General features: G+C 34.0%; 7 protein-coding genes, 2 long non-coding RNA genes and 1 pseudogene across 14 annotated transcripts in view; 4 read left to right on the top strand and 6 right to left on the bottom strand.

The window, feature by feature from the left end:
- Positions 1–3144, top strand: part of LOC110683477 — a 4951-nt gene extending 1807 nt beyond the window's left edge. For 4 of the 5 annotated variants that reach the window (XR_002503615.1, XR_002503617.1, XR_002503616.1 and 1 more), the window contains 2 exons: positions 189–543; positions 2597–3144. This is a non-coding gene — a long non-coding RNA (uncharacterized LOC110683477). The remainder of the gene's footprint in view (positions 1–188; positions 544–2596) is intronic. The other variant, XR_002503619.1, reaches the window with a different exon arrangement.
- Positions 3145–12288: 9144 nt separating this feature from the next.
- LOC110683476 lies at positions 12289–14374 on the top strand. Of its 2 annotated transcripts, none has more exons than XR_002503613.1 (5): positions 12289–12448; positions 12629–12768; positions 13574–13734; positions 13872–13972; positions 14060–14374. It is a non-coding gene; the product is annotated as an uncharacterized LOC110683476 (long non-coding RNA). The 2 variants fall into 2 exon arrangements; XR_002503614.1 differs by having other exon boundaries at positions 12629–13453.
- Positions 14375–14896: 522 nt separating this feature from the next.
- LOC110683475 lies at positions 14897–18740 on the bottom strand. The gene is made up of 5 exons (XM_021859852.1): positions 18523–18740; positions 18236–18391; positions 16681–18030; positions 16526–16566; positions 14897–16012 (listed from the first exon to the last, which is right to left on the bottom strand). The coding sequence occupies exons 3-5, from the start codon at positions 17101–17103 to the stop codon at positions 15175–15177; spliced, it is 1302 nt and encodes a 433-aa protein (XP_021715544.1). The 5' UTR covers positions 17104–18030; positions 18236–18391; positions 18523–18740; the 3' UTR covers positions 14897–15174.
- A 101-nt stretch (positions 18741–18841) lies between these two features.
- LOC110683474 (protein SMAX1-LIKE 6-like) lies at positions 18842–24127 on the bottom strand. Its single transcript, XM_021859851.1, has 3 exons — positions 22414–24127; positions 21191–21419; positions 18842–20960 (listed from the first exon to the last, which is right to left on the bottom strand). The coding sequence occupies exons 1-3, from the start codon at positions 23661–23663 to the stop codon at positions 19125–19127; spliced, it is 3315 nt and encodes a 1104-aa protein (XP_021715543.1). The 5' UTR covers positions 23664–24127; the 3' UTR covers positions 18842–19124.
- Positions 24128–34112: 9985 nt separating this feature from the next.
- Positions 34113–36853, top strand: LOC110683473. The gene is made up of 6 exons (XM_021859850.1): positions 34113–34294; positions 34501–34615; positions 35142–35482; positions 35959–36054; positions 36206–36265; positions 36346–36853. The coding sequence occupies exons 2-6, from the start codon at positions 34510–34512 to the stop codon at positions 36541–36543; spliced, it is 801 nt and encodes a 266-aa protein (XP_021715542.1). The 5' UTR covers positions 34113–34294; positions 34501–34509; the 3' UTR covers positions 36544–36853.
- Positions 36854–37619: 766 nt separating this feature from the next.
- Positions 37620–40587, top strand: LOC110683472 (annotated as a pseudogene).
- Positions 40588–40783: 196 nt separating this feature from the next.
- LOC110683470 (phosphoinositide phospholipase C 1-like) lies at positions 40784–44325 on the bottom strand. The gene is made up of 9 exons (XM_021859847.1): positions 43691–44325; positions 43259–43596; positions 42973–43132; positions 42701–42841; positions 42490–42599; positions 42115–42262; positions 41828–41986; positions 41622–41717; positions 40784–41502 (listed from the first exon to the last, which is right to left on the bottom strand). Exons 1-9 carry the CDS (start codon positions 44009–44011, stop codon positions 41209–41211), a joined length of 1767 nt encoding a protein of 588 aa, XP_021715539.1. The 5' UTR covers positions 44012–44325; the 3' UTR covers positions 40784–41208.
- A 653-nt stretch (positions 44326–44978) lies between these two features.
- Positions 44979–48490, bottom strand: LOC110683471 (phosphoinositide phospholipase C 2-like). Its single transcript, XM_021859849.1, has 9 exons — positions 48003–48490; positions 47552–47748; positions 47120–47255; positions 46784–47026; positions 46498–46700; positions 45968–46085; positions 45682–45834; positions 45472–45558; positions 44979–45345 (listed from the first exon to the last, which is right to left on the bottom strand). Exons 1-9 carry the CDS (start codon positions 48306–48308, stop codon positions 45055–45057), a joined length of 1734 nt encoding a protein of 577 aa, XP_021715541.1. The 5' UTR covers positions 48309–48490; the 3' UTR covers positions 44979–45054.
- A 211-nt stretch (positions 48491–48701) lies between these two features.
- Positions 48702–51776, bottom strand: LOC110683469 (phosphoinositide phospholipase C 1-like). Its single transcript, XM_021859846.1, has 9 exons — positions 51399–51776; positions 51036–51238; positions 50807–50942; positions 50544–50717; positions 50244–50446; positions 49821–49938; positions 49590–49733; positions 49384–49470; positions 48702–49178 (listed from the first exon to the last, which is right to left on the bottom strand). Exons 1-9 carry the CDS (start codon positions 51747–51749, stop codon positions 48879–48881), a joined length of 1716 nt encoding a protein of 571 aa, XP_021715538.1. The 5' UTR covers positions 51750–51776; the 3' UTR covers positions 48702–48878.
- Positions 51777–52307: 531 nt separating this feature from the next.
- Positions 52308–55589, bottom strand: LOC110683468 (phosphoinositide phospholipase C 4-like). Its single transcript, XM_021859845.1, has 9 exons — positions 55077–55589; positions 54775–54971; positions 54544–54679; positions 54240–54443; positions 53910–54145; positions 53383–53500; positions 53087–53239; positions 52907–52993; positions 52308–52796 (listed from the first exon to the last, which is right to left on the bottom strand). The coding sequence occupies exons 1-9, from the start codon at positions 55539–55541 to the stop codon at positions 52503–52505; spliced, it is 1890 nt and encodes a 629-aa protein (XP_021715537.1). The 5' UTR covers positions 55542–55589; the 3' UTR covers positions 52308–52502.
- Positions 55590–70239: the final 14650 nt, after the last annotated feature.

The following is a 70239-nucleotide window of genomic DNA, read 5'->3' as shown; positions in this document are numbered from 1 at the left end:
AGTTTTAGGCTCTACTTTTCTACGAATTAGCTTTTATTTTCCTAGTTTTAATGCTTTAATTATGTTCAATTTTGCCTATTTTGTTTTGCCCGTCCTGCTTTGTGTTGAAATCTATTTGCCCTGTTTTGTTTTGAAATCTATTTTGCCCTGTTTTGTTTTGAAATCTATTTTGCCCTGTTTTGTTGAAGGAACTAATATAACCAGAAGGGAAGCCCAGCAACGTTGTGCTGAAGCCGCTTTTGATGAATTTGGCTGGTAAGGTTACCTGAATAAAACTTCGATCTTTCGTTTGTATTATATGTCATTTTCTTCTCTGCCTCTCTATGATTCCTTAATATGTGAGGCTTTATGTATCAATAATCTTGGCTTTACTGCTACAATAACATATCCTTTATGGAGATGCTGTCCCAAAATACTACTCCATGCCTTTCCAGTATGGAGATGATGTCCTGTTCCTAGGAAACAAAGCAGTGCTGGGCTGTAGGGGATTCTCAAATAGCTTTTCTTTGGTGCTAAAGCCTATCTACTCGCCACACTATCAAGGTAACTCCTAATATTATCATACTCCTATAAAAACTCCTATTTGTATACCAAATTACTAATCGGTCATCTATTCCTTTCAGCATGCCTCAGTTTTTTTTTTCCCCTCCCTTTTTAGTGTGAGAATTGTGAGATTAGATGTATTCCTTGTTGCCTTTAATTAACCTTGTGTTGTGGGCTATTGCTTTGCATTTCTGATTTCACATTGAAGGACTCTTTTACATTACTTATATCTTTTGGTGACTCGTATCTTCTGGCTGACATTGTACTTGGTTATTTTGTGATTACACAAAAAAGATTTTCTTTTCTCCTGACCCTCTTTATTTCATTGCAAAATCAAGTAAAGGGTTTAGTTTTATCAGAAGCCAAAGAATGATGAGTTTATCTGCTACTACTGATTTTTCTTTTGTTATGCTAAATTGCATATACTCGGTAGTTATTTGATTCATATATATATATATATATGTAATTTATTGGTGATTATGAGCATTTGATACTTGTTAATTGAAGATTGATATATACCCATATTAGTCTGATGCTAGCACACCACAAAGTGATGCAAGTAGGGGTCAGATTCCCAGTGAGATGAGATTTGTTAGTGATTCAAATTCGAGAATTGTGAGATTAGATGTATTCCTTGTTGCCTTGAAATTGGACATGATAAATTCGTCTCATGCAGTCATGCTCTCATATTATTAAGAGCAAGCTAGGTAGCTAACTATCACTCAGTACAAAAGTTGAAGTGCTACCTACACATGAATAACCTAGCCGACATAGTTCAACCATTAGCTAAAAGTTTGGATGCAGCACTAGTTTTTTGTTGAAGTATATTAAACATTTCTTGATGCTAGATACTTTTACTTGGACTTATACTCTTAAGGATCAGACATGACCATCTGAAATTATTGCATGAATTTATTTCAAAATGATCGACTATTGTACTCATATCATGTGACACAACTACTTTAGGTGAAAATAAGTTTGAAGAGTCTAGACTTATCACTAACATAGCTGCTACAGACAAGTTTATTGTTCGTACAACTGGGATTAATTTACATGTATTCAAGAAGATGTAGTCAATTTCTAGCTCCAAATGTTATCAATGAATTCAATTTTTTTCAGTTTCATAACTTCATAAGGAGCAATATGATTTCTAATAGATGGGTAGAGAACTTAACCTTCTACATATCATGTATAGTTTTTGAGTTCATCCTCTTTTGTCTTGATTACAGTCCAGACTTTAAATCAAAAAAATTGTTAAACAAGCTAATAAAGTTTTCTTAAGAGGGGTAACGGGGTTGCATTTGATCCGCCGAAGAGGAAGCATGGATGGTTTGACCCTCTCCACAGCGTGTCCACTATGTTTTATTGTCTGAAATTCTCTGAAGTGCACCCTTTATGCTGATTGATACTTTATAAGCTCCATAAACAAGTCCAATAACTGTTTGAGAGCCCTTTCTTGTAACTCAGGCTCCTCTTCAAGTCAATGACTTCTTTGGTTATTTGTCAATGACTAAGATTTATTTTAATACTCTTGGTGGAATCTATCTGTGAGACTTGTGGGGTCTCATAGTTATTGCATTGAATACTGAATTGTGACGAGGGGTTGAATAATAGAAGAAATGGAGAATATGAAAGGCTGCAAATTGATTTATTAGAGATCAGAAGACAGATTGATATAGAGATCTTAAGGGCATCTTTTCCACCATGTGAATTTTGAAAATGAGGTAGAACACTTTAATAGAAAAATAAACAAAGGCGACATATAAAATGTCTCGAATAGCTTTGAAGTTGTCCTGTAGTTTGATGACTTTGATCCTGCTTTTCTCAGCATAGTTATACCAGAACTTTATGTTTGGTCCTGATGTGTGTCTCTACTGTGATGTTTTGCTGAGGAAACATTTGAATGGTCCCTGTGAGAAAATATGCTGTATTGTGTGGACCTACTTTCTTGGGACTGGTTGAGAGATTAATTACATACTAGTATACTACCTATTAGCTTGTTATTTAGTGTTTACTTGTCCATTTAACCTCGTTCTACCATCCGATTTTGCAGTTGGACAGAAATTACTATGTGATGCTCTTTGTTCCTGTTGGGTACACCTTTGGTGCTGGTATGTTTAAGATGGACAGATTGGACACAATACGTGGAGGTTCTCCTTATGGTGCTGGAGTTTTTGCAAAAGATGGCACTGGAGAACTGATACTAAGCTAGCACTCGCAGAGCACCAAGGCAAGTTTATGGCAGCAGTTTTCAAGAGCCTTGCCAATCCCTGATATTCCTCCATCATTCAGGTTTCTGTCACATTCGATGGATTCCAAATTATGTGCCCCTTCGACTGAATTATATATGTCCCATTAATTATATTGATATTTTGGTTTTCAGATATAGCCATCTGGCCACTGTATAGATTTACAGGGCTTTTTGGTTTTCATTTTCTTGTTCTTGTTAATGTTATTATTATTCTTTTATTTTTTATTTATTTATTTTATTATTATTAATTTATTTTTTTTTGTTTATTTTGTTGTGATGTATTCATGGAGTAAAGTTGGTGTACAAATTCATTTGTTTTAATAAGACTGAGGTCTAATAGTTTTAAGTTATTGTGTTTCTCTGCTGTCTTTATATTCCGTCTGTTTGAAATTACTTTTAAATTTTTTTAATCTGTTCAAAATTAAGAGTATATAACTTTAAGTCATTACCAGGAATGTTAATCTTCCTTTAAGCCATTTTGTTACCGTTATTATTGTTTTTTTTTTTTTTATTTTATATATATATATATATATATTCTAAAAGCTTTTCACCTAGCCTCATTCGTAATATGTTTTACATTAAATATCACTCTGTCGATCAACATTCACTAATTTAACACAACGAGTTTAATTCTACAAAATTGTGGGGGGCGTTCGCGTTGCGGGCCTACAACTAGTACAGTACAAATATATGAAAGCCAACATAATTCCTAATAATTACCTAAACCCCCCCCCCCCCACACACACACACAATGACAATAAAATCCTTATCCACACCTCACTAACCATGCAGTTACCACCCACTAACCACGGTAAATGCAAGTAACCGCCAATTCCTCACATTTATATACAAAAGAAAAAAAAATCAAAACCTTCATTTTAGACCCATTTTTGTGAAATTCTCTCTCATCAAAACCAAAATTTCACATGAAACTCACTACAAATTGCTTCAAAATTATTGCAAAGAGCATCAAAATATTTAAAAATGGCTGACATTCGAGGTGAAGTTTGTCAATCGCAACTAAATTCTGAAAAAGAAGAGTAAGAATTTGTTCATTTAACTAAAATTTTGAGTGTAAACCCTAGATTTTATATTTTTTTCATTTTGATATTTTAAAACAAAATCTACTATAATTACACTTATTTTTGTGTAAAATAGACTAAAATCTACTATATTTAGTGATATTTTTGTAAAAACGAAACTGGAAGAACACTTCGAAGATTCCGTCGGAGAAGACGGTTGCTGAACAAATGTTCATTTTCGGTAAATGTTCATTTTTATTTTAATAGATGTTCATTATGATATTAGAATATGATCATTTACATTTTTACCTTACATCTACTAGTGTTTATTCTTGAGAGAAGATTACCCTAATTTTGCTTATGATATTTACATAATAATGAATGTTTACTGGTATTTAAACACATGTTTATTTAAATGTAAATACGTACATGTTCATTCTCATATTGAAAATATCCACATAGACTATAATAAATTAATAATACATGTTTAACTTCATATTAAATTATATGGCTCATGAGCGTCATTTGAATATTATATTACATACATTTAGCTCTAATATTGATAGATGCTTATTCGAATTTGATACGTAGATGTTCATTTGGATATGTGTATATTCACACATATACTATTTTAATATGTTCATTCACATGTCAAAAAATGTTCAAACATAAATAACCTATTGTTCATTCATCATAAACCTTCGATGATTCTATTTTAAAATATAATTTAATCTTATGTTATTTTATCCACATTTAATATCAATACATATTAAGGCCCCGTTCTTTAGTGCTGCTTTGCTCTGCTCTGTTATGCTTTGCTCTGCTCTGATTGCTTTGCTGAAATCTGCTCTGCTGTGCTTCAATCTGCTCTGCTCTGCTCTACTTAAAATTAATACTTAATATTGAATTATTATAATAATAATTAATATTTAATAATAATAAAAAATAATTAATATTTAATATTTAATAATAATAATTAATATTTAATCATAATAAATAATTAATATTTAATAATAATAATAATAATAATTAATACTTAATAATAATAATAACAATAATTAATGATTGATATTTAATAAAAATAAAAATAATAATAATATTATTAATAATAATAATTAATATTTAATAATAATAATAATAGTAATAGTAATTACACTAATAGTATAATAATAATGCGATAGTAGTAGCAGCAGTAGTAGTAGTAGCAGTAGTAGTAGTAGTATTCTGCTAGTAGTAATAGTAATCTTCCCTGCTCTGCTGAAATTTGGTCTTCTCTGCTCTGCTCTGCCCAGAAGCTCAAAAGAACAGGGCCTAAGTTGTGTTTTGACATATTAAATTATTATTTTTAATGGTCATTTACATTTATAGATATTCATTTGATTTTTTTTTAATATGTGTTCTTTTTCATATTAATAAATGTTCATTTATAATTTAATACATATTCATTTAGAATTTAATACATGTTCATTTAGATTTTTTTTACGTTTTCATATTCATATTGAAATATTTTTACATATTTATAATGTGTTCATTTCTGAATTTGCAATTATTATTAATGTGTAAAAGTTCAATTTTGAATCCTTATATTTAACGTACTTTTGTTTGGAATGTGTTGTTATAATTTTTTTTTTTTAATAACCTTGATCGATCTCTTATTGTACAAGATAATCAAGTAAGAAAGCTGAAGGCGATAAATATATTGTGCTCATATTATATACGAAGTATTTCATAGAAAACACACATATATATATTAGAGGTGCAACAAGGAGGATACATATATATACACTTTATTGTATCAAATGTAACAAAGAAGTTCATTTAACAAGACACATATGTACATTTGATTCACTTTCATGTTTATGAAACAATTATTACATGTATATTAATAGTTTAGTTATATAAAAATGTGTTATTATTGTAATTAAATTAAATTTATTTTATATTGGAAATTATTTTTAACAACGTTTTATTTAAATAAGTAGAATTCTAAGACGTATGTATTTGTATAATATACATCTTACTATGAAACTTATACATAACTCTTGAAATGAACATTTGATGATACAAAAATGAACATTAGATGATGCAATGCTTCTTACAATAAAAATGATTTGAATGTAATAATCCTTATAAATAAATTTTCTCTCCTTTTTTTAATAGAAAATTCTTAAAATTCAATTCGGAAACTATATTAATTTGAACAATAAACTCCTTGTTATAAAAATGAATATCTAATGATACAATAAATGAACTTCTACCAATTCAAAAATGAACATGTTATAAAAATTTGCAGGAAATTCATAAATGAAAAAGGGCGGAAGCGAGGCACGCGCGGAGGGTGGGGAGGATGCAGGTAGTGTTCCCTACCGTGGGGTGTAGATAAAAATTTGTGAAGCCAACAAGCCAAGTCTTTAACCAATGGTTAATGAATCTCTTTAAAACCCATTAATACATCTCTTACGTCAATTTATTTATCTAAAGTTTCAGACCTCAACTAGCATAGTGCCCGTGCGATGCACGGTTTATAAATCAAATTATTGAGCGATTTCCGTAAATAATGCTAAAATAAAAAATAATTCCGTGTGTACGTTGCTTTAAAAATTATTTCCCACTATACCGTCCACGTAGGCTCGGATTTTTGGTTCGTATTTTGGCTATTAATAAACCGCTAATAAAGATTGCGGTTCTACACAAATTAGAACCACTAATGGTATTAGAGGTTCTTCAAATAGAACCGTTAATACCATTAGCGGTTCTATTTGAAGAACATGTAATGTTTAGAGGTTCTTTAAATAGAAACTCTAATGGTATTAGCGGTTCTATTTGAAGAACCTCTAATACCATTAGCGGTTCTATATGAAGAACCTGTAATGGGTAGAGGATCTTTAAATAGAACCTCTACTGGTATTAGCGGTTCTATTTGAAGAACCTCTAATACCATTAGCGGTTCTATTTGAAGAACCTGTAATGGTTAGAGGATCTTTAAATAGAACCTCTAATGGTATTAGCGGTTCTATTTGAAGAACCTCTAATACCATTAGCGGTTCTATTTGAAGAACCTAAACATTAAGCCTAATAAGTTACCGAGTATTTTAAGTATAAACCGCTAATGACATTAGCGGTTTTAATAAATGAACCGCTAATGATATTAGCGGTTCTTTTATAAAATCCGCTATTGTTATTAGCGGTTTATAGCCTCGGATTTTACAACCCAACACTAATCCTACGTGTACGGTATCACGGAAAATAGTTTTAAAACTGACATATATACGGAATTATTTTTTATTTTAGCATTATTTACGGAAATCGCTCTGTCGCCTCTTGTCCAAACATTTTTATTATCTCCGCCTAATAGCATCAACACTCGTGGTATAATTTTATACCACGGTGTAAAAACTCATTAAAAACTTGCAATTTTTCACTACATTGGTGGTATAAAAGTATACCATTTGATGGTATATACCATCTCACGGTAAACATTTGTTTCGATCCTCGTGAAATATGAACCAACTAGGTCACGCCATGTGACTTGGTTATCATGTATTTTTTTTTTTTTCAATTGCATTTTAAGAAAAAATTATAAAGTTAAAAATTATGAAAAAATTACCATTGTTTATAATTTTTCAAGATCTACACATAGACACTCATGTTGATATAGTTTTATATATTTTTTCGAATTCGCTTTTACTACGTAAATTGCTTATTTTATTAAATTAACTTTACAAACATTAATTAGTTATTTTTAATAATAAAATGAAATATAATTATAATTAAATTAAATGTATTATTAATAAAAATAGGAGAGAGAAAGTGTGGTGGTAAACTTTTTTTATACCATGGGTGAGATAATTTTTGGAGAAAGTATATTATATTGTGATATAGATGATGTGGAGGAGTGAGAAAGTGGTAGAGAGAGAGGGATGATATAAATTTTTGGATTTTCTACATGGTACCTCAAATTATTGCGTTTTCTATGTTATGCCCTTCTAAATTCAAACTTCTACACAGTGCCCACAAGTGTTGTGTATTATTTTATATATGCCCTTCATAAGCTGTTTTGTTAACCGTAATTAACTTATGGTTAAGTTAACCACCCACCTTAGTTAATTACTACTTAAATTTAACATAAAATACATAATTAAAACCCCATTTTGATCAAACCTCTCACACTCATTGATGATGTTCACAAATATGACAGAAAGAATTGTTAAATAATCTAGGCAAAGAAAACCAAAATGACAGAAAGAATTGGCACAAATTTGAATTTTTTCATTGATGATGTTCACACAAATCCACCTACAAAACAAACAAAGCTAATCATCCTTTAACTTACTACAATCAAAGCTAATTCACCCTTAATTAATTCACTTTTACATAAAAATAACCAGCAAAATAATGACGGATTGCTATTCACCCCCTTCTTGAAATTTTGATTCGTAGAAGACACCTTCAATTTAGCATGTTTTTGTATTTTGCAATTACATTTGAGTCGATTTGACATCGGAGAATGACAATACGGTGAATATTGGGGCTATATTGGACGGTTTTACGGGAGAGGGATTTTTGGGTTTTAACGGGGAAGGTTGCGGATTAGAAATTGGTTGAGGTTGTTTGCTAATTCGTTGTTGTAGAATTTGGATTTTAATTAGTGATGAGAAGATTGAGAAAGTTCAGAGTAAAAGAGTTCATTTTATCAATGTTTATTATGGAGAAGAAGAAGCTAACAATGGTTGGGGGGAAATAGAACCACAGTATCTTATAAAGTTATAATTACATCTTACCGACCTTGTTTTTAATAAAATAAATGGAAAAAAAAAATATTGCTAACCATAGTTAGTAGTTAATTTAAAGTGTTTAACAGTAACTTAATGAATGGTTAAAAGTGATAAAGTTAATTAAACTTGTGGGCACCGTGTAGAAGTTTGGATTTAGAAGGGCACAATATAGAATACACAATAATTGGGGGGTACCATATAGAAAAACCCTAAATTTTTATACCATGAGTGATGATGGTCTTAAGGATTAAAAAAAAAAAAAAAAAAAAAAAACACCCTAATTTCATATTACATGCAATGACTCGATCCGAGTTATCATCTACGGAAATTTAAGCATTTCTTAATAATTTTAGGTGCCACATAAATGCTCTTCTTTTAATTAGGGTTTTTAGTCAATTCTTGTAAAATTTAAACCCACAATCTTAAATTTAAAGGTATAAGGTGTTAGCCATTAAACTATTGTCACATTACATATCATTCAATAATAATTAAATATTATAACCGCCAAAAAATTATCAAGGAAAATGCAATAAATTGGGACATCATCCATGCCTAAAAACTAGTTAAAATTTTATATGAATGTACGTATGAAGCATCCGATCATTCATTTCTTTGTCTTGCTTTAAGATTACGAAATGTATTACAAAAAATTATTCTAGAGAAATACTGCCTAGTCTTTCAACTAAATGTACATTGACTTGTTCGTCTACTATTATAATACCCTAAGAGTATAGCCAATGGTTGCCCATTTTAGGTGGACATGAAGAGAGAGAAAAATAAAAAAAGCTTAAAAAATGAAAAATTTGTACTTTTTGTGAGAAATGGTTCATGACCAGGTCATGGCCATGACCATTTGTTGAGTGTGGGCATTTAGTGGTATTTCGCCACTTGTCCAACAAAGAGAGGAGGTTTAGTTTTTTTTTTTTTTCAATTGATGAAGACTCACATGGGAATGGAAGGAAAGGAGAATCAATGCCCACAAATTTGGAGGGCAACCAATGTGAGTGTATGGGCATGGGAGTTGGACATAAATGAGGTGGAAGAGAGAGAAAGTAATAAAAAATATGATGACCACCATTAGCTTGGGCATCCATTGGCTATGCTCTTTACATGTTCATATTTAATGAGCTGAACTGAACTTAACTGAACTGATCTGATTAGAGTTGAACTGAACTGAATAGAGCTGAAATAAATTATTTATGAGAGAAGGAAATTACTACCTCCATTTTTTAATTCTTGCTCCATTTCTCCATGCGCGGAGTTTTAGAAGAAATTGGAAAAAGTAATAAAATATGGAGATAGAGGGGGTAGTTAAGAGAATAAAAAATTGTAAAAAGCAAAAGTAGTACGTGGAAGAATAGGAGGAGATAGAGTATTATATTGGGTACATTAAGTGTGAGAAATGAATTAAATATTGATAAAACTTTCCAAAAAAGGAAATGGAGCAAGTATTTAAAAACGGCCGGAAAAAGAAAGTGGAACAAGTATTTAAAAACGGAGGGAGTAGGAAATGAATTGATTGGAGTTGAATTGAACTGAAATTAAGCTGAAGTGAACAGGTCCTAAGTCCCGTACAACGCACAATTTTTACTTAACCTAATTGTGTAAGCTATAAAATAGCATGATTTTGAGAGGTTATTATGTACGAGATACAAAAGATATCATATGTTAATTTCATATTTTCTCTTCTAATTAATTATTGGACATTGCTAATGAACACCTCTGGGGAGTTAAATAAGCATTTAATTTAAAGTACTTCCTAAATTAAAGTGATATTAATTTGAAAATGCATGCCATGACGTAGACGGTGTTATTAGTCTTTATTTTAATTTAATACTTCTACTTTTAGTTATCTTAACCAACATTTTGGGGACGTTCTAGCTTTTGCCTTAATGATTTCATGCTATTGGTAAAACGGGTGTAAAACACAAATTAAGTGTATGACTAAGGTGGTTTTTGTGAGCGAACTTTTATTATGATGTACATCACGTACGTACATTCTATACATCCAGTATTTAGTAATGCTAAGTACTAAATAAAAGCTGATTAAAACCAAATAAATAATTAGTTTCATAAAAAAAAAAAAACCAAATAAATAATTTAAGGAAGACTTTACTTTTATTTGTACATATGTTTATGATTTTCTAGCTAAGTTGTTCGTGCACTACTTCTCATAAATAATTTTTTTATTACAAGCTAGCAAGTCAAGATAGAGATAATTAGGTTAACACAATTACTAACTCGAATACATAATCGTTCTTTAAATCTTTTATGATTCATTTAGTACTTGTTGAAAGATAATCTAATATAGGAGTACATCATTAAGCTAGACGCTACAAATCTACAATTAACCATATATAATGGTATATACATATGCGTAATATAACTCATCGTACATAAGTCTTACCTCAACGAGGATTTATTTCAAGAGTCATTTAACTTAGGACTCTGTAGTCAAATACGAGTGGTTATTATTACACCTATTTAATAATACTTTCTCCGTTTTTTTATTATTGCACCATAGGAATTGAGTATAAATATTTTGGTAGTGGAAAAAAGTAAGAGAGAAAAAGGTAAAAATACAAAATTGCCTATGTGACATATTGATAAACTAAAAAGTAAGTGTGAAAAAGTAAGAGTATGTTGGGTATTTGTAGTGTGAACACAAATAATTTTTTTCCTAAAGAGGAAATGGTGCAATATTTGTGAAACTTACTAAAAAAGCAAGTGGTGCAATAATAAAAGAACGGAGGAAGTAATAAAAATTGACCACTCATATATACAGAGTATGAATTGACCACTCATATGTATGAAATTATGAATTTAGTGAGTACGAAAAAAAATAAAATTAAAAACCAAGTCTTTAACCAATGGTTATTGGTTAAAGAATCTTACTACCTCCACAGGTTATGTACAACAATTACACATTTTCCTTCTCTGCTCTATGTCATATCGTTGCACATAACATATAACGGAGGTAGTATAAAAAACCATTAATGCTTATCTTGTATCAATGGTTGTGAGGCTTTTGGGTCCGTATTATTACTGAAGGGAAGACACTAATAATGACCAAAAACTTTTGTATACATCCGGTTTATACTAATATTAGTGTACATCGAGCAATATAAGGGTAACTTTTAGCTAATTTTAGGGTAAATTTTTGTCTGTTTTTGGGTAACTTTAAATATAATACAATTTTTGTATAAATAGCCAACAAGAAAAGTTTTATAAAGGTAATTTAATTACATTTAATCACTAATAATTGATTTTTAGTCATTTAAAATGTGATTTTTTTTACTAATAAAGTGTAGATAATTTTTATTTGAATTGGGTTACTTTTATGCATATTGGGGTAATTTTTATTCATTTTAGAGGTAACTTTTAATCACTTTTAGCTATCTTTGTAATGGATGTATAATAATTGTACATTGGATTTTTTTTTTAAGTTTGTGAATGATGACTGAGACTAGCTTGTAGGTTTGAGTACAAGAGAGTTATCTTTAACTCTGACAATACTTCATTGATCACTCGACTCATTTATTTATCAATTGTCTATCAACTGTTCAAATACATGTTTTGTACCGCTGGCAAAGTAAGTCAATGAAGACAAATTAGTGAAAATTACTACTCATTGACAGTTGTTGGACCACCCATAAAGACACAACATTCACAGTTAATTGATTCCCAGACCTTCTCCTTCATAAATAGCGATTTATGATTAGGATACATTATACATCTTTATTCTTCTGAGCAACAATACAACCTCGAAGATATTTTTTCATATTGTTTCTCACTCCTCTTTTTATTCAATCCAAATCTATTCAAAAATTACTCAACTAGATGGAAGCGGTTGAAATGTAAGTTCTTTTTTTGTCCGTTTTTTTTCCTCTAATTTGTTGATTTGTATAATATGTTTTCAATTCTTTCTTACTCGTATTTTAAAGTTTTTGACTTAAAAATGTTTTTTTTTTTATTTATTTATTTTTTTTATTTTTATTATTATTATTATTTATTTATTTTAATTTTTTTTTATGTAGAAAATATGATATAAGGCAGCTTAAAGCAGAAGACCGGGTTGTTTTGGATCTTCAAGGCGAAGGTCCTTGGTTAACAAATTACCAATCGGCTATATATCAAGCTGGAAATTCTTGTTGTAGGGGTGGTACAATGGTGTTGGGTATACCTTCTACTTATGATGATCCTAATCATCCAATTTTTATTTTGACAATAATGGGAAGTTATAATAATATCGATGTTACCACCTCCTTTATAGTTTATAAACTCAATTCTTATTTTTCTGGTTATGCACATCATGATATAGATATGGATATAAGAAGCGAAGATATTGATTGGTTTATTTGTGAAGGTAGTAGAGTAGTGTTGTCATTTCCGGAAAAAGATGATGAGGTAAAAATGGCTGGGTTTACTGTGGATTATACCGCTGATATTATAACTGAACTCAGCAAGAATATGGGTGCTTAAAGTATCTTAAGAGCACTTTACATATTGAAGTTTAAAAATGAAAAAAATAATGTTTTTATGATTATGTCATTTGTTTGCTGAGCCGCTTAGGTTCACAGCCTTCTATCAAGCTGTTGCAGAAAGTATGTTTTTCGATGCCAATTTTTTTCAACCAGGTGTTTTAGATCCTACTACATGGGAAACTTTATCGAAAAATGTGGTACATTTTTCAAGGAAAATGAAGTTTATCAGGGCAGATCTTTATGATTTACAACGTTTACAAATAAATAAGGATAATTTCAGATAAAAAATAACAATGTTGTTAAGGGAAGATCCAGATGCAAAACTGCGGTGGAAGGAGAAGATGAGGAGTGAATTTGCTCAAAACTTCTTCGGGAAACGTAAATCATTATTTACTTGCGTTTGTTTCTATTTTATGTAGTGTTTTAGTCTCGTAGTCTATAACTCTGTACTTAGTATTTATTTACTTTTTTTAATTTTGTTTTATAAATATTATGTAGGTGAGATAAGGACAGGAATTAGAAGGAGACTGCCAATATTATTGGGGACGGGTTCATCAAGGGGTAAACAATCCCAACAGAATCTGATGAGACTTAAAAAAGATTTATACGATCAACAATGTCAAGTACAAGAAATGTTGATTCTTTGGGTGGTCTACCAGGTGATTGGTTTATACTATTCCGTATATACGTAATATTTGAGTATTATGTGACTTTAATAAGATTTCTCGTTTTTTCTTTAATTGTTTTTTTTTTTTTTTTTTTTTTTTTGGTATGATGTTTGGAACAACATATTTAGAGCTTTGAAAGAGCCCGAAGATTACATTTGCGGCTTGATTGTTGAAAATTCTGATTTTTACGTAGCTTCACAAGATCTGTCTTACTGTTTTGATTTTTACGGTAAGTTTCTAATTTTATAAACAATATAAATGTTACATTGTACTTTGTTTTAAAAAATCATTGATGTTAAATTATTTTTATGACAAGGTACTGATTACCGTATCAATGAAGCTGCAATGAGCGTTTTGCGATCTTTCGTTGACGGTTGATTAGGGAAAGTGGATTATGATCGCAACAAAATTCTGATGTTCGTGTTTTTCTGTATGGTGCAATTTGTAATGAGGCGGCTAACGAGGAGCAGCTCTTGAAATAGCTTTTGCTCCTTAGTTCATGTATATTTTTATTTAAAAAAACGATTAGTTTATTTGTTAGATTAGTATGATTAGTGATTAGTTTCTCTACCATTTGGATCAAGATCATTTGAATATCGAGGAATATGAATGGTTTTTTTGCTTTTCGAAATTTGTTGATTTATACTCCGTATCGATGGAAATTACATTTACATGTCATAGAGAGTGGCAAAGCCAATCGAATCCAACTAGAGGGATTGGTTTGGTTGCCAAAACAGCCTTTGATGGAAGGTCAACCATATTTTAGTTTATGATTGTTAACAAGATATGCTTGCATTTGATTTGATCCAAGACAAAATCCTATCCTTATACTACACAGGTAAGATGTCGAAAAAAATTATACTTAGTGCTTTATGGATTAATTTACCAAAACCTACAACATAGGTTAAACCGTCAAACCTAGGGCAACAATGATCGAATTAATTACTAAGCATACACAACTATGATCGAATTCAATAAAATACTCTATATTTGCAAACTTCTTGCTACATTCATGTGTTATACTGCACTATTCAGTTCAGCATTTTACCAGTCATGAAGTTAGAAATATAATTTATTTATTTTGAGAAATATAATTTGGCAAAGACGTTGTTGACTAAAAAAAATCAAACAGATGCAAAACAAATCTGTTTAATCATTAATATTTGCAATAACAAATTTGAAGCTTAAAACTTTGAGCAGAACAAAGTTGCTTTAGTACCCTGGATTCCACACAAAATGTGTAGATTTTCCAACAATTGTCGTGAATTTTGAACTTTAGATGCAAAATGACTTCCATTAATAGTTCCAATCAAAATTAAAACTATCTACTTGACATCCATATTAATAATAACACACACACAACTTAGTCTCAACTCTTTCTAGACTCAATACAACACTTGACATCATATATCCATAACTAACATTGAATTGTCAATGCCAACCCACACACACTAATAAGCTATAGTTCCAGCCTTCAATTTTAACCACCTCAGAACATATTTTATTAAGTTTAGGCTTTACATAGTTAAAAGTTGCTATACCTCTTAGTGCCTCGCCATACTCACCTTCAACATTTAAGTTAACTTCAACAATGAAGGAAGCATCCACTGGCACAGCAACTTTACGTTTCGACAACGGTACTCCTCCACCACCATCTGCCTCCACAAATTGTTCTTTCATAGGCTCTACCTCCACATACTCAGCCCTGCCCTTTTCAAAAATCATGCTTCGATAGTATTCCTTTTCGTAGGCTTTCTCGTATTCGTAGGTGCTATAGCTACCCCATATCTTCCCATGAACTCGACAAACATCACTACTTTTCTCAGACAGCAAAGTAACCTTCAGATTAGCTGATACACCATGCTCAAAGATTGTATAATGAACAGCTGCAAACCCATGTCTGCCTCGTACAATCGAACAGATCCGCCGGTCTTTCATTCCATAAATCGAATGATAATTCCATTCCAAATAACCTCTGCTAATTTCATGCCCTTCAACATCCTTGAGGTCAAAAAACATTCCAAAATGTACACGGAAGGCTTCATAACAATGAGGCTGCTCTACCGGGACTACATTTGTATGGGGATGCAACTTGACAGGATTCATCTTGTCTCTATTAAAGATATCATATACGTTAAAATAATCATAACTTGAGATTTTCCCATAGAGTTGCAAAGCATCACCAGAACGACCAAAAGAGCCAATATAAATTGAGAAAACCTCCACAAGCGTTCGATTATATTTCAACAGCTTAAATAAGGGCCGAATACTGAAAATTTAAGGAACAGCAAACAATTAGTCACACTTTACTCCTCATCAAACAATCTAATCAAACAATCAAATATTATTACGAAGCATCCTAATACGATCTTTTCAGAGTTATGATGTCAAATTTTAAGTTAACAATGGGTTTGAGATCACATTATGACGATCCCAAAAGATATTTACATATACTCCTTACCTCCTTGGCCCTCGTTCCTTGTATGTTTAACTCCTAACATTATTTCTTCCATCTTTTCAAGTATTAAATCTTTAAATCCAAAGAATAAGGAAGACTAAGACTTTTTAGCACATAACTACCAGTAAATGCATGAGCCACTTCCAATTTCTACTAGAACTAGAAAACTACTATAGTTGTCACACCACTAGTTTAAATTACACTACCAGTGTGAGCATTGTTTTCAAACAGTATAATTATAGTGCTTACTTGATGAATAGAGACTAATTTAAGAGATACAAAATTTTTCGGAGAAAATTGGAATGGGATCCAAGAGCCACTTACCTCTGATTGCTCACATCTGACAATAGATCATCATGAAGTAGCTGAAACCAAAAATAAAAGAATAAAAAGCTATAGTTAGGTGACTTGCATACACTGAAAGGTTACATAAAAACAGGAATTGCGGTGAAGCAGCAATAAGAAACAAATGCACCAACCTTGGACCTCTTTCGATGAGGCTCCTCAATGGTACTTTTGCCTGTATGGTCTGAGTTTGTTTCAAGTAGATAATAAACTGTCATTTGACGTTTAGTACTTGAGGTTGATCCTTCAGAACTATCCTTTTTAGTGGCCAACTCGAGAAAACATCCTTGCATAGAGTGATCAGTAGTATTATTTCCACAGCCAGAGTGTTGTTCACTTTGTTCGGGAGGGTAATCAGTACTACACTTATTAGGGTCAAAAAATACGTCCTTTTGGAAAAGACCTGGTGGAACTGGATCAAAGTCAACTAAACTTCTTGGTATCATCTGAAAATTTCTAAAGCATCGTTCCATATCATTAGATATATTTGGATTTTTCCAATCCACCACCACTAGAATACGCCAATTCTGCCCTGCAATTTCTTTCCTTCCAAGCATGCTGGTGGGTATGAATTCCAAAGCAAAGTCACTAACAAATGGCTGACCGTCAACCACTAAATCTGCTTTAAGTCAAAGGAAGGAATATGCGGGTACTGCCAAAGGAAGCAGCAATGTATGCGGAGTAAGGAACATGCAAATATGACGCATGATATTTCTTCACCACTCTCCATGACAGTGGTAGCAAAGATGGTACCCCCAACATTTAAACCACTAACAGTGTCATTCATAACACTTATACCACGTATGCTCCTTCCATGGTTTTTTAGAACAGTTAATGCCACACGAGCTAAGAGTCCATACTTAAGCATAGTATAATTCAGAGTGACCATCCCACTCCCATTCCCAGAAAACATTAATTGATGTTCTTTGTCGTAAACAATGCCATCTAAATCAAACACGTTAACAACATCAATGATTACAACATCTCGAATCTTGTCTACAAGTTTCAACTTCAACTTAAAACGGTCTGGTAGCAGAAAAGGGCCTTGGAGTACGGCTCTATGAAGGGTAGCAGGTTGCTTATCCTTCCTACTAACATTGAGCGAATCACTGAAATCACGGTGAAAGAAAAGGTGTTCCACTCCACCCTTGTGATGATCATCATCAACAAGGCAGATAAAACCATAAACATCAAAAGACGGATTGCCGTCATCAAGATGTATGCAAAGAGAGGACAATTCAATCAAAGGAGTTCCTAGAATATGATAATCATCTGTAGTATAAGGTTTCCTGATAATTCCAACCTTCCTGCACTTTTCGGCGCATATTTTTACGCAATTCAAGCTCCTCAGGGTCTTCATAAACCACTCTGGGAGCGGGAGCGGGAGCAGGAGTGGGACACTTTTCGGTTTCAAAGTCGATAATAACTTCATCAGAAAACAATTCAAAGATGATATCCTCTCTAGTAGGAGGCATTGGATCAGTCTGCAATTATTAGTATAATTAAGCATGGAAATTCTACAGATATTACATGTATATATTTCAACTTGAATTTTATGCAAGAAAACCCTAAAATTTGTCGATTCGTATAGCATAAAAAATCAAAATTACAAAAATCTTCAAAATTCAGAGAAATTGGAGACAGTTTATTAATTTGATTATTATAATAGAAATTTACAGAAAAACTTACAGATTAATGGTGTTGCGAAGAGAACAGCTTCTGCTTCTTCGTCTGTGATTTTAGAAATTTAGGTATGCAGTTTGTGCGAGTTTTATCAGAGGGAGAACATATATATTGCGTGGGATTGTGAGAAGTTGAGGTTAATGTCAAATATATGCAAAAACCCTAAAATTTCACAATCAAATTGAAAAAAAAACGAGATTATAAGAAAAAGAAACTTCAGAATTCAGAGCTATTGGGGAAGAAAACACAAGAAATTGATTAAATTGTAAAAGAAATTTACAGAAAAAACTTACAAATTAATGGTGTTGTGAAATTGTGATGTGTAGTTGTGTACAATTCTTGCTTTTTCGGAGCCAAAAAAAAAAAAGACGTAGAAGTGTGTGTTTGTTTAGGGTGAGGACAGGTCTATTGCGCGGGAACTGGAAAGTAACATAATCCGGTCCGATCCAAATATCCAAATACGAGTAATAATTAATTGAAAGTGGAATGTTAATATTTTGGATCGGATATTAGATTTTCTTCGGATATATAAAAATGTATCTTAATAAAAAAAATTGTGTAATAAATTAGATATTTCGTATATTTAAAAATTTATACTGCGTATAGAATCAATGGCCTTATAAGTTGTGCTCATAAAAAAACTAAGGGCATTAGGGCAAGGAGACGACGACTTAAAGTAAACATATACATATATCTAAAGACTAGGATAGCTTTATACATCTTTTTTTTCTAACTGTGGTCAAAAGTGCAGCACATAAAATACATACATGCAAAAAGGACCCAAGAAAAAAAAATATGAATATCAGATCACTTAGCCTAAACAAGGCTGTAATCTGGGGCTCAAGGCTATAATATAGATTACACTAAACCAAAAAGCTAGGAGAGCACAAGAAAATCAGATACCAATATTAATTCTCTTGGGAAGACAGATACTAGAAACCAATTCTTTGACAGGAACACCTTCACAAGAGCTTAGTCTGACAACAGATTCAGCAGGTAAACTGTACTTTTCCCGGGTTTCAGCAAAGCTTGTATACAGAACCTGTTCAATCCAATGATCAACAGCCTCCTTGTTTGAGCACCAGGCTGCTGCAAGAATTTGTACCATCACTTCATGTTCAATCTCTAGTGATATTTTCTCCCCTCTATATGTGTCCTCAAACTTTGACCGGACCTTCCTCAACAGTTTATCAGCAAGAGCATCAAAATCAAAGGGCTTAAATATTACATTTCCATCCACTTGGCCAAAGAAACCTTCGAGCCATGCTCTTCCACAGATGTCCATCTCAGCAGCCTCTTCTTCATCTTCCAATGGCAAATTCAAATCAAGGGAACTTTTTGGGGTTTTATGGGCACGTTTTGATGCCTCAAAGTTCTCTGCGGTATCATTGATAATGTGGGAAAGCTTCCTCTTGGCTGAGGATTCGTGGTTTGAGGAACATTTTGAGGGCAAAAGTGAGACAGTTGTCTCATTACTTCTGCTAGCATCAGCTAAAACACTTCTGGTCGCTAGCTGCATTTGCCAGTTTTTAGCTTCCAAGATCTCTTCCTCCTGAAATTTGATAAACTCCTTCCTTGGAGAGAGACTTCTCTCATCCTTGGTCACAGTAGAAGTTGTAATGAAAACCACATTATTTATACCGATTTCTCTGCCACGTGAGTCCTGAAATTTACCTGTCTGAATGGCACGGGACAAGCTATTTTGTACCACTAAATCTGCCTCATCTACATTTTCAAGGAAGACAACAGAGTGTGGCCTTTTACACAATTCCTGGGCTATATGATCCACAACTGTAATTCTGCTCTTATTTATGTCAAAGACCTGTGAGCCTTGACAAAGAAAAAGGGAATTAACCTTGTTAATCTTATCTTGCGAACTCAAATCCACGGAAATTAGGCGTTCTCTGCTTCCAAACATTGCATCAGCTAATGCTTCAGCAATCCTCTTTTTTCCGATTTTATCAGGTCCAAGAAAACTGAGCCATATATTCCCTCTGATGCTTGCAGACCGTTGACGTCCATTTCCACTCCTACAACATGAAACTATTTCAGAAATTTTGCTGATGACTTCACCTTGCCATGCAACCGCCTCACTCAATTTAATCAGAAGTTGCTTGTAGTCATTAGGGTCCAGTCCATGGAAGGAAGATTGAGCAGTTTGTGCAGAATCTCTCTTGTTAATCATCCCCTGATTAGTTGAGACGGGGCCTGGAAAGTGCTGTAAGTGAGTTTGACGATCTTGCAAGAAAGGCTTCTTTAAGTCGCATTTAGATGCATAGATTGTCCCTAAACCTAAATCAGTAGTGACAGAAACAGTCGTGGTTTGATTTGGAGGGAGGTTTAATTTATCAATAGGATACACCAGGGGAGCTATGCGCTCTCTCTCAGTTGATTGGCAATGTGGTATTTCTACTATGGCTGGTTTAGGGAAGTCAGGTTTTGTGGTGGCTTGCTCTTTAGGAGATACATTTTGTACCACAATCTGCATGCCGGAACTAGAACCTGAGCATGCTCTCTCATTCAAAGAAGAATCTCCGCTATTGCAGCTGCCACCCTGCATATTTTCTGTCATGAATGGGAAGCCCAATTGCGGCTGGGGAACTTGCAACCTGGCTAAAGAGACTCCTTGAGTAGGAAACATGGAGCTTTGATGAACAAGCCGACAATGATCATCCCATTTTTTCTGCAGGAGCTTGATATTATCATTTGATGCTGTTTTCACATCCTTGACCTGCGCTGAATGGATGAGTAGTTCATATAAAACTTCTACCAACATTTTTATAACCAATACTGAATATATTACGCTCATAAGGAATCACATGTTATAATAATCTTAAATGCCTAAAGTCCCTACGCGGCTACACCAAGATATAGATTTGGTGCATGCTTACGTTATTACGTACAAATAAGCAGATATTGTATGAAAAAATGGAGAAAAAATCTCAAAAAGGAGTTACACACCTTGCTCAAGTCTGAATCTGATTTCTGCAACCAGGAAGGCAAAGCTGCAGAGTGCTGATCAGCAGATGAAACAGATGACCCTTCTCTCGAGATAGCACCAAGCTCATGTTCATACTTTTCATTGCAAGCACTACAACGAGTAAATGAGTGCTGAGCAGTAGTTAACGGAGGTCTGTAGTCAGAAGGTGTTGGAAAGAAACCACCAAAGGGAACAAAGGACCCCATCAAGCTGTAAGTATATCATGTACACGCGACTGTCAGATTCAGTAGCAAAGGAGTCAGAAGCTCAAATCTGCATACATTTATTAAAGGTTTCGGCACACATACATGCACTTATGAATCATAAATTTGTGGTTCCACTCCTTAAACATTTTAAGTAAACCAATAATCTACGCACTCATTAGTCATTACTCACAATAAGGTGATCATAGTGATTTCACGTCTCAAAGCATGAGTTAAAAAGGCAAGAAACTTAGTCACAGATTCACTGTATCACAGTCCAACAGTTTGTAAGGTAGATGTTAACACATAACTATTGGTTTGGCAAGAATATTTCCCAACAATGGATAAAATTAGCCTCTTTCAAAAGGTTAAATCACCGTTTCAAAAAATTGTTCTTCAATCTGATCTTTAACTAATAAAATTACCACACTCCAAAACTGGATCATTTCATCCAATCCCAGGAATTAACTTATTTATCTTTCCTCGAATGAAAGTCCAGCAAAATTGTCATGAACTCAAATAAGTAACACAACCAAATACAGCACTTTCCCATTCTTCTCTTCATTTATAAAATCTTCCTCATGTCACACTGATATTATGTTCAATAAGTATTGCCAGAAAATGCAAATTGTTTAATCTTCTTCTACTACTACCCCAAGATCGTAAATAAATAAATAAATAAGGGATTTATTTGTACCACAGGAGTTCATATATTCAATTCATCTCCCACTAACATGTGACAGCATAAAGCCCCTAAAAATTACTAAATAAGTAACTATATACAATAATACAAGTATAATAAAACATTAAAGATGTCACATATAGTTAACAACATTAAAAGAACACAACACATGGTGATTAAGACTCGGGCTAGTACTCAAGACTTGAGATCAACCCGACTACGTCTACACACCAAACAAACTAAAAACTAGCACATGTTGTCTGTCATATACTGAATTAAAAAATAATAGAAATAATAATTTAATAATAATAAATCTCACCTGGATTTGTTAGAATTAAACCCATCAAATGAAGATCTAGAAGAAGTAATAGGCAGAGGATGAAGATCCCAATCTTTCTCAACTGTTGGAAACTTAGCCACAAAATTAGAGTAAGTTTCATAATTAGCAGCAAAACCAATCAACCAAATCTTTTTCCCATAAATTTCAACCAAATTACTCAATTTCTTAACCACTACTTGTTTCAATTTATCATCATCATTTTCATCATCATCATTCTCATCAACTAAAACCTTCAACTCTCCCAAATTAACCACAACTCCAGGCCTAGTTAACCCACAATTCTCCACCATTGATCCAACTTCCTTCATCTTCAAATCCAACTCTTCAATCTTAGCCTCGAAACACGAAACACAAGCAACAAACTCCTTAATCTCTTTCTCCAAACAAACCAACTTCAACCCATGAATTCCAACAGGAAACCCATCAAATTTCTGCTTCCAAACACAATCTTTAAACCTTGAAAGTGCATCCTTACCACATACACCCACAAGCAGAGGATTCCTCTCCTTCTTCTTCACCATCACCTCCCCTATCCTCTTACAATTTTCATCACTCTCCCCAAAATACCCCGGAAAATCAACCAAATTACACAAGAACAATGGAGGACACCTCGAACTCGGGCCTAAACCCGAACCCGGACCCGGACCCCACCTTGGCGGGTGTAAAATCGATATCTTTATCTCGGAGCTCCGAAAACCCGCTTCCCCAAATACCCGACTCACAATCGGATCATCCAGAATCGATAACACGAAATGCTTCAACTCAACTTTTATAGACGAAATTGTAATGTTCCCATTATTATTATTATTATTATTGCTATTTGTACTGTTATTCGAGTTGCAATTGACCTGATTGAAATGATACATCTCCGGCTGACGGCGTTGATTAGCTTGAGACCGTTTAATGGCGGCCATTAGAGAGTTGGAGATAGGAGGGGCAAAATCGTCATTACAGTCAGGGGTATTCTTGGAAGAAGGGAGACGATCCAGTGAGACACCAACACAAAGCTCGAGAGCTCGGAATTGAAGACGGGGAGAATACGCGGAGCTCCGACAACGTGTGAGAGATTCTCGGAGAATAGAGAATGATGGAGAGAGTAGAGCTGATACTGCATGAAGCGACGTCGTTTGTGCGTGGTATCTTCGTTTTGCTACTGATACGGCGTCGTCTAATGCCTTTGCTGCTTCCTCTGTTAAACATTGTCTCGCCGTTATTACCGCCGTCGGCATCACCTTTTACGGCGACTCTCCGGCGAGATCACCGGGAATTTTGACTGTAATTTTAAGTTGGGAGTTTAAAATTTACAAGATTATAATTATATAAGTATAATAATTGTTGGGGGTAAAGATAGAAATATTTTTGGAGTGGCAGAAAATAAATGAATAAATAAAAATAAAAAAAGGAAGGAAAAAAGAGAGAAATATGAAGAAATGGAATTGTCCAGTGAGCAAAAAACGCTTGGTGAGTATTAGTTCCTTCCTTACTGTGTAAAAGATCTTTCTTTTTATTATTTTTATTTTTATCTTTTATAAATTAAATTAATTTAATTTGGGTTTTTGCTTTTGTTTTGTTCCCCACCATACTTTTTGGTTGATGGAACATTTTATTGGGTTTGATTGAAATTGAAAAAATTATGTTTCTGGTTCAATTCGTGAGTTGGGTTTTACAAGTTTTTTATTTTTATTTTTATTTATTTATTTATTTATTAGAGACAAGAGGAAAAAGGGTTTCACAAGTTGACTTTGCTTACTATTGTTTCACTTCCTTTTAAAAAAAAAACACCTATTTTTGGGTTGAAAACTTGAAATTATAATATTATATACGATTATATACTAAATGATTTTTTTTAATTTAAATATACTTAATGTAAATATAATTATTGATTATATTAATACATTTTAGCATAAATTAAATCAACATACTGAGTATTTTTAAGTAATTTTACTATTATGGTTTGGAAATTCCTACAAAATGATTAAAAGCAAAGGGTGTACAAAGTACTTTATTACATACCCTTTTGGTTGAGATTTTAATAAAGGTTCTTTATTATAGTTAAGACTCTCCTGTCCCACTATAATGTTTTACAATTTGCTTAAAAGTCATCCTTGTAGGAGAAATTGCTCAACTTATTGTAATTACAAATAAATGTTTTTAATGTGTATGTATCAAATCATATTTAAAGTAAGGCTAATTTGGAAGAAACATTCATTGTTTAATTTAACTTAATTTGTACCGTATCCGATATGAAAAGTGTTATTAATTCGGGATACTCAATATAGAAATCTACTGTTTGAAAGTAGGATGGATTGATAGAGTAGATATTTTCAATTATATTGTATAAATTCAATGCAAAGCAAATTGTAAAACATTTTTCTATTTAGATCACCTACATACTTTAAGTTGTTTCCTTTTACAAAAATAAATTGTATAAAGAATTCGAAAATGACACTTGTTTGTAACATAATTAAAGGGGAGATATTTGCAAGTCTCAATTCTACCATACAAATGATACAATAGACAATAAGCACTATCTCATAAGTGATAAAATTGTCTTTCACTGTGATTTTGATGGGCTTATAAATGGGTTAATTTTCTAATTGATCCATGGTACTCATAATAAATGATGAAATTAGAAATGCTTAAATAAATAACATTAAAGTAGGATTCATTTGAAATTTTAATGCAACTTGTATTATCTGTGTGTGAATAAAAGAAAATTGTTAAGATTCGTGTTTATATCCCTACAAGAACTTTTGTTTAGCATTTTTTCTTATTGATAAATTATACTTGTACGTAGTTCCAGTATTTAATACAACATGTAGTTCCAAATACACAAAGTGCTATGTTTGAACTTTGAATATATACAAATCAAAATTTTAAAGTCAATATTCTTCTTATAATTTATTCCATGCTTTTCTCCCATGAAATTCTTTATGCTATCTATAATTTGGAATCAAACCTTTTAAAAGTTAAAATCTTTTTTGTACTAATAACATATTGTTAATAAAAATACTGAGGCTTGAAATTATAGAAGTACTTGTATTTTTAAAAACTCCTTTTATTAAAATTTTAAAGACATGCCATACAAATCATACAATATATTGAATATTGGTACATTATTAGTTGTCTTTTACTAATTTTGTGTGCCCGCATGGACGCATGGTATTGTGTTCAAGTGTAAAAAAAATTAGATTTTATTTAATTAACATTATAATCTATTAAAATTCTAAATAGGTTAAAGATAAAATGACAAAAATCAAAATATTGAGTATGTACTTAATTAAGTCACCTACATATTAATAAAATGCTCTACGCTTCCTTCAAAAAAAAAAAAAACAAGTCACCTGCATACTTCGTGTTATTAAAATGTGATATTTTAATAGTAATAATCCATTGAAGATTAAACTATAGCATGACATACAATATACGGCATATAATAGGAGTAGAAATAATCCACAATAATTTTTTATTTAAAAATTGTGAAGAAAAAAGGAAAAAAAAAAGATGTAGTAGTAGATGCAAGATGTCGTGTCCACTAAAATATATAGTCGGGTGGGGCAAAGAAGGCACTTGAGTCGTTGTCTACCTTTTGGGCGTGAAAATGAAACACAAACACAAACACCTCCTTTCAAAGAAAAAAGCCATCAAATCAAATCATGAATTTGTAAAGACTAAAAGTTTCATTGCATGCTGATAAGGGTGGCAACCCTTGGGTCCGCTTTCCACCACCCATCTTTCCCACTCAATGTTTTTCGGGTAATTTTCATCTTTCGCTTTCCCCGTTTTCGTAAGCTACTGTTTCGTATACTTCCTCCGTTTTTATTTACTTACGACACAATACGCGTTTTGAGGTTGAGATTATTTAATGCAAACTGTCAAAAACTCATACATGATACCTAACCCTACTTTGATCTAATCCTCATGTTAAAATTGTTTTGATATTAATCGCTCGTTTACCTTCACTAGTTAACCATCTCCTACAACTATGTGCCTAAAAAGTGTGTTATAAGTAAGAAGAAACAATGGAAGTATTATACATTCGGGTGCTCTATACATATAATTATAAAAATTATAGTTTATCGTTGAGTCAGATATGTATATATATCATGCGCTCATGTGTATGATATATACTACATACTTGTTCCAATTTACTGAAAACAACTGAACTGAATTAAAATGAATTGTTTACGAGAGAAGCTGAATTGATTGTAGCTTAAATGAACTGAATTGATTGAAGCTGAACTGAACATAACAAATCCTACATATACTCGAACAGTTGAATGAATGTTTATTTTAATATAGAGATATTTGATAAAGTCAATTATTTTATCAATTGTTTGACCAAAAAGTTGTTTGATTTCTCTTTATATTTTTTGGATGAAAATTCAGCTTTCCAACTAAATCTAGAAGCTAAGGGTTCGTTTGGCATTATTGTGGTTTTCTGTTTTTTGTATTCTAAAAGTATAAGATATGTGTCTCATAATGAATCAAAAATTATATAAACTTATTAAAATTATGATAATTTTGAAAACTGACAACAGAAAAGTGGAAACACCTTTTTCTTGTTTTATGTTTTTGGTTTTTGGTTTTCAAAAAAACAAGAAACTGAAAACCAAAATTGATGTCAAACAAGCCCTAACCAAAAAGTTGTTGGTTTTTTTTTTTTTTTGTTTTTTGGTGACGGGGAAGCTAAACAAATAATTAGAATAAAAGACATTGTCCAAAAAACATTATTTTGTAAAACCTTCAAAGATTGTGTTAGACACTTAGACTTACCTACTTATATTATTAAGGGAATAAGGGGTGTTACTTATGGGGAAAAAAAAATTAAAGGGTGTACGGAGTATATAAATTATACGTATTGTTACGTAGACGTAATATATAAGTATATTCCTATGAATAAATTTGTAATTAACTAACTATACAGTAGAGTACACAAATTACACAAGCTCACACATGTAGTATTTAGTACGTATGAATTCTGTATGAATAAATAATACTCGGACTTAATTGCCCTTGTTAAGTACACAACTAGCAATGGAGGTATGAAAAGCTTTAAAAAGATAAGTAATCGTCACTTCATCAGGTTTCGGGTGTACAAATGCTTAGCTAAGCTATAAAAATGGAGTTAGTTATTAAAATAAATAAATTATATTATAAGAAAACCTAGTTTCAACAAAAGTTTGTGAAAATGAACTATTAGAAGACTTAGAATTTAGAATACATATTGTCTAACCAAAATAATTCTTACGTTTGATTTGATAACAAAATGTGGTTTCGATTTTCTACTACTTATCCTTAGTTATGGGCCCAGTTAGATGATCTTTCGGTCTTTCATTATTGCTAAATATTGAGTTGGTCTTTGGATTATTTTTTCTAATAATCATGGTTTCGTAGGGATTAAAAGACTGACATTGACAAATTAACGTATTACGTATGTATTTGATTGCTTTCCAATGTCCAAAGTTAATTAATTAGCACACATATTGTACAAGTTGGTGTGTTCTTATCTACTCTTTATCTTGGGCAAAAACACTTGCGTGGACCTGGTCCACAATAATATTATTGTGGACCCGAGGTCTATACACACGCAATTGACATTATATTAAATATAGTGACCATTATTTTTAACATAGTAACCTTATTTTTAACATAGTAACCTTTATTAAAACTACTACAACGTTTAATAATATTGTGAACTTGAAATACGACGCTATTACCCTAATTTTAGCACAGTGGCCTTTATTATTCATATTGATCAGTATATAAAATATTTCATTACAAAAATAACCACTTAAGCCTATATATTACTAAAATGATTTTTATTTCAACATAGTGACTTTTTTTAAAATTATAGTGACCCTTTTTTTTGTTAATAAAACAACCATACTTTCTCTAATGTTAGTGGTCCACAATAAATTAGTGTGAACCAAGTCCATTTAAGAATTTGTAATCTTGGGTCTAAAATAAATCACGAATCATTTGAAAAAGTTTAAACTATTTTGAAATTATTAATTTTGATTAACTTGCGGTAAACATTCTCTCACTTTGGACTATTATTAACTAATTTAAAAAGCATATGACGTTAAATAACATTCTCATATTTTGGACTAGTAATTAAAAGGGGCTTGATTTGACATGATTTTTATCATTTAATTTAAGTATACCCTTGGAGATAGGGAACCAGGCTTAGGAAATATTTTATCTGGTTCATGTTGATCTACAATGAGTCAATATAATGACTTTATACGTATAGTTTGATCTACAAGTTTAATGCAAAGGGTCTACATAGAAAAGTGTTAGATTTTTTGTTTTATTTATATTAAGTGGACTGATCCGTTGTGGGCTCGTATTCACATTAAAAGTCAAAATAATTTCTATACAAAGCATACACTCATACAATTTACCAACTTGAATCTCTTATCGTGCTAGATTCAATAGTACGTACTTCATAAGCATATACCAAGTTACGTTAGGCTAAGTTGGAATCAAACTGTTCCGATTAGCCGTGTACTAGAATCATCTTTACTCTTTTCATACCCTCTTTGTTATTAGTACTATGTTAGTACAAATTGAGCATTTAGTTTGGGTGGCAATTAGGAAAACAATAGGGCAAGAACCTTAAAAGAGATTTTTAAAAATTTGTACGGTTGGATGATGTATAAAGTACGATCTTCTAAATGTAAATTCTCTAGGGCCCTTGTGAGCAAGGAATCTTATCTCTAAGGGGACCCGTGTGAAAAAATAGTACTTGTAATTGTGAGGGAAAATATTGGCGGACCCCGTATATTCTTGTGTTACACTGTAATCCCGTTGGATTTTTTATCTTTTTTTTTTGTGGGGTGTGTAAATTTTTGGTTCTTCTAATCCCAAAGATGATACATTCGTTCTATTTTAAAAAGATTGTTCCATTATTCTTGCTTTATTTTACTGGTAACATGGTATGCAAATTTGTTGAGTTTTATTCAATTGATATGTAATTATGTGACTTTGTGAGTACCAAAAAAAAAAAAGATGAATGATAGATTGATATTTAACGTAATCGACTAACATATCTATAATTCACTCACTTTGACAATAATTACTATGAAACATAATAAAATTTAATACTACATAATAATTCGAGCTTTTTTTATATGTGATATATCTCGTGTATTAATGGGATGACTAACTAGAATATAAATCTTGATCTCCCTATGTTGGTGCCTTTAAGTAAGTTTGTGCATATTAAAAATAAATGTAATTTTCCTTACCTTGGAGATGTGAGAATAGATGATAGGGGTTAGGGGATCAGATATGATTAAACGATTATGTGATTCAAATTTTTTTTTCTTTTTGATTCAAATAACAAGTGTTGTAATCCTAGTAATCCAAAAGAAGCACTCTGGGTACGTATAATAATGTATGTTACGTATACTACGAGCAATTAATAATGCATCAATACATTTTTGATACGAGACAGAGAAAGTGAGCGCGTGGGGCACACAATCACATCAAGGGGTAGTGTCTAAAATCATAATCAAGCATAAAGCCGTAAGCAGTAGTATAGAAAGATTACAAGATCTTTAGAACAGTAACAAAGGTCCACTCCAATCTCTACAATAATAGTCCAAGAGGAAGACAAATTTCACGCGCCATCAATCTGCGTCATCAACAGTTAAAAGGGATTGAGATTGAGATTGTTTTTGTCGAACCCACTATCTAAGGCTTTAAGTGGTGAAGGGTGTACCTGTCTTTTGATAGTGCCTTTTGAGTGAACCTCACTTTCTATAAAAAGTAGCCCCTTTTTATATTTATAATAAAAATTCTCGCGTTTATGAGTGCTTAGGCCCTTTTCTTTTGAGTTTCTGAACAGAGTAAGTCGGAGCTAAACAAATTTTAGTAGAGCAGAATAGAGCATGATTTTCATACACTACAGAGCAGATTTCAGTAGGATAGAGCATAACAAAGCGTTAGTTTGTTTGCTCCATTTGACTTTTTAAGGATTTCAAAATAAGTTTTAAAAGTTTGAATATATCATCATAGGTTTTTCTTTTGTTATACTTTGACTGTTATGGTCTTCACTACACATCTTTGAATGCAATTATGTTCAATTAATTATGTAAAAAAAGGGTATGATAAATTAATCTCACAATATATTATTTTAATCTTGAAATTTTGTATTTTAATAGTCAAAGCTTATAAAATTTGACCATAAAAGTCAAAACGTAACAAATAAAACAAGTAAACAAAGAGAGTGAATATTTTCAATTTAGTTCATAGAAATATTATAAAAATACGACATTTGGAAATTGTACAATAAACAATCTAATAACAAGATCTTACATGTCTATCTATTACTCCGATTTTTTTATTTTATAGATTAGTGATAGTTTTTAGTCAAAGTTATTAATATTTGGTTCATAATTGTGCAATTGCAAACCAAATAGTAACAGAGGAAGTATAGGTATTTTCTATTTTATTTTATTTTATATGCTTTTTAGTCCACTTTTTCTTGGGTCATCAAAAGAAAAAAAACAGTTTCCCCCCTCATATAATTTGCTCTTTTGTTGGCAGACCAAGGGAAGAATAGACCAATCTTTGCCTTTGCTTTTTTGGGGTTACTATAAGAGGGTACTACACTATTATTTACTTGTCTTTTAGCCTTTCTATTTTGAGGATTTAAGAATGAACTATAGACTCTAATTATAGCTAGCTCCTGATTTTTTTTAGTGGGATTTAATTGGAACACTAGTAGCTGTACTTTAGGGTTTATGCCTTTCTTTAAGTCCGTCCTTGAGCTATATTTAATACGGAGTAAGTTTATATAGAAAAAAACATGTGCGTTTATTGCTAAAAGGCATGAAAGTTAAGTGATATGCCACAATTTAATTGAATTAGCTAGTGCATATTTTATGCCACAAATTTTGTTTATATAAGGAGTTGCATCAATTTAATTCAAAATTTTGGCTTTAAAAAAAAAAAAAATAGAAGATCAAGTAGGCTGTAAGTTGTTGAGTAGTTTTTATTTAACGCATGTTAGCATTGATCAATTTGGTGAATATATATCAAAATCTTAATACTTAACGTGACATCTATCTATGTGTGGACGTATGAGAATAATAATTATTTGTCGAGATTATGTTGATGAAACAAAGTTGATCTGCAAATATATATACATTTTTTAGCTCAATTATGCCTTCACAAAAACTTAAGACTATATTAATCTCGATCTAACCTGACTTAGGTTGGATGCATTATATCTATGTACCCATAACATAATCTGACTCAACACACGAGGCCAAATCGCAGCTAATGTTTTGTTTATATGTGACCGTCCAACTCCACTTTCAACCATCTATATATCTTTTTTTTGATGATATTATTCCACTTTTGAATATGTTCAATTATTGCGACATACATTTTTTTTCCTTCAAGGTGAAATCAATAGGGATTAACCACATAATTTAAATGGATGACTACTTTGAATGTGAGAAGATAAGATGTCGATGGAAAATAATAATGGGGTATCAAATTAAATGTGACCTTTGAGGAGGTCCAAACACCTTTAGAATGATAGCGTGACATCTTGCCATTTGCCAATCTTTGATTCATATTCCTTGTGCAAGCATATATTCAACCTTCCACTAACTTCGTGAAAATATCGTATTATTACCCTATTTATTTACTCCATTTGTTTATTTATATTAAATGCCAAGTCCCATCCTTTTCAAAACAAAACACTAACTAATTATTTTACTGTGCAAAAAGATTAATAAAAGAAAACTTTACAGTCTAATCGAGGTCATAATTTTATGCCCGGGTTTGTGATAAATTGACATAAACTAATTTGTATTGAGTATTTGAGTGTAAAACTATCTAAACTTGTCTAATAAATAAAAATCACCTTTTTTTTAAAAAAAAAATCTTTAATGTTGCTCTAATTATAATAAATTTACATTGCTGCTAGAAAAATAGGAGTATGACTTTACTGTATTATTTATATAACTTAATTCTATCTTATAAAAATCACCTCTTAATATCCTTAAAAGATTACTCCTAAACACATTAAAAGATTATCCCGAAATTGGATATAGGTTACTCTAAAGCTAGGTGCCCAATAAAACTACTATACAGTATCCAAAAGATTTTATTCTTGTGTGCTTGTTGTTTTTGTAATTAGTATTTTTTTTTCGTGTATTTGTTAGCTAGCTAGGTATCTAGAAACCTCTTGAATTCCTTGATGTAAGGTTTGTTAGATGCTTATACATCCTTATCACATCTTGGTTTACTTTTAACGCTCTACAATCACACATGACACATGAAGCAAAAACAAATCTTAAGGTGGATTTTCTTAAGCATATCTCTAAGATAAGGTAACAGGACAAAAAAAATTATTCTCATTTTCAACTTGAAAGCTATAGTTCACACAATTTACAATAAGCTTAGAGATTTAATTAAGCACTATAATTTCAATTTGAATGAACAACTATATATGAATTCCTCTCATTATATACTTATTTATGGTTCTTTTTCCACTCCACTAAGTCAGCAAAGTTATCCTTAGTATCTCCACTTATACACACATCTTTGTACCAAAAATGGTTGCTTTTCTTGCAATGGCATTGACATATCATAGGCATTAGCATATTGCATATATGGTTTCTTTTTTAGGAGTACTTTAACAAATTGCCTTATTATTTTTTAATCAATAGTTGTTATCAAAGACTCAATCGGTACGGCACTACGGCCCAATCATGGATTCCTTTCTAGCTGTCAAGGAAAGTATGAAATTGAGTTTAAGATATGCTAGCCTCTTATTATTTTCACTTATTTTTCTAATTTTAAAATAACAATGATAAATTAAATTCATGAAAAATAGAAGGTTAAATTAAGAAAAGTAAGTCTATATTTATGAGTAGCACAAAGTCGTTACTACAATTGGGATTAGGGATCAAATATAGATTATGTAATCCAATGTAAGAAAACATTTTTATTGTTGCACATCTTTCAAACCTATACAACATTTTTTTTTGTATGGAGTATTTTTGTTTTCTTTTCTTTAGAGGAAAAAGATAAACGGGATTCAATATTTTGTCCTTCATATATATCACCTCAAGTCCAATCAACTAAACTAAGGGCCTGTTCTGATTGACTGAAATGAGCTGAAATGAACTGAACTAAAGGTGATCAATATTGGTCTGAATCGCTAGCCCGGCCCGATCCGACCCAAAAATAGGGCGGGTTTGGACAAGCATAAAAACACATTTTTAGTTAAAAAGCCAGATCCCGGCCCGAAAAAACCCGAAAAGCCCGTTACTTTTTGCGGCTTTGGACACGAGAAGTTGTGCTAAGGCCCGGCCCGATTTTTTTATCACCTCTAAGCTGAACTGAACTGAATATTTTATAAGAGAAGGAAATTAGGAGCTGAACTGAATTGAATTGAGTATTTAAGAGAAGGAAATTAGGAGCTGAACTGAAAATAATCGTAATAGAACATGCCTAATTAACATCCATAATAATACAATCTTAATAAGAGTGAGAGACCGCTCAAGTGGTTAAAGTTCCCCTCTCGATTTTAGCGAGATATACAAGTAATTTGTACTTTTGTAGATAGAAAAAACAAAAGTTTTGGGCTGAACTAATCTCTTCAAGAAACACTATTGGGCCAGCCTACAGAAAACCCAAAATACGAGTAAACCATTTTGCAAAATTGCACTCTTAAACCCTACACAAAAAACCTTTGTTACTTTATCCGCCATTTTTATCAGCTCAATACTTCGTTCAAAACGTCGACGTTTTTACTTACTTCTCTCACATGGTGTTCTTCAGTTACACATAGATCAAAGAAAAAAAAGAGGAGAGAGAATTCAATTACTGGGTAAATTACTTCTAAATCTCCATTTCTTTGCATTTCTAACATTTGATTTTTTTTCAAATTGATTTTTTTGGGGTTTCTTGAGGAAATGTGGGAAATATGTTATTTTGATTGATTAAACCCTAAAAAGCAAAGATTATAGCTTTACAATTTATGGGTTTTGCTCATTTATCATTTTAATTTAATATTTATTTGAATAATATTTTCAGGAGCCAGAAATGAGGCTTTTTCGGGTAGCAATGCGATCTGTAAGTGATGGATTCTATCATCATCAGTTTAATCGGTCTATGACTGTCAGGACCCTTTCCACCGATTTTGATTCTGGTGATTTTTATTTATTAGATTACATTTTCTTGTTTAATTTTTTGGGTATTTCATTTATACTTTAATTCCCAATTTTTTTTGCTATAACTTGTAAGCCTATAAATTGTTGTTGGAAAGTTGGAATTTAGGTGGTATTGTGGAGAATTGATATGAAATCATAGTTTTTTCATTAGTTTAAATCATAATAGTTTGGCATGGATTGAAGTACCAGCTAGTTAGTGAGATAGGATCTGTTAATGTTGGAATTCGATGTCGTTGAGGACATGGCATTGGATTTATGCTGGATAATTAGTATAGTAGATAGTAAATTTTAGTTATAAGGTCATTCTGGTGGGTTTTGTAGAATGTGGAAGTTGCAACATGAGATCACGCGAATTATAATTACCCTTGGTTGTTTGTAGAATTGTAGTAGCATATTAATATTGGGTGTGTTTGTTTTCTTATGAAATTGTGAGTTGCAAATTAATGTTTGAGAGGCCTTGTATCCCATGGTGTAATGTGTTTGGATTATCCTGATTTCCGATAGGCCAAGGCAATGGTGAGAACAAGGATGCCAATACATTCGAGTCCACTGATGACTTTGAGAGCCGCATATTTGGTGGGCTCTCTGAGGGTACTTCCAATGCTTTCTTCCGGAAGCTTGACAGAGTTGAGAAGGCTCGGTTTGGACTAGGGACGAATTCTGGTTTTGGTGGGCAAGACCAGTTTGGAGCCGATGATAGTTTCACATCATTGATGGATGGGATGGAAGGGAGACTGAAGGAGGCAGCTAAATATTTCGAATTCAATCCGGATGAGATTAGCCAAGAAGATTATACATTTAGAACAGACATGAATTTCAAGTCTGGTATGACATATAACCCTGAGGTATGTAGCTGAAAACATGAGACATTTGACATGCATATATTGCAATTATTGGTGCTTCCTTCGCAGGTAGAGTTTCATGCAACTTAGCTCATATCTTTCCTAGATTTGTTCTTGCATCAGTGTTGTAACACTTGTTAATTAGCTGTGAAATCTTTACTTTCATGGAGTTTAAATTGGTTTTGGTCCTTTTGTACTTGTACTTAACCATTTATTACACTGCTAGAAACTTTGAACCTATTTTGGATAAATCGCATAAAACTTTGCTGAAATGAACGGTTTGACACTTGACTGATACCCAAATTTCTTCCTATTTCGAGTTTGACTGCCTAATCGATGTATTTTTGGTTTTGTGCTAATTGATTTGCACATGCTGAATTCAAATCCTCAGATCGATTTAGTGTTGGTTTTGTGCTATTTGATTTGCATACGCTGAATTCAAATCCTCGAATATTTATCTGTTATATTCTTCAATGTAGGATCTCGATCTTAGGAAACCAGGAGTTTGGAAGCCTAGTAAACGAGCTGAGTTCCAAGTAACTACAGAGGAGGTTCTCAAGAAAGCAGATTTTCGGGTAAGCATGTGATGGCCTTCAGTATACTTAAGTTTGTTTCATTTAAAGGAATCTGTATTTTTTTTTGCTGGTTGAACTTTTCTCTTCAAACCTTGAATTGAACTGGTGGTAGATGTCATGTCTCAGCAACATATGTGATTAAATTGTGCAGAATGTAAGATTCCTTGCCAACTTTTTGACTGAAGCTGGAATACTTAACAAGAGGAGCAAGGTAATGTTTCATCTCAATTTTGACAAGTTTTTTCCCCTGGAATGTGAATTTTGAACTCTAGTACTTTATCTATCATGAAGACTGGAATTAGTGCTAAAGCCCAAAGGAAAGTTGCAAGGGAGATCAAGACAGCCCGAGCATTTGGATTGTTGCCTTTCACAACGATGGGGACAAAACAATATGTATTTGGGAGAACAATGGAGGATCTCGATGCAGATTTTCAGCTGGACGAGTATAGTATTCCACCTGAAGATATCGTTCAGGATACTGCTGCATGATTCGCCAGTGATAACAATTAAATTTCAGCGTATCCTGAGTATAAGTCAGGACATGATCCCAGTTCAGCAGTGGCGTGTAATTTTGTGCATTCAGGCAAGCTAGTGAAATTATATGATCGTAATGATGCATCATTACTTATTTTCACTTAAATTTCTCCATTATGAATTTCACGGATGGTTACGTGTTCTTCTAGCTCTTTTTGTAGAATATTATTCTCCCTGTTTGATAATGAAGATGAATGCAAACTGTCATTACATCCCCTTGTTATACAAATTCAATGAGCAATATACAATTATTATCTTCTTCCTCCTTTGCCCCCATATGCCACGATCTTTATTTTGCTTTTCTTGGTGTTATTCTTTATATCTATAGAACAATGCTTTCATGTTTCAGTCATCTATTGTACTTCGGCTTGAGCTATTGCTGTTAGTTTCCTAGGTTCATAAGAAGTTATGAGTTTATTGCTTTTTTGTAAGAGCAAAGATATCAAAGAAGACAATTTCTTAGTGTTAAGCAAATCGATTTCTGCCATGTGGTAGTTATTAATATTTAGTGACTACATGCTCTCCCTCACAATTGTCCCCTGTATTGCAGGGGACCAGGCGTGGGTGGAATCGATTAAGCATTCAAAAAGTATTTCGTTGCAATTAATTTGTGACGGAGGGAGTATATAGATGAGGTTTAGCAAATGTGTCTGGGGGTGGGTTGTTGCTTCCGAATACCGGAGTTTACTAGTCAGGTTCTATTGCCTTGACCTGGTTAGAGGGAAAATTAATAGCTGCCTGTGAGTATGTGATGTTTCCAAATTAGCTTGTTTATTCTTTACATAAGATAACTATTTAATTAAGCCCTGATCTGCGCACGACATGGTATTCTAACAATGGCAGTTATAATAAGATACTATTTCAGTATAAAAAATTCAAGATGATAATAATTTTAAAAGAATTCGTGCAGGCCACTTAAGACTCTCCTCCCTCAAACATCCAGTTAATTATCATATTATGTCCAGCTACTTGTTAATTTTTGGTCAATTCTATTGTTAAATTGAAATTTATATCTAAAATCTTTAGTCCAACTTGATTCTGCAAACTCCCATCAATGTTAGGATACAAGAAAACAATTAAAATAAAATGAAATGAAATTTAACCTTTAGCTGTCTGGTATTCTTCTGTCAGATTTGAGATTTTATTCTTCACCTCTGTTGTTAATTTTTGAAATGGGTCTGCATTCATCCCTTTCGTTTTCTGTATTACTTGTCCGATCATTCTTCTTCTACTTGCTTCCATGCCTACAATCTATTTTTCCTTGAAACTCTTTCCATGAAGAAGAAAGCCATCTATTTTTCTCTTGTCAGAAGATGTCAATTGCTTCCTGTTCTCTTAACTCTCTTTTTCCTTCTCAATTGCACCATAGTCAGGGGCCTTGGCTCCTCCTCCACCATTGCTGCCATACATGGTTTTAACACCGTTTGTGGCATACTTGTGGGGAAATCGCAGGGGATCCAATGTTTTCAGCAGGGTAGAGTGTTTTCTGCCCTGCCAAACATCTCCTACGAAGCCATATCTGGTGGGCGTGATTTCTTCTGTGCCCTCAGTTCTGGTGGTTCCGATCTCTTTTGCTGGGACACAGGGTTTTCCAATTCCAGTATCTTTGGAAAGATAGTTTACCATAATACCCTTTCCCCGCTCACTGATCTAGCAGTTGGGGATGATCAAGTTTGTGCAGTGCAGGCAAGAACAGGCATCATCCAATGTTGGGAAAGAGAAGGAAGACTCCGTCTCCTCTCCCCAGCTTTGCCTCCCGTGGGAGAAACTGATTTCCTTTCCATAACGTCAGGTGATGGGTTTTCCTGTGGAATAGTGAGAGATGAGAGGAATGTCTTGTGTTGGGGTGAAAATGGGATAGGGGACTTTATTGAGAGAGAGTTTGGTAGTCTATCAATGTTGAGTGTAGTTGCTGGGAAATCTCATGTTTGTGGGGTTGCTTATTCTGGTTTATTAATTTGTAAAGGACTTAATGATTCAGGCCAACTTGATGTCCCTTCAGAAAAACCTTTCCACTTTTTGGAGCTTGCTCTTAGTGGGACTTACTCATGTGCCTTGCAAAGGAACAATGGCTCGGTCATCTGCTGGGGCAATGGAGGAAATACATCTGCTATCACCGACCAGAAGATTCAGAAGCTCTCGTTTGAGTCAATCATTTCTGGTTTAGATTACACCTGTGGTCTGAGATCTGACAATTTTACTGTAAACTGCTGGGGTCCTGGCTGGTCTGGTAAGCTTGATACTTCGCTTTCCCTGCCAAGTATGATTCCTGGTAAATGTGTCAGAGAATCTTGTCAACTTTGTGGTGTTTATCCGGGTTCAGAGGCACTCTGTAGTGGTGATACAATTATTTGCAGATCATGCGTGATTGAGCTTCCATTTCCATTAAATTCCAGAATAAATGTAGAGGTAGGAAATGTTTCTCAGCCTGTATCATCACCAGTTGCAATTTCACCCTCATATTCAGTTTTATCGTCACCATCAAATAAGGAAAAACACCGGCCTCTCTGGGCATACGAGATATTTGGGTTTGTTGGTATCATTTCTGGAATATTTGCCTTTGCTTACTTCATATACCTTAAAAGATTAGGTTGCTCAAAAGATAGGAAGGATCGAGATGTTGTGAAGGATAAAGAGCTTAATTCTATTGGGAGTAGCAATGCTGCTGATTCAGCTTTTGTAGCAAGTAATGCTTCTAGTGCACCTCAGTCAAGATCATCATCAATCACACAGCTCAGTTCTATGGCCTTGGGGCGTACTAGGAGCTGGGATAATTCGTCAAAGCACGTGGAGAAGGCAGAGGTGTTCACCCTAAGTGAGCTTGCTGCTGCTACAAAAAATTTCTCCTTGGAGAATAAGATTGGAAGAGGGAGTTTTGGGACTGTCTATAAAGGAAAACTCTCTAGTGCTGGCTGTGAAGTGGCCATTAAGAGGGAAGAAATCTGCGCAAGAAGCAAGAGAGGATATGCTTTTGAGTCAGAACTGATGCTCTTAACTCGGGTTCACCACAAGCATTTGGTGGGTCTAGTCGGGTTTTGTGAAGAGCAAAACGAGAGGTTACTGGTTTACAAATATATGACTAATGGAGCGCTGCATGATCATTTGCATAGCTACAGCGCTCAGAAAAGTAGCAGCCCCTTGAATTCCTGGAGGATGAGAATCAAGATTGCTTTAGATGCTGCAAGAGGGATTGAGTACCTTCATAACTATGCAGTCCCACCCATAATTCATCGGGATATAAAGAGTTCAAACATTCTTCTTGATGCAAACTGGGTTGGCAGAGTATCCGATTTTGGCTTGTCATTGAAGGGTCCTGAGAATGAGGAAGGGAGTATGTCGATTAAACCAGTCGGGACTGTTGGGTATATCGATCCTGAGTACTATGTTTTAAAGGTTTTGACAACTAAGAGTGATGTTTATGGATTTGGGGTGGTTTTGTTGGAACTGTTGACGGGAAAGAAGGCCGTATTCAAGGAAGGTGAAAAAAGTGGACCCACTGGTGTGGTGGAGTATGCAGGCCCCTTCATTGTGGCTGGGGAAGTCTGGAAGGTGTTGGATAAACGGGTGGAAATGCCAGTAATGAACGAGTCTGAGGCCGTTGAGCTTCTGGCATACACTGCGATGATGTGCGTAAATCTAGAGGGGAAAGAGAGGCCAACAATGTCTGATGTAGTTTCCAACTTGGAGAGGGCCTTAACACTTTGTAAAGGCAGCTCTGGTACCTTCTCTCCCAACTTTTATTCTTTCAGTGAAATAATAGGCTAAGCAGCTAATATTGCCTGCATTTTTTTTCTTTCCTGTCAAATTTCTAGTACTTTTTGCTATTTGATTTAGTGTTGTCCCTTCTTAGCTACTGAATTAGTGTAAATGAAGAATTTTAGTGGAGTTTAATTATTGAAGGGAACCTTGCTTGAGTGGAGTGTGATTGTATATCTAAGCTTGATGCATATTTAAGACTGGATTCCAGTATTTTTGAACTTTATGAATCAAAAATTCATTATTTTCCAAAATATGTTCCGTTTAAAACTAGTTGTTCTATTGTCCTAACCTCTTATAATTTAGGATATGACATGAATTTACAAAATACAATCTATTGGCTTTGTTACTTTCTAAGGGCAGGCTAGCAAAGCCTGTTGTAAATCCTTTCTATAGCTCTATTGAGACATCTTAAAAATAGCATAAGAATAATGTGATTATTAGTTCCGGACTGAGTGGGTATATTGTTTATGGATGGATATTCCGCCATTCATGGCAATGATCGCGCTCTTACCCTTCCACATAGTCAATCTTACAAGGAAGCATGTCTACACTGCTTCGTTCTAGGGAAGTCAATCATAGAGCTTAGGCTCAAAGTGACCAGCTGATCATAGACTCATAATCTATACACTGGAAAACATCTTTGTTGAGGCAAAGTTGTCAACTTTTGTTTTTTTTATTATTTTTATTTATACAACATAATTTAGATGATACTGAGTCTGAGGGTTAAACTTTCAAGGGCGGACTAGCTGGATTTGAGAGGAGTTAAATTGTAGATAATCTGAACAAACTATGCTTATTTTCTGCTGAAAACTCATTGAAGATGCTTCTGTTAGATCGGATCATCAGTAATGATACGCGCTGTTAGTTAAACTCAAAGCGCATAAGAAGTCTTGCATTTTTGTGAAGTTTCCCCTTCTTGTCATACAATGGAACAGACCTGATTCCACTTCTGAGTAGCCATACTGGCAAACAAGTTTGCCCTCCAAAGTCATGAGTCCTGTCGGTGTCGAATTCTTTGACCTCTATCAGCAGCATTGCTAATTCAGGTACAGTTAAGGGGAACTTGAACTCTTGATTCCATACCGGAACCCACTGATCCATGATTGGTACTGTTTTTTCTCTTGCCTCGTCTACTGGGACTCCCACAATTTCAACCTGGGAAAGAAAGAGTGATTAAAGAAGTACAAAATTCAGTCATGTCATTATTCTAAGCATGTTAACTGTAATGGGATGCAAAAATGCAAATACTCAGTAGAACATTTGGTTAGACTAACTGCTGTGAAGAAATCTGGTGGGGAATTATCACTTTCAAAGTCTTTCTCTTCACTGTCGAAGTCCAAATGCCAGCCAGTACCCAAATATACCTTTACCTGTACATTAACAAAACGAGGAAAGCAAATAAACATCAAAATCTACATAGTTAGAAATCTTGTTTGGATGCAAATTTTTATCTGTGGTTATATAATGAATATGAACTCACCTTTAAAATCGTTTTAACAGGACGCCATTCTGTAGGATCGAAAATCTTATTATTCAGCAAGATCTCTGGCTTTTTAACATAGCCAGTAGGCTTTTTACTGTCTTGGCCGAGTTGTGCCCTAAACAACCCTTGCATTACCCATAAATGCTTGTCAAAATCCTGTTTCAAAATATTGTCAAAAAAGAATCAGATTGACAAGTACGCAAAGATAAAGTTCTGGTTGGGGATAGTTGAATATTTCACACAAAGGGTCTTCCATGAATGTAAGTGTTTATACAGAAATTTACCTGTGGATTGATTGCGACCATCTGAGCCCCGCGTGTCCAGCCAATAAGAGGGTCAAAATTTTTAGTGAAAACTGCTGGATCATCGGAGTTGGGATAAACTGCCAGTAGTTCCTTCTGGGTTAAACTAGTTTTTATTTGATCTGAAAGACTGAACACCAACTTATGATTTGAATCGAATGAACATAAACAGATTCCCATGTAAATACCCTGTTTCCACCTCTACTCAAAATTCAGAAATTATATAACATAAATTCTGTTGATTAAAAAAAAAAAAAAAAAAACCCCTCTGTTACATTACTGATGTCAAGTCATTTAGATAAAAATGCAGCAGCAGCAGAATAAATCCTACAGTCAACAGTTGTGTATTTTGCTAACCTGGTATACTCAGTACTAATAGCAGATTCTATCTCGTTTTCTGTCAATCTCAAAATCCCTTTATTGTTTTCTGGCTTCTTATTGTAATTATAAATATAGCCTTTTTTGTCCTGCAAAATCAATTGTATTAGGCTTTAGGCTTATTAAGAGCTTGAGGAAAGTTTTCAAATTTATGCTGTTATAACTTGAACAACTTTAAGTTCAGGCTTACCTTCGTGTTTGTTGGTGACGGTTCATGTTTCACCTGCTTTCTAGTTAAAATTATAAACTTTTGTTTCAGAGAATCTAGAGTCGCATTCAAAGCTTCATCTAGATCACACAAGCTATGTTTTTTGCCAAATTTGTCGATCCGCTGCAAGAATAAGGTGGCTTTGTAATTATTTCGTTTAGAAAAGAAGAGGATGGAAAGTTGTAATTTAATGGAAAAAAAGGATTCAACGTTTTAAAATATACGAGCAAATTCTATCTGACATGATAACTAACCTCTTTTATCGCTTTCTGGAGATCATCTGATGGATCTGATTCAAATTGCTGCACTAGAATTATTATGAGGGGGAATTCAGAAGTAACAAATGCATTTTCACTGATAGTCTCCAAACAATTTTCAACTGTGATTGAAGAAGAATGTGGTTGGCGCTGTATCCTGTCATATGTTGTTTGAGCTTAATATTCCAGTTGAATACAAGAGAACAGTAAACTAAATTATAGCCAAAATAAAGAAGTAAAATGATGCAGAAACAAAACAACAGCTGCAGAACAACAAGTATACCTCGGATGAGAAACATTAATGCCTTTCTTATCCGAGTTGAGCCACACATCCAATTCAATAACTCTGATATCCATCAACAAAGCCTTTTTGATTGCTGTGATACTGTTACGGAATTTCTCCTGCTCTTTTTTATCTTTGTTGTTACTAGGCTCACCATCACCAGCCGAATTGGACTTTGATCCTCCCCTGTGGTATTTCCGGGGAAAAGAAAGCATAGTGATCGTCTTTAAATCTTCTGCTGCAGATTTGATAGGATTCTTGCTCTTGTTCCGTTTCAAGTAGGAACCATGGCTTGTGTATACAAAATAATGCACAAACTTAGCTTTCTCATCAAACTCCTGCGTTTTCAGTCTCAGAAATTAGCAGGCTTTCTAAGTACACAGATGAACTAATTTAACTTGCTAACTAGATACATACAGTAAGTAATCATACCTTTTTAACTAAGGGATGATTTTTGCTGCTGAGAAGATATGCAAAGAAGCCCTTCCTACTGAGACTGGTTCTACGACAGTTGGCAAATCCCTTGAATTTTCTTGAGGCTACGATTTTTTGTGCACGCTTTACAGCATCCTTCTTTGCCACATCTTGATGTTTCTCGAGATATTCAGCCAGCTTAGGTATTCGTATTTTATCACTATCATGTTCTTTGTATTCGTTGAACAAATTTGTCACATCATCTGGAGGTGATGAGGGCCAATGACTCTTAAACCAACGTCTGTAGCAATAATTTAATTTTCCATAAATTTCCGACATGATGTCTTATTTTCAAGAAGACAGTGGAGAACGAATTGGAAGAGAATTGATTATATTACGGTTTAAGAAACTTTAATGTTTGCAGAATAAGATAACTGAAGGACATTTTTTTTATAAGGTTGAAGTTAAAGTATGGTTGAAGAGAGGGTGTATGTAAATGTGTTTCATGCATGCTGTGTAGAATTTCACCTTAGTAAGTTAAAGTAAGAATATATACCTGCTCTTTACTTTGTAAACTATTGTCAAAGTGATCAATAAGCTTTGGTTACTTCTCTCAAACTTGTCATGTATTTGTTAGATTTGAGAAACGGAGTATCTGGAAATAAAAGAACATTTAGCCAGAATTTATTAGACGTGAGTAGAGGGTGAACGAAAGTGAAAAAAAGTTGACAGTTTTGAGAGGGTATAAGTGTTTTCTTCTAATTTAGTTATCCCACAGAAGAAGTGGGTATGAATTAAAGAATTAGCATATTTTTCATGGTGATTTTCAACTTTATGCAAAAAAAATTGCATTCCTTTATGTTGTTTCCTGTAGAGTAAAAACTATGCAGCCCAAATTTTTTTGCCAAAACTGGAGAATTTGAGCCGAGTTGGTCTAAGATCAACATGATAAGAAGATGCTAATCGTGCCTGAACACACTCCGAAAATATGGCCTGAATAGCAGCCCAAAATCTGCTTGACTCAGGAGTCAGGCCAGTCCATGCTTGATTAGCTTGCCTTTCTGAGTAAAATCACTCTAAAATCCAGCTCAATTTTTGGTAACTAACTTCTGTGTTTTTCTTCCTAATTTCAGAGCCTGTTTTACCTTCAAACTGGTTTGAGAGGTCTATTTCTGCTTGCAACTGACACTTTTAGCCGTTTTCTTGTGAGATGAGAGGAAGTTCTCACTTCTCAGCAATGGAATTACTGTTGCTGAATAAGATTGCAGCAGTCATACATATTTCTAAATGCATGTAAGAGATCTCAGGTAAAATATCTAATACATAAACTTTGATTACTATCATAACTACAGAGAAGGTACAAGTTATAGTAAGTTAGCTTCCTAGAACTGAAAACTCATAAGAAGTTTGACATACTTGTATTTCTCCCCCTTCTTGTTATACAATGGAATTGCTCGGATGCCAGTCTGAAGCTCTGAGACAGGCAGACAAGTTTGCCCGCCAAAGTCATGCCTTCGACTCATGTTATAGTCGCGAACTTCAATTCTCAAGAGGGCTAGTTCAGGAACTGTTAATGGAAACTCGAACTCCTCATTCCATAGAGGGACCCACTGATCTACTATAGGCATTGTCTTCACCTTCTTCTTATCACCGGGGACTCCTAACACGTGAAGCTGTAACCACAAATAAAACACAAATATTCTCATAACAGTTCATTTTTGGCAAATAAATATTAGGCAGTGCATTGCTTCTTGCCTTGACTGCTAATGATTCTGAATGAAGATTTTGTATTAGCTGACCTTAGCAAAGAAATCTGGCGGCGAATACTGGTTAAAATGCTTATGATGGAAATCCAAATGCCATCCATCCCCCATGTATAACTTTACCTGTTCATTAGAGTCTATATAGATTAAGATACTAGATCATATATACTTCAGAAAAACAGAGAAAACGCGGTGTTTCTGTTGATCCTATTAATATTTAAATGACTGCTAGATGAAGCCACAAACCTTTAAAGTTTTCTTGGCTTTTCTTCTTATGCTGGGTTCGAAAACCTCGTTATTAGGACCACAATTCAAAAGGAAGTCAGGTTTTTTCACATAGCCACAACCACCATTTGCTCTAAACATTCCTTGCATCATCCATAGATACTTTCCATATCCCTTACAAGTACACAAGTAGAAATGAATGTAAGGCAGTATTAATCGGTCCTTTTATACTTCTTTCGTACTGAATGCAACTGTTTGAATTGGCAGAAACTAGAAAGTGAAGGTGATAAAATTTAGAGATGTAAACCTGCATATTGAATGCAACCATTTGAGCTCCATGTGCCCAGCCAATGAAAGGATCGTAATTTGAAGATAGAATTCTAGTACCCTTTGGGTATACTCTTAACAAGTTCTTCTGAGTAAATCTGAACAAAGGACAGAAATAGTTACATACTCATTTTGCTGACAGGAGCTATGTATAGAATTCTGAAGAATTAGCGTAAACTGTTTAGGATCATTCTGTTTAGTACATAACTGACATTTCAGAAAATAGAGCAAAGACCAAGTATATTCAGAATTGATGTAACTTGTTTAGGATCATTCTGTTAAGTACATAACAGATATTTCAGAAAATAGATCAATCAAGTATATTCAAAATGCTTCAATTTGGTCTGTGATCATTATTGCAGCCACAGTTTCTATGTTTAGAGACTAAAAATTTCTTCATAAGAGAAAAGACCTATCCTAAAGCATCTTTATGTCTTTTTTGCCTTCTATAGTTATAACACAAAAGGCGAGTACAGGAAAAGTAAATGTATCAAGTCTATTATAACTAACCGGATGATATCAGTTGCACGAGTCCTTACAGCATATTCCAGCTTCTGCTCTTTCAGACTCAAACGGGCAACTCTCTTAGAATCACCTTTAAGTAAGTTTTCCAGGCCACCTTTCCGCTTTACAGCATGAATGGAAATCAACCTCTTATATTCCGGAATGACTGCTTCCTCCTCCTCGTCCTCCTCTTCTTCCATCTTATATTGCTGCCATAGAGGATACTTAAAACATTAAGATAAAAATGTTTTTAAATTATAAACAACCTCTGAATTCTAGTTAAAATACTAACCTGAATCTGTGCATCATCTTTGATACTATGTCTGGATTCACCTGTATCTCCTAATGTAAGTACTGAAATATCATTAAAATCTTTAATCTTATGCTCATTAGGTTCTTCTTCCTTGAGATTGTCACCGGACTCTTTTGGTGGGTTGGTTGATATCAGAATCTTTCTCTTCAAATATTCTGGTGACGGGAATTCTGAAAAATCCATGCCAGGGAAGAGTATGTTTCCAAATGTTTTATTGACCATCTGAATTAAGAAAAAAGGTCCTATTTATAATCAATACAACTGATATTATGCTACAATATAAAAAAAACATTTAGCCTATGTGAATGAACTTTCCTGAGCAACTTTGGCCTGAAGAAAAGAGTCTAAGTGGTCTTCAAATGTAATAATGACAGGATAATCTGAAGCATAGAAGGCATTTTCCTTGATTGCCTCCAAACACTTGATAAGTTCTACAGGAGAAGTCATTGTCCTGTTGATTTCAACAAAGTTTAAGTTCACCAGGAAGTAGCAGAAGCTTATATATACACGAATTCAAGTTTTTTTTGACCCTCAGATATAGTCCTTTTAATCATAGAATGTGACAACGGGTGCATGGTAATACAAGGGTGCCTAATATTCATAATATGGTGTTTGTGGAGGACTTGTGTATTTGAGTATTGAGATAGCATTTTCTGTATTATACTAAGAATTGCGAAAATCTGAACTACTAAGTCTCAAGTATATAAACCAAGTTGGATAGATTTTATGTTAAGTGTACATACATACCCTCCATGGTAAACTTCCACATCGTTCCTTTTCGAGTTGGGCCACAAATCCAGCTCAATGACCCTGACACCGCTTCTTAAGGCTTTAATGATCGGCTCAATGCTGCTCGCGCTGCTGAGCTGATTTCCTGTCAAGTAAGAATTGTGGCCTGTGTAGAGGAAATAGTGAGCCAAAGGAGCATTCATGTCATGGTGCACCTGAGAGGAGCAAAAATTTTACAGGAATGTTCAGAAATTCAGAACAAGCCACAGTATTATGTCAGAGAATTTTTGAACAGAAGATGAAAAGTATTTTGACAAAAAACTTTTGGTAACAAAATTATTACAGACAGAATTTGTAAACAGCAACTTTTTCACAAAGTAAAATTCATTAAATCCATCAATTAAAGGGTAGTAAATCTTGTAATTTCCTGTATTTGCAAAAAACTGGTTGAACTAAAGGTGTTACTTACCCCAAGAGGTGCAAGAGGAGGATTAAGATCCCCAAAAAGATATCGAAAGAAGGCATCAAGGTTAAGGCCTCGCCTGTGGAAGACATGGTGATGTTTCAGACTGTTGAAAATAGCTTGAGCATGTTCAAGAGTTGCCTTCTCTTCCCCTTGAAAATCTACCAAAAATTTATGCAGGATTTCGACAGTCATCACTCCATTGTCAGAGTACTCGTTGAACAAGTTCACAACATCCTCTGGAGGCTCTGCCATCCTTAGCTTGAACATACGCCGGTAACAGAAACAGAACTCATATGCCTGTTTAGACATTTTTGTCTGATAGATTTTGTTTCGCAATTGATCCTTTGATCTAAGAAGTTGCCTTACATGAATTAAAGGAGCGATAGAGATTAGCTGCTTTCCATTAAAAAGATGAAGATAGAGATTTGTTCCTGATATTCTGCAAGAATCTCAAAACTCTTTAGCTAATAGTACTTCTGCATTAATTTTTTCTTATGGAATTTCCTTTTGCCAAAGTGGGAATAAATTCTCTTGTTGTTTACACTTCTTTTGGTATTGTATATTATTGTCAGTCTTCACGTTTTCCTTTTAAATAAAATACAATAAAAACACAAAGGAAAGTCTCAATTATCAGTAACAAAAATGTTAATTTATGCCTTTTTCTCACTCTATCAGTATTTTTTATCAATCCCTCCTCAATTTAGCCAAAACAATCAAGCCAAGTATATTCGATTTTATATTAAATTTGTATATTTTCATCTATATATACAGAATTATTGGCATTTTACAAATAAAAATAAAGTGAATGTGGTTCAAAGAACATACATAGCAGGAAGCTGTAGTAATTATGAAAAGATTATATAAATTACAGTCAGTTAACTATATTGGTAACAATTGAAATCGCATGAGAAGCTTAATGTGATCATATTTCTGTCCTTTTTTTCCAAACAACGGAACAGCTCGGATGCCACTCTGTAACTCCAAGACTGGCAAGCAAGTCTGGCCTCCAAAGGCATGCCTTCCATCTAAGTCGTGTTCACGAACTTCAATTCTTAGGAGTGCAAGTTCAGGTGCTGTCAAGGGGAATTCAAATTCCTTGTTCCACATTGGCACCCATTGATCCTCGATAGGCCTTGTTTTATCCTTCTTTATGTCTGCTGGGACTCCACAAATTGCAACCTACACAGAAAACAGCACAAAACTGTAAGTGCAAATGACAAGGTATGTATATACTACCTCCGTTTCATATTATTTGCAATGATTAGACGTTTTTCCTCTCTACTTTATATCAAGTAGTTGCAAATAATATGAAAGAGAGGTAGTATGTATGTTGGTATGTATGTATGATCAGTGACCAGGATAAAACAATTGGTTATTTTCTGACCTTAGTAAAGAAATCAGGTGGAGAAAATGGATCAAAGTGTGTTCGGCGAAATTCCAAATGCCATCCATACCCCATATATAGTTTTATCTGTACATTGAAGATTATTAGGCTTCATGAACTAATTTTGGTAAGGTGAAGTAAACAAAATCAAAGTTTTGTATGTAATCCTAGTTCTGCTAGACAATGCTAACTGATGAAAGCTAGACCTTTAAAATCATCTTGAGTGGTCTTTCAATAATGTTGGGATTAAAGGGCTCATCACTTAACAAGAAATCTGGCTTCCTCACGTAACCACAGTTTCCATTAGCTCTAAACATCCCTTGCATAATCCAAAGGTATTTTCCATAACCCTGTCGAAACAAGAGGAAAGTAATTAATCAGCATTAGGCTGACTCATTAAGTCTTGTACTGGAAAAAACTATAGATTTCCAAGTTACCTGCATGTTGAATGCTACCATTTGAGCTCCGTGTGTCCATCCAATAAAAGGGTCATAATTTGAAGAAAAAAAGCGTGTTCCTTTTGGATATATCCTGAGTAGGTTCCTCTGAGTAAACCTGAGGTGGGTTGCCTTTGGTGAGGAAACACCGAAACATGTATCTATTATCTAACAATTAGTCTTCAACATCTCATAGACTCGTACCAAGTGGCTGTGCATAAGTCATTGAGCTAACTAGTATAGTCTTACAGGACTTTCTGCTTTATATCATACCCATACTTATACCAATCATGATAATTTTGAAAACTAACAACGAAAAAACAGGAAACTGTCTTTTCTGGTTTCTAAAAACAATTTAAGTTTTCTAAGAACCTCAAATTTAGCAACTATGACAAATAAATTAAACCTGTTTGAATTACTTACTTGACAATGTCACTTGCATAAGTTTTCACAGCATTTATCAACTTCTCCTCGCTCATACTCAACCGAGCAACTCTCTGAGTATGTTCATTCAAAAGCTTTTTCAGTCCATCATCATCTCCATGTTTCAGTTTGACAGCATGAATAGCAATCAAATGCATATACTCAGGAACAGCGGTATCCTCTTCACATTCTTCTTCATTGTCCTGTTAGTATTTATTACAGATGTCAAGATTGTTTAGGGAAACAAAAAGTAAAGCTGAATATGAGGAAATTCATAGTTTTAATGCTATCAAGATAAACCTTGATTGTTATATCTTCAAGTTCATCATTATGTTCTTGTTGGATGATGCTATCAAGTGAGATTTTCGGCGGCTTGGTTGATATCAGTATCTTTTCCTTCAACTGTTCAGGTGAAGGGAATGCAACAAATTCCAATCCAGGATACAACATTGCTCCAAAAATATCACTGACCATCTGAATTCAATAAAATATATAGAAGAGTTAATATCAGGCATAAATCCAATAGATTATATAGGAAAATGTATTATGTTTTAGGAACTCTCCTTGGCCACTTTAGCTTGAAGAAAAGAAGTCAAGTGATCTTCAAAAGTAATGATGACAGGGTATTTCGAGGCAACGAAAGCATTTTCTTTGATTGCTTGCAAACATTTGTGGAGTTTGACAGGAGAAGTCATTGTCCTGCAAGTATGAAAATTTCAAATTAAGCAAACTATGTAACACTTTGTTCCTTTTACAAATGTTAAGGTATGAATCTTAGAAGCATAATACTACCCTCCATGAAAAACTTCGATATCATTTTTGTTATTCTTGCTAGGCCATAAATCTAGCTCGATGACCCTGACACCACTTAATAAGGCCTTGATGATCGGCTTAATGCTGCTCTTGCTGCTGAGTTGATTTCCTGTCAAATAGGAATTATGGCCTGTGTATAAGAAGTAATGAGCCAGAGGTTCATTCATGTTCTGGTGCACAACCTGTAGTACCCAATTTTAAGTAAGCGCGATTATGCTTTGTCCAAAAAATGTAAGACAGAAATATACTGCATCACTGATAATATTACAGTTTATGTACGATTATATCAAGTAGCTAGGTAGATCATAAAAAAGAGTGTAAGAACTTTGAAAAGATTATTACCCTAGGGTGTGCAAGAGGAGGATTTAGGTCCCCGGAAAGATATTGGAAGAAGGCGTCAAGGTTAAGACTTCTCCTCAGGAAAACATGATGATGCTTGATACTATTGAATATATCTTGAGCACTTTCAATAGTGTGATGTTCTCCTTGATAATCATTCAAAAACTGGTGCAGTTTTTCAACTGTCATCGCCCCTTTGTCAGAGTACTCGTCGAACAAGTTCTTGATATCTGTTGGAGGTTCTGCCATTCTTAGCTTAAACATACGCCGGAAGCAGAAACAGAACTTGTATGACTGCTTAGGTTTATTTAACTGATCAGCTGTTGGTGTGAACAACTTTTTCATGGTATTCATTTTTGTAACAGTCTATTCATCTGGTTTATCTTTCTGACATATTGTACTTAGGTAAAATATATAGGAAGTGAAAAGAATACTTGTTGGTTAATTAAAATATTGTGCTTTGGAGTTGCCTCTTGCCAAAGTTAGAATATATACTCAAGACATCCTCTAATATAATTTATCCTTTTATTCAGCTAACATAGTGCTAACAACATAGTTATACATGTACTGCATCAATACATGAAGCTTTTATCTTAGAATTTGTAGGCTGAAAGAGATGAATTGTTGGAAAAGTACAGTACACTTTGGCATTGTTTGGCGATTCATTTGATTCATTTTATTATATAGATTTTTAGCTTTGGCTTTTCAAGGCGGTCAAATAGACAAAGAAAGTAATACAACATATTATATATATTAATAGAACGGAGGAAGTAGTATTGTTCTAGCTTTTGATTTGCTTGCTCAAGAGTTGGAGATTCTGCTCACAAAACAGCTCATCGACAATATTGGTCCAGACAACTAACTATATTGGTCGATCAAACAAGTCAAGTGAACCAGCCTAACAACTGAATCTTGATTGATAAAACAAAACCTTTATTTATTGCTCATTTTTCAGTATTTACTATTTAGTTTGATAAACCCCAGAATAAAGCCAAAATTTTTGCACATACAACAAAACTCCAAGGAGATCAAAAAGGTACATGTTCACAGATGATACATACATAAGGACACCATCTCATGAACAAAGTACTAACAGTATAAGTATATTTACGCGAATATAAACTGCATCAAAAGCTTAACCGAAGCATATTTCTCTCCTTTGTAATCATAAAGGGGGACTGCATGAATTCCTGGTTTCAGTTCTCTGACAGGCAAGCAAGTTTGCCCACCAAAATCATCCTTATCAGTTGTATCATATTCATGAACTTCAATTCTCAGCAAAGCCAGTTCAGGGATTTTTAAAGGGAAACTGAATTCTTCGTTCCAAGCCGGTCTCCAATGATCCTCTTTCACCTTTGTTTTCTTCATCAGTTTATCTGCTGGCGACCCTGCTATTCCCACCTGTAAATTACTCCTAGAATTTTACTCAAAGTTTCATAGCAAGCTAAAGTTATACAATACAATATATAACATAAAGTGGTTAATATTCTTAATAATAAGGTTTGGTTTACCTTAACATAGAAATCTGGTGGTGAAAATGTGTCAAAATGAGTTTGTCTGAAATCTTCACGCCACCCATCTCCAATGTATACTTTCACCTAAACAATCCACATATTTCTTTCTTTCAGATGAAGTGCATTTTAGATACTTATTAATGATAGTAAATCGAGTTTATTTAGTGATTAAGTCACCTTTAATGTTGTCTTGATTGATAAATCTGCTTTTGGATCAAAAACTTGGTCATCAGGACCAAAATTCAACAGAAAATCAGGCTTTTTTACATAACCACAGCTTCCATTGGCTCTAAACATCCCATGCATCAACCAAAGTTGTTTCCCATGACCCTGTCAACATACGCGATTGATTAACTTGTTAAGTACATTATTAACTAGTCAACAAACCAGCAAAGATGCTAATTAGCTAGATAATTGATTTGCTGTTTATATACCAAAACATTACTAATAAGTTGTATGTTAGGACAGTTAACCTGCATGTTAAACGCAACCATTTGAGCTCCATACATCCAACCAAGAATAGGCTCGTAATTGGAAGAGTTGAACCGCGTAACCTTAGGAAAAATCCTCAGAATATTTTTCTGGGTGTACCTGCAGATTAATGAACACCATACACATTCATACATTGATACAAGATTTACAGGACAAACACTAGTATAAAAAAAAATACTACAGTTCTAAGACAAACCAATGAACCATGATCATTAGGCCACATATCACATGGCTCAGTTAATCAGTTTGACCTCAGCCCAACCCTTTTAATTGTCTATCATAACACATGTGACTTGCTTGAGGCATTTGCAAAGTCTATACATTTTGAGCCAGACATGAACTGGCCCACTTAAGACCAATCAAATAAATTTTCCTTTTACAGAAAAATTGGATAAACACAAGTAGTTTTTTTTCTAATACTAGGTTCGTTACACATTAGTTGCAACTTTGGAATATTTTATGTAACGGAGGTAGTAAAATTACTTTACAATAAAAAGTGATGAGGTACCTTATGATATGAGTTCCATGAGAAGTGGTTGCCTTGGCTAGAAGTTGCTCACTCCAACTCAAACGGCTCACCTTAATAGGATCCACCTTAAGAGACTCCTTCAATTCACCCCTCTTTATACCCGGAATCGTTATCATTCTCTTATACTCGGCCGGTCTTTCTTGCAACGAAGGGTCGTCATATTCACACACTTCTTGTTCAACATTTCCATTTGCACTTTTCTCATCATTATTGGCCTGTTAGAAACAAAAAATCATCAGCAACTACTAAATAAAATTATCATTAAAACATACAAACATCAAAATTAGAATTATTTACTTAAAATAAAACCTTATACTCTTGTTCTTCAATAGAAGGCTGCTTCTTTTGAGATCCGCTACCATTACTATTTTTGGCATTTTCGGCCGTAAGATACTCCTTGGGTGGTTTAGTTGATACAAGAACCTTATACTTCAATTCTTCAGGGGAAGGGAAATCCTTCAAAATTTCAGTTTCGGGGTAGAACAACATATCCTCAAAAACTTCAATAATCATCTTCAAATTCAAACCATAAATAATCAATATATACTTGATTAATAAATTAATAAACTCATTTAAATCCATAAAAATTACACATATACTTAAATGTACATACTTGTGCTACTTTAGCTTGTAGAGTTGGATTAAGATGATCCTCGAGAGTCAAAATCACAGGATAAGGAGATGCACAAAATGCATATTCTTTTATGGATTTCAGACATTTGAGCAGATCCACTGGAGTTGTAAGAGTCCTTTAACAAAAAAAAAAAAAAAAAAAAAAAGTTAAATCAAACCAAAAAAGAAATGAACAACAAAAAAAAGGAAGGTTATTAATATGATTGCATACTTTCCATGCAAAACATGAACATCTTGTTTGTTAGGAGTAGGCCAAAGATCAAGCTCTATAACCCTTACACCTCTCTGTAATGCTTGAATGATCGGAACATCGCTACAATCGCTACTGATTTGATTGCCTGTCAAATATGAATTATGACCTGTGTATATGAAATAATGGGATATTGGAGCGTTCATATCTTGATGAACCTTCAACATTTCCCAAAAAAAAAAAGTCAAAATCACTTTCACAATGGTAAAATTATAGATAGCAACTTGTTATATTAATAACATGAATGATTAGTAAGAACTAACCTGGGGATTAATAGGCGGATTAAGATCAGTCGAGAAAAGATAAGAGAAAAACTCATCAAGACTAAGAGTTTTTCTAGCAGTGTTACTAAAAATAGGCATGTGAGGGTGTTTTCTTCTTGACTTGATCTCTTCAATGATGTTCTCTGCATCGGTTAATGTGGTCGTCTTGGATTCACCTTGCACCTCGATCATCAACTTCTGGAGGTGTTCCGCCGTCATGTGGGGCCCACATTCGGCGTATTTGTCAAATAGATGTTTGATATCAGTAGGCGGCTGTAACTCCGCCTTCACAAATTTTCTGGTAAAACACCCAAATATCTTGAAACTCTCCATTTCTTTCTTTACCAACAACAAAAACAAAGAAGGTGAGATCCTCTGTTTTAATAACAGGGGAAACAGACCATATATGTTGCCTTTCACAACACAAGTAAATTCCTTTATATTTGCTAGCTGTTGACTAGACATACAAAAGCACACTTTCACACAAGTAGTATTTATGTTCAATCTTTGAAAAATATGTACTTGTACCTATTGAGTACGTGCACGTTACTTATTGCATTGGTATTTACTCCGTAACTAGATACAATGTAATCGGAAAAACAGTGAGTAAATATGACAAAAAAAAAATTTAAAAATAATACACATATTACAAAAAGGACTTGTAAGATAATATAGAATATTGGTTGACTAGAGAATAGTTTAAAATTAAGGGTAGCTAATAGCTGTTGAATGTTGCTAAATTATTGCATAGTTATAATTTCTTTTTTTAACTTGTAGTTGATTGGTTAGTTGTAAATATAATCCACTTAATTTTATAAAAATTGTGTTGATAAGTATATTAGGTGACTCGTACTTCGTAGCTTTGTCCGCCCGATCGGGCGGACATTGCCCGGTCTGACCGGGCGGAAGAAGAAGAGGTGCCTGGCAAATTCGTTGAAGAAGCTGCTCTCGCGCCCGACCGGGCGAGCCTTCGCCCGACCGGGCGAGCCTTCGCCCGACCGGGCGAGCCTTCGCCCGATCGGGCAGACCTTGCCCGGTCTGACCGGGCGGTGGGGGTTGGATACGTTGAAGCATTCGTATGGAGTTTTCTTCTCGCGCCCGATCGGGCAGACCTTGCCCGGTCTGACCGGGCGGAGAAGGAAAAATACGGAACGCGGATTTTGCGGTTTTAGGTTATCTTATTTTATTATCTTTTTGCCCAAGTATCTTTTAATTAGGGATTAATATAAAACCTCCCTAATATCAGTATTAGGGTTAAGAGAGACAGAGTGAAAGCCGTTCTTGAGAAATACAAGAATCATCTTTGTAATCTTTGCAGTTTATAGTGAAATCATTCGATCTCGGTGCCCGTGGACGTAGCTATCACATCGATAGTGAACCACGTAAATTCTTGGTGTTGTTCTTATTGTTTGCATTGAATTTCTTTATTGTTTTCTTGTTTGTTTACGACCTTTGCTTCCGCTGTCGCACAACAATTGGTATCAGAGCTCAGGTTCAATCCTTGGAGAGTTTCTTGAAGATAACAATGGCAGGAGATTCAACAATAAGAATTGAGAAGTTTACCGGGAAAAATAGTTTCGGGTTATGGCAAATTAAGATGAAGGCTCTGTTAAAACAACAGCAGATATGGCGTCCGTTGGCTCCAAAGAGTACTACTTCGGAGTCAGGAGACGGACCGACTGACTCGCAGTTAGAAGTTATGGAAGAGAAGGCACACTCTACCATATTACTTAGTCTTGATGATCAAATCATCACGGAGGTTGCTGATCAGGAAACGGCGGCTGGATTGTGGCTGAAGCTGGAGTCATTGTATATGACTAAGTCGTTGACCAACAAATTATTACTGAAACAGCGGTTGTTTAGCCTCCGGATGCAGTCAGGTACTTCCTTACGGGAACATCTAGAAAAACTTAACTCTATTTTGCTTGATTTACGTAATTTAGATGTTAAAATTGATGATGAGGATGCTGCGTTGATTTTACTTGTATCTCTACCGTCTAGCTTTGAGAATTTTGTAGAGTCTTTTGTTGTTGGTAAGGATTCTATAACCTTAGAAGAAGTGAAGGCAGCACTTCATACTAGGGAACTCAGAATGAAAGCTACGAGTGATAATGGGGATAATGGTAGTGGGTTATTTGTTAAGTCCGGAAAGTCTAAAAAGAATAAGGGGTTTAACAAGGGGAACAATGCTGGGTCGGGTGCTGGAAACGGCAAGGATGGATCTAGTAAAACTACTACTAAAACATGTTATTACTGTAAAGAACCGGGTCACTTTAGGAATAATTGTCCGGTGAGGAAAAACAAGTCCCAGGCTGCTGTAGTTGAAGAGAAACCGAATGAGAGCTATAATTCAGAGGAAGATTTAGCATTAGTCAGTTCTGCTAGGTCTGATGATTTATCTGATAACTGGGTTCTAGATTCGGGGTGTTCGTTCCATATGTGTCCACGTCGAGATTGGTTTGATACATATGAACCTCGCAATGGGGGTATGGTTATAGTCGGTAACAATGCTCCATGTAAGGTCACAGGTATTGGTTCCATGAGGTTGAGGACTGTTGATGGGCGGAGGTTAACTTTGACTAATGTACGGCATGTTCCTGCTTTAGGAAAGAATCTGATTTCATTGGGTACCCTGGATGAATTGGGGTACAATGGTGTGTTTTCAGATGGGGAGTTGTGTATTTTCAGAGGTTCTGAGTTGGTACTTAAGGGTATCAAAAGGAACACCCTCTATGTTTTTGAGGGTGTTACACTGCCTAGTTCTGCGGTTTGCGCATCTGTATCTCACCAGGAGATGACTAAGATTTGGCACATGAGGCTTGGTCATATGGGGGAGAAGGGGATGCAGCTATTGTCCAAGAGGGGTCTTCTATCCGGGGTCAAGGTTGCCAACCTTGAATTTTGTGAGCATTGTGTGTTTGGTAAGAAACACAGGTCAAAGTTCAGCAAGGGTGCTCACATTACTGATGCAGTGCTCGATTACATCCATTCAGATTGCTGGGGTCCATCTAGAGTTGAAGGTATGGGAGGTTACCACTATTTTGTGTCATTTGTTGATGACAAGTCCCGATACACATGGCTTAGGTTGCTTAAGTCAAAGGATGAGGCCTTCAAAGCTTTCAAGCAATGGAAAGCTTTGGTGGAAAATCGACAAGGAAGGAAGATCAAGAAGCTACGAACGGACAATGGGCTAGAGTTTTGCAAAGACGAGTTTAATCAGTTCTGTGCAGATGAGGGTATAGGTCGGCATCATACTGTCAGGAAGACACCACAGCAGAACGGTGTAGCAGAACGGGTTAATCAGACACTGCTAGAGAGAGTTCGATGCATGCTCTCTAATGCAGGGCTTGGGAGGAGGTACTGGAGTGAAGCTGTGTTAACAGCTTGTTATGTCATTAATAGGGGTCCTCATTCTGGAATTGATTCCAAGATTCCGTTTGAGATCTGGAGTGGTAAGTTGCCTAATTTTTCGAATTTGAAGATTTTTGGTTGTGTTGCTTATTATCATGTTATTGAGGGTAAGCTGGATCCACGAGCCAAGAAGGGGTGTTTTGTTGGGTACGGGGATGGTGTGAAGGGGTTTAGAATTTTTTCACCTTCGGAGGGTCGGGTCATTCTTAGTAGGGATGTTACTTTCGATGAAAACACCATGTATTCAATTAAAAATGCAGAGATTTCAGATTTGAGAAGGGAAGGAGACAATTTATTACAGACAGATGGGGTACTTGAGGTACATCAGTCTACCATTGCTGATTTACCTCGGGTACAATATATTGATGATGATGCTGATGTTCCAGTGCCGGGTACTCCTGAACCTGAGATTACTCCTACTCATTCTAACTCTGGGGATGAGGTGGAGCAATCTAATCAGGGGTCATCTAGTCAACCTGACACCATTCTTGAGATGCCTAAACGAGTTATCAAGAAGCCTGTTAGATTGATTGAAGAGATGGAGGGAAGAAATTGCTGTGTTGATGCGATGACAGGTTATGCATTGAGTGTAGCTGATGATGTAGAGTCATTTGAACCTGCCACATATAAACAAGCAATTAGTTGTAGTGAGTCTGCGCAATGGCTTGCCGCAATGGGTGAAGAGATGCAGTCTCTTTACAAGAACAGAGTGTGGGAACTGGTAAAGGTACCGGAAGGGAGGAAGCTTGTGGGTTGTAAATGGATTTACAAGAAGAAAGAAGGGTTGTCGGAAACTGAGCAAATACGTTTTAAGGCTAGGCTAGTTGCTAAGGGGTTCAGTCAGGTAGAAGGGGTTGATTTTGTTGAGATATTCTCACCTGTGGTTCGACATACTTCTATCCGTGTGTTATTGTCAATTGTAGCACATTTTGATCTTGAGCTGGAGCAGTTGGATGTTAAAACGGCTTTCCTTCATGGCGATTTGGAGGAGGAGATTCTGATGAAGCAGCCCGAAGGATTCGAAGCTCCTGGAAAGGAACACTATGCCTGCAGATTGCTAAAGTCATTGTATGGACTTAAGCAATCCCCCCGACAGTGGTACAAAAGGTTTGATTCTTTTATGGTTTCACAAGGTTTTGACAGGAATTCATATGATTGCTGTGTGTATCATAGTAAGCTGGATAATGGTTCCATGATTTATCTTTTGTTATATGTTGATGACATGTTGGTTGCCACAAAGAATAAATCTGATATTGCTAGATTAAAGGAGATGCTTAACTCGGAGTTTGACATGAAAGACTTGGGTGCAGCTAGGAAGATTTTGGGTATGGAGATCTACAGGGATCGGGCTAGAGGTAAGTTTTTCTTGACTCAGAAAAGCTACATTGAAAAGATTTTGTCTCGTTTTGGGATGGAAAAATCGAAGCCTATAAGTACGCCAACTACTGTTAGTTGTAAGTTGTCTTTGTCTATGTCACCTCAATCAGAGGAGGAGTTGTCTTATATGTCTAGAGTTCCATATGCAAATGCGGTTGGTTGTTTGATGTATGCTATGGTCTGTACTAGGCCGGATATTGCGCATGCCGTTAGTGTTGTAAGCAGGTTTATGGCTCGACCTGGGAGGGAACACTGGCAAGGGGTGAAAAGGATTTTTCGCTACCTGAGAGGGACAGCTGATATTGGTCTTGTGTACGGGAATGATAAGGAATGCTTGGTCACTGGGTACAGTGATTCTGATTATGCAGCTGATGTGGATACCAGGAGGTCTGTGACTGGTTATGTGTTCACTTTGGGTGGTTCTGTGGTTAGTTGGAAGTCTACATTGCAGTCATCAGTTACGTTGTCAACTACTGAAGCTGAGTATATGGCTTTAACTTCTGCAGCTAAGGAGTCTATTTGGCTCAAAGGCCTAGTAGGTGAACTGGGTATTGCACAGGATTTTGCTACAGTGTATTGTGATAGTCTAAGTGCGATTTGCTTAGCTAAAGATCAAGTACACCATGATCGGACGAAGCACATTGATGTCAGGTATCATTTCTTACGTACTGACAAGAGGATTAAGGTGAAGAAGATTGGGACTGCTGACAACCCGGCTGATTTCTTCACTAAGCCTGTTCCGTTTAGCAAGTTTAAACATTGCTTAGACTTGCTAAATATTGATTACTACGTGATGTAGTAGGCCCTGAGGGGCGAAGTTGGGGAGCTCCTGGTGTAGGTGTGTTGGCATTAAGGTGGAGCTTGCCCGGGGCTTGTGATGCAGGTGGAGCATTATGAGTTGTTATACTTGGAGACGAGTATGTGATGGGTCTTGGTTGAAGACTTATCGGGATGTATGGCTTATGCATGAGTCCTGCATCGGGTTTGGCTTGAGATGTTTTTTCACTATGTCTTGATGGGGTCGTTTGCTGACTACGAGTTCTCGTCAAGGTGGAGATTGTTGATAAGTATATTAGGTGACTCGTACTTCGTAGCTTTGTCCGCCCGATCGGGCGGACATTGCCCGGTCTGACCGGGCGGAAGAAGAAGAGGTGCCTGGCAAATTCGTTGAAGAAGCTGCTCTCGCGCCCGACCGGGCGAGCCTTCGCCCGACCGGGCGAGCCTTCGCCCGACCGGGCGAGCCTTCGCCCGATCGGGCAGACCTTGCCCGGTCTGATCGGGCGGTGGGGGTTGGATACGTTGAAGCATTCGTATGGAGTTTTCTTCTCGCGCCCGATCGGGCAGACCTTGCCCGGTCTGACCGGGCGGAGAAGGAAAAATACGGAACGCGGATTTTGCGGTTTTAGGTTATCTTATTTTATTATCTTTTTGCCCAAGTATCTTTTAATTAGGGATTAATATAAAACCTCCCTAATATCAGTATTAGGGTTAAGAGAGACAGAGTGAAAGCCGTTCTTGAGAAATACAAGAATCATCTTTGTAATCTTTGCAGTTTATAGTGAAATCATTCGATCTCGGTGCCCGTGGACGTAGCTATCACATCGATAGTGAACCACGTAAATTCTTGGTGTTGTTCTTATTGTTTGCATTGAATTTCTTTATTGTTTTCTTGTTTGTTTACGACCTTTGCTTCCGCTGTCGCACAACAATTTGTTTAATCAACTTTCACATGACATTGGCTGATTGGCAATTAAGCCTTAAAGCCAGAAATGTCACCCTCTTGTGATCAAAGCTGAGACATGATGGATTGAGGGGTCATCTTCTTTTTATTTCTTCTTTTTCTATTGTTTCTAACATGTGCAGGAGGTCATTTGGATTAGGTTTGTGCTAAATAAGATTTATTATTGTTAATTAACTTTTTGTAATGAAGTTAAATACCACGTAGTGTGTAAGATACAATAAGTATCTAAGTAAACTTCGGAGTTTAGATTAGATAATTAAATACGACAAGTTTTGCTAGAATACATATAGAACTAATAGAAGCGGCTTATACATCTAACCCAAAAACTTTATATTGATATGTACTTTTATTTTACAAAGCATTTTTATAAAGTGTTGTCCTTTACAAAATTTTGTTATGCAGACATTTCTACGTCTTTACCTTGATTATAACATGTCGTGACATGGTGTCACTTTATTTTAGCTAGTTACTCCGATCCGTATTTAACATGTTAATAACTAGCTTTTGATCAAAAATAAAAAATAAAATTATCAACCCTCTTACTCAAGGTCAACATCTCTTTAAATACTTGTAAAGTAGACCTATTATAAGATTTATCATTTCCAACTTTTTTTTAATACCTTTTTCTTTTCAATTATCTCCACAGTAAAATTAATTTGTAATATTGTAACTGAGCTTGCTTCTTGTTATTTATTTATTTATTTATTTATTTTTAAAAAATTTAATATAGATATAACAAGATTATCCATTTTAACTTTGTAAGAGTATGATTTTGTAATCAACATCCTTTTTATCAACAAAAACTCATGCCTTTTCAAGCCCAAATTTACTCTTATTTAAGCTACCAGCTTCTAAAAATGTACATCTAATTTAATAATTTATGCATAGATTACAATGCATCTCTATTTTATTTTATTTATATTACTTTTTTAAAAAAATAAAATTATCTTTTTGTAAAGGAACAAAATCAGATAACTATATTTCCTCAAAAAAAAAAAAAAAAAAAAATTTGGACAGACATGCGCTACATAGTTAGTAGTACCCTCTCATTAACATTAGCACTTTAGCAGTGCAGACTAGAGGCACAAAAATACAAAATAATCCATGTTATCTTTAATTGGAAGAAGCTAGAAAATTGAACTATTAATGTGGTTGTTGAGGACTGAGGAGATTGAAATGTTAAGCGTGGAAAATATATATTGTGTATTTGTGTTGTAATAGAGTGTAACTGTGTAAGTGTGTAACACACTATCTACTATTCATCTATTTGGCTCTTGTTACTCTTTAGTTAGTTAGAAGCAAAATTTATTTTTTCCAAAGCGCTTGTGGTCAAGTACGTGACATCGCTTTCCCACTTTATCTAGGGCAGACCATGTATCAAATCATGGGGAAAACATTGTGGTAAGAACCGATAAGGATCCTAACCCTAACATATATAGGACAACCAGTGGCGGACCCAGGAATTTCCGACTGGTGAGTCACAATCGATAACCAAATATGTAAAAAAAAAATTTTACCAAAATTCCTAAGAAAAATTATTTACAAAGATCATCCAAATAGAAAATTGACAAGATTACAATACTAACTTATAATTAACAAGCTTAAAATTGACCTAAAATAATAATCACAATAATTAACAAACTAATTTATTTATTTAATTTTTTTTTTAAGAAACTTAATAATTTTTTTGGGCCCTGGTGAGTCATTTGACCCACCAGGCACAAAGGCAGGTCCGCCGCTGAGGACAACCCGTCCAACTTACATGTATCGGTTGGGGGGAAAAAAAAAACTTTGTTATAAATGAAGAATTGACAGCTATAAATCAAAAAAATGTTATGCATGTGCATGACTCTTAAAAAAATCTTTATAGTCTGTGTTTTTAGTTTGAATTTGTGGTTCAAACACTTAAAATAATAAGAAGAAAAAATAAATACTCGTAACTCGGGTACATAAGAGGATCCCAATATCAAGTACTTCGGCTTGATAAGATTCAAATTATCGGCTACATTAGTCGCGAAGAATAAGAGCCATTTCTTCTTCTAACATGACCAACATCTTATGCATTAATTTCTACATTAAGTGCTGGCAAAATGCATTGAGTAATAAATTAATAATACAGAAAACAGTACACCATATATGATAAGCGTTGTGGATTTGTGGTGTTATCGTGATTCACTGTAAACTTTTTTTTCAACAGATTTAGTGTCCACTTGTCCGAATTAGAGTGGTTAACTATCAGACAAATTCCAACGCTTTGGTTGTCAAGCTAAATTTGCGCAACCTTTGATCTTTAATTTAATCTAATTTCCTCACAAATTCGATCACAACTTCACATTATTAAACAAATATAGTCAAATAGCCAATTATGATAAGACACATTTTGTTAGAATATATATATATATATATATTTTGTATTTAAAATTAGGGTAATGTTATATGTAGCTCTAAAGACTATATATAAGCATTAACAGAGGTTTTTCAGTGCGGCACGGTTATTTGTATTTTAGGGTTACTTGTAGGGTGTTACTTGTATTATGAAGTTACTTGTATGTGTTACTTGTATCGTGGGGTTACTTGTATGTGTTACTTGTATCCATGGTCGGCCATTAGGGTGTGCGGCATGAGCTGCTGCACAGGGCCCAACTTTGGTTGGGGCCTAAGATCATTAAAAAAAATGTATAAGTAATATATGTTGTAAAGTTATTCATGTATATTAATAATGGCTTAGTGGTTTCATGAGCTTTACCACCTTCACTTGCAAAAGATCCTTGGTTCAATTCTCACTAAAGTCTTTTTATTTTTACAAAAAGTATTTTTTTTTCTCTTTTTTACAAAATGTATTTAATGCCTATGCTTGTTTAATGTTTACTATTTTCAAAACCACTAATGCATTTCTTTTTCTGCCATATATAATAAATGACTAAACTCTATTTACAAAGTATTTCATTTTTGTATAATTACAAACTTTATATATTCCGAATTTGTGAAGAACAACGATTTTGTTTCTTGTATTAAAAAATATACCGTGAGTAGAGAAAATTCATAAGCTAAATTCTATATTCTATTTTTGCACAGGGCCTCCAAAAAGATTGGGACGACCCTGCTTGTATCGTGGGGTTACTTGTATGTGTTACTTGTATTATGAGTAACTCCAGATCAAAATCTCATATCAAACTCCCATACCAAACCAGTGACACCCTACAAGTATCCCCTGATCAAAACCAATAACAGTCATACAAGTAACACATGACAAAACCAGTAACACCCTACAAGTAACCCCGACCAAAACCAGTAACACCCATACAAGTAACCCCAGAATACAAGTAACACCTACAAGTAACCCCTGACAAAACCAGTAACACTCTATAAGTAACCCCGACCAAAACAGTAACACCCATACAAGTAACTTCAGAATACAAGTAACACCTACAAGTAACCCCTGACAAACCCAGTAACACCTTATAAGTAACCCCGACCAAAACCAGTAATAACACCCATACAAGTAACCCCAGAATACAAGTAACACCTACAAGTAACCCCCGACAAAACCAGTAACACCCTACAAGTAACTCTTGCCGCACCATGTGGCCATCCACATACAAAAATTTGTAAAGCATTAAATATACTCTTGGAAATTGTATAAAATTAGGAATTTATGACAAAAACACACGTAAATCAGTGTTTATATTTTGATGATTTCTTAACTTCTTACAATTTTCAAATGTAAATTTAATGCTTATATGTAGTCCTAATGACTATGTATAACATTTTCCTTAAAATTAAAATTATTCCACGTCTTAAGAAATGTTCTTGGACTTTGTGGCCTTTTATAAACCAATTTATACATACACGTGCCATTTTGCAATAGTTGAATTTTGTGGAAAGTTTTTTGTTAGAAAAAAAAAAGTGCAAGGTAAAACACACTTATGAAGTCATGATAGGAATATGATCGAGAATTAAAAGCAATTTCCACATTTGGCTAGTTATCAAAATAAGTTTGGAATGAGCATATACAAGTTTATCTAGGTAAACGAATTTTTGTTAATCAGGTGGCATTTCTATAAATATATTGAAACAACGTGGTTATTTATTCAATATTTTTGATGAGCTGTCCAATTACTGTTTGCAACTTGTTTTTACTGTTTGGTAAGAAAATTACACATGTATCTCTCAATTAGTACATAAAAAGACGCATGTAACCCTTCACTGGTACTTGAAAACAGTACACAATATGATAAGCGTTGTGGATGTGTGGTGTTAGCGTGATTCACTGTAATAAACTCTTTTTTCTACAGATTCAGTGTCCACTTGTCCGAATAAGAGTGGTTAAAAATCAGACAAATTTCAACGGTTTGGTTGTCAAGCCAAATTTGCGCAAGGTTCGATCTTTAATTTCTCTTTCCTTCTTTCTTTTTCTTTTTTTTTTTTTTTTTTAAACAGTCTTTAATTAATCTAATTTCCTCACAAATTCACAATTTCACATTATTAAAGAAATACAGCCAATTATGATAGGACACATATTGTTTTGTACATTTTTTTTTAAAATCAAAATTATACGACGTATTATAAAGTGTTATTGGACAACGAATTTATACATACATGTGCCATTTTGCAATATTGAATTTTGTGAAGGTAAAATATAATTTATTACTTTTACATAGGCCTTGTTTGGCAAATGGCTGTTGACGGTTGACTGTTGGCAGGTTCACTTGACTTGTTTGACCAGCTAGAATGTTTGGTTGTTTATAATGGCTTTTGAAATTGACTGTTTAAGCTGGATGTTTATAAAAGTGTTTGGTAAATTAATTGTTGGTTGTTAGTTGTTTATTAGATAATTTGTGGGCCAACAAGCCAAAAACCAACAAAAAAGCTACTCAAAGCAGCTTTTTCATTTTGGGGTTGTTTGGTAAGTAGCTTTTTGATGGCTTTTTATATAGTTTTTGGCTTTTGGCTTTTGGAAGTGGTCAAACAGCCAAAATTTGTGTTTGGTTAATTGGCTTTTTGGTTGGCTAAAAAGCCAGCTTTTCCGCCAAAAGCCAAAAGCCAAAAGCCAGTGAGAGTAGCTTTTTTGGGTTGGCTTTTGGTTTAAATGATAACAATTACAATTTTATCCCTCATGACACCTATTATCATTCTCATCTCAATTACTTTTCTCTCTCCAAAAATCAAAAAACCCACTATTATACTACAGAGAGAATTTGGGAGAAGTTGTGGTGAAGGTATCACATTGCTGCTAGCTTGATGGAAACTAGACGAGCCAAGCGAGTCAGAAGACAATAATATTAGTTTATTAATATGCATTCTTATGATTTATTTTTTCTAAGTTACTACTCCGTACCTATGTTCTATTATTCATTTTGGATTGTATTATTGAAATTTTGTAAGCATTATTTTACATGTGATAATAATAATAATAATAATAATAATAATAATAATAATAACCAACAAAATAAAAAAAAATTATTATGAAAAAAAATACGAAGTAACAGTGATAGGTGTTATTAGTAGTAGTAAATAATAATCCTATTTACAAAAAAAAAAAAAAAATTTATTATTTAAAAAAAAAATAGAGAGTAACAGTGATACTACTTGGGTAAAAGTTAAAAAAAAACATTATTATTATTAAAAAATAATAAAACATATCAATGCCCTTAAAGGTAATTTTAGCCCTAAACAACCAACAACCAATAACCAAGTTTACCAAACATATTTTTTAACAGCTAACAGTCAAACAGCCAACATAAAAAGCCAATACATACAGCTGGTCAGACAAGCCAAGAGTAACAGCCAGCAGCCAACAACTAATTGCCAAACAAGGCCTTTGGCTTAAAAGCCAGCTTTTTCGCTTACTAAAAAGTCAATTACCAAACACATTTTTTGGCTGTTTGACCACATAAAACAGCCAAAAGCTAACCAAAAAGTCATTAAAAAGTCAATTACCAAACATGACCATAATGGATAGAACTTCTAAATTGTAAATAATCTTGTAAATTTGTAATATAGCCGACATATTTCTAATCTTATCTATGGACTTATCGAGAATTCATTCTATGGCAATAAATACGGAGTATTTTGTAGTACTTACTCAGTATTGTATTCTTTACTATTAAATAAAACTAGATTAGTTCCCGTGCCATGCACGGTAATCTTCAATAATTATTATTAAACTATCATTATAATTAGTTTTTATAAACAAAAAAAATTCTAAAAATATAGTTGACAAATTTGAGAAAAATGAAGAATTACGAAAGATATGTTAGACATTAACTAAGGTAGAAAATGTGCAAAATTATGTTAAGAATGTGTTTTTATAGCTATATAAATATTTGTGTTAAAGATATGCCAAACCGTTTTTATTTTAAGTTATTATATTGTGTAAGGTTAGGGAATTTTTTTAAATAAGATTTGTTTCTTTAATTGAAACTTATTTAAAAAAAAACAAAAAAAAACTAAAGGACACACCAGTAAATGACACGTGACATTGCTGGTGTGTCTTTTAGTATATATATATATATAAGTTATTGATAGCATTACATATTTTAGAGTACAAGTACTTTATTTGATATTTTGATTAATTAGTGGAGTTTTTATTTATAAGTCCGAGATCCAATTTATAGCTTTAAGATTAAGTTTAGTATTTTCGAATATTGATAGAGTCAACAATAAATCGTTTAAGCTTCAAGCATTTAAAATAATGTATAAAAGTTGGCAAAATTTAGGACGATTTTGTTACAAGTCACAAGATTTCATTCATCTTATAAGTATATGTACTACGGAGTACTTTGTACTAATCCTTTGTCCCATTAAAGATTGCCTCATAAATAATGTGGAGTTCTTGTTTATTTTTTTTTTCAAAAGTTTTATGTATATATAGCTCTTTCCTTTAAAAAAATAACGAGACAAAAATTAATGAGATGATTATTTATTATTTAATATTGCGGCAATCTAACTTAGTGGAAGGAGGGTGTAATTTGTTAATTACGAGTATCTTATTTGGTTTCAAAGATTTGTTTTCACTTTTAATTTCAGTGTGATTTTAGTCACAACTAATTTCTTAAAATTGAGTAAGAAGTGCAACATAAATGTAGCTATATATATTACCTTCATACATAAAAGGTCATAAACCAATTGAAACTTATTTACCATCTAAGCCCAATTAATACTACGTATATATTAATTTTTACTCCGTATTATTTAGAACTATTTCATACGTATACATAAGAAATTAAGTCTCATAACTCTCATTAGTCACTATTCTTAATTATAGTTAGTTATGCATCATGTGATTGTTGTAATCTAGTGCTAATAATAATGATGATAATTCATTTAATTGGTTATGAATATATCACAAAAGTAATGACCCACTAATTAGCAATTATGCCCGACCACCAGCCAATCATTATTTATCTATTGCTGGACATGCTCAAGTAATCTCCTAATTAATTATTCAAATTTAATTAGCATCTTTCATTAGATTTTGACTTTAGATGTAGTAGGTTGTTTCTCATCATTATGCAGTTCAACTAATTAAAATACTCTCTTCGTTTCTTGATGTACTACTAACTTACTGTGAATAACATGGATCCATTGTTAACGTCTCCTACTCGAGGCAAAAACTAAATTGTTTTATAAAACGCAAAAGTTAGGGGGGAGAGTTAATAGTTGTACTCTGCCTATAGCTCCTTGTCGAATTTAGTCCATTTTTCTAAATCAATTATTCAACTTTTGTTAAGTTGCGTTTGCTTGGGTTGAATAAGCTTGAGTCCCTCGAGTCTTGTGCGAAATGTAATCAAATCCATAAGTAAGGTTTAATTATGTAGCATTAATCTATCCTAAACCAATCTAAACCCCTAATATGTAAATCCTAATACGAGTAGAATTATATATACTCCAATTAAAGACCCTTTTGTGGTAGTGTTTTTAAAATATTGTAAGGGTTTGTTCACATTTACTGAACTGAGCTGAGATGAACTGAACTGAACTGACTGAATTAAACTGAACTAAACTGATTGGAGCTGAACTGAACTAAACTGAATATTTTATGAGAGAAGAAAATTAGGAGCTGAATTGATTGGAGCTGAACTGAACTGAAATTATGTAAATGTGAACATGCCCTAACTTCAAAATAAACTCTAGATTTTCCATGTTTTAAACAATAACAATCAGAAGAATCAAACATATGTATTGATGGTATCTATTTATTTGAACCATCAAACATCATATCATACAATTTAGATTATTGAATTGATGCTTGGATTCCAATTTTTGTAAGTAACTAAATTGATCATATATACAATACAGCAATAAGTCAATCAATAAGTAAGTAAATTGAGTGGGCACGAATAGATCACAACACCAACACTTCGTCTGAAGGCAATTTGACAAAAGTAAAGGTATACACCAGCAATAAGGCAATAACACCATACATCCACCATGACATTTTATATCAAATTAAAGTAACGACGAAGGTGAAGTTCATACTTATTATTGGATACACGGAAGTCATTCAACAATGATGATTCTATTATACTACCTCCGTTACAGGTTATGTGCAACGATTTGACATAAAGCAGAGAGGGAAAATGTCTAATCGTTGCACATAGCCTGTAACGAAGGTAGTATTTAAGTTAGCAA

The sequence above is a fragment of the Chenopodium quinoa genome, unplaced genomic scaffold, assembly GCF_001683475.1.
Source record: "Chenopodium quinoa cultivar QQ74 unplaced genomic scaffold, ASM168347v1, whole genome shotgun sequence".
NCBI classification, from domain to species: domain Eukaryota; kingdom Viridiplantae; phylum Streptophyta; class Magnoliopsida; order Caryophyllales; family Amaranthaceae; genus Chenopodium; species Chenopodium quinoa.
Note: the sequence above shows the minus strand (reverse complement) of the source record. Positions and strands in the feature narration are given on the sequence as shown.

Excerpts from the sequence above, each read along its gene's own strand:
- LOC110683469 (XM_021859846.1), bottom strand. The coding sequence starts at position 51,749 with ATGAATACCATGAAAAAGTTGTTCACACCAACAGCTGATCAGTTAAAT. Across the intron at positions 49,734-49,820 it reads TGGTAGCATTCAACATGCAG|GGTTATGGAAAATACCTTTG; the intron begins GTAACTTGGAAA and ends TTGTTTCGACAG. Across the intron at positions 49,179-49,383 it reads CACCTGATTTCTTTACTAAG|GTTGCAATTTGTGGAGTCCC; the intron begins GTCAGAAAATAA and ends TTTTCTGTGTAG.
- LOC110683474 (XM_021859851.1), bottom strand. The coding sequence starts at position 23,663 with ATGCCGACGGCGGTAATAACGGCGAGACAATGTTTAACAGAGGAAGCA. Across the intron at positions 21,420-22,413 it reads TTTAATTCTAACAAATCCAG|CTTGATGGGGTCCTTTGTTC; the intron begins GTGAGATTTATT and ends ATATACTTACAG. Across the intron at positions 20,961-21,190 it reads CAGATTCAGACTTGAGCAAG|GTCAAGGATGTGAAAACAGC; the intron begins GTGTGTAACTCC and ends CATTCAGCGCAG.
- LOC110683470 (XM_021859847.1), bottom strand. The coding sequence starts at position 44,011 with ATGTCGGAAATTTATGGAAAATTAAATTATTGCTACAGACGTTGGTTT. Across the intron at positions 43,597-43,690 it reads ATCATCCCTTAGTTAAAAAG|GAGTTTGATGAGAAAGCTAA; the intron begins GTATGATTACTT and ends CTGAAAACGCAG. Across the intron at positions 43,133-43,258 it reads ATTAATGTTTCTCATCCGAG|GATACAGCGCCAACCACATT; the intron begins GTATACTTGTTG and ends AACATATGACAG.
- LOC110683471 (XM_021859849.1), bottom strand. The coding sequence starts at position 48,308 with ATGTCTAAACAGGCATATGAGTTCTGTTTCTGTTACCGGCGTATGTTC. Across the intron at positions 47,027-47,119 it reads TTCAGGCCAAAGTTGCTCAG|ATGGTCAATAAAACATTTGG; the intron begins GAAAGTTCATTC and ends TTCTTAATTCAG. Across the intron at positions 46,701-46,783 it reads AAGATGATGCACAGATTCAG|CAATATAAGATGGAAGAAGA; the intron begins GTTAGTATTTTA and ends CCTCTATGGCAG.
- LOC110683473 (XM_021859850.1), top strand. The coding sequence starts at position 34,510 with ATGAGGCTTTTTCGGGTAGCAATGCGATCTGTAAGTGATGGATTCTAT. Across the intron at positions 34,616-35,141 it reads TTCCACCGATTTTGATTCTG|GCCAAGGCAATGGTGAGAAC; the intron begins GTGATTTTTATT and ends GATTTCCGATAG. Across the intron at positions 35,483-35,958 it reads GTATGACATATAACCCTGAG|GATCTCGATCTTAGGAAACC; the intron begins GTATGTAGCTGA and ends TCTTCAATGTAG.
- LOC110683468 (XM_021859845.1), bottom strand. The coding sequence starts at position 55,541 with ATGTCTAGTCAACAGCTAGCAAATATAAAGGAATTTACTTGTGTTGTG. Across the intron at positions 54,680-54,774 it reads GTTCATGTTTTGCATGGAAA|GACTCTTACAACTCCAGTGG; the intron begins GTATGCAATCAT and ends TTTTTGTTAAAG. Across the intron at positions 54,146-54,239 it reads TTGAAGAACAAGAGTATAAG|GCCAATAATGATGAGAAAAG; the intron begins GTTTTATTTTAA and ends TGTTTCTAACAG.
- LOC110683475 (XM_021859852.1), bottom strand. The coding sequence starts at position 17,103 with ATGCTTGGAAGGAAAGAAATTGCAGGGCAGAATTGGCGTATTCTAGTG. Across the intron at positions 16,567-16,680 it reads CTCATCGAAAGAGGTCCAAG|CTACTTCATGATGATCTATT; the intron begins GTTGGTGCATTT and ends TTTTGGTTTCAG. Across the intron at positions 16,013-16,525 it reads TCAGATGTGAGCAATCAGAG|TATTCGGCCCTTATTTAAGC; the intron begins GTAAGTGGCTCT and ends TTAAATTTTCAG.